Source organism: Myxocyprinus asiaticus, chromosome 46, assembly GCF_019703515.2.
Source record: "Myxocyprinus asiaticus isolate MX2 ecotype Aquarium Trade chromosome 46, UBuf_Myxa_2, whole genome shotgun sequence".
NCBI lineage: Eukaryota > Metazoa > Chordata > Actinopteri > Cypriniformes > Catostomidae > Myxocyprinus > Myxocyprinus asiaticus.
Genome location: NC_059389.1, coordinates 30,531,219 through 30,603,307, shown reverse-complemented (window position 1 = coordinate 30,603,307; position 72,089 = coordinate 30,531,219). Strand labels below are relative to the sequence as shown.

The 72,089-nt window shown below is 37.1% G+C and overlaps 1 protein-coding gene across 1 annotated transcript; it reads left to right on the top strand.

Moving 5' to 3' along the window:
- The first annotated feature begins 24,170 nt into the window (after positions 1–24,170).
- Positions 24,171–65,103, top strand: LOC127435778 (tripartite motif-containing protein 44-like). The gene is made up of 6 exons (XM_051689475.1): positions 24,171–24,367; positions 42,189–42,717; positions 48,826–48,903; positions 54,118–54,432; positions 60,611–60,630; positions 60,775–65,103. Exons 2-6 carry the CDS (start codon positions 42,244–42,246, stop codon positions 60,854–60,856), a joined length of 969 nt encoding a protein of 322 aa, XP_051545435.1. The 5' UTR covers positions 24,171–24,367; positions 42,189–42,243; the 3' UTR covers positions 60,857–65,103.
- Positions 65,104–72,089: the final 6,986 nt, after the last annotated feature.

Sequence of the window (72,089 nt, the reverse complement as noted above, 5' to 3'; positions counted from 1 at the left end):
TTATGCAGCATTTGTGACTAATAATTTTATGTCATAATAAAATAGTTCTCTGTGACTGAGTTGTTCCATATCTGTGTATGTATTGTTGTTTATGGTCAGGAATATCTGTTATGAACAGGATAACATTGTCCTACATATTCATAACATATGTGATAGCTGGTAAAGTAGAAGCCTCCACCACCTATGGAGATGGCTTCTCAGAAAAAGTAATGTTATACCAACTCAAGACACCAATATAAATCTAAGCACAGCAGCAATGCTAAAATGTAATTTATTATTTTGTCTGTAGGCAAAAAGTGAAGGGAGCATACATGTAGAGGGTGGGTTGTGAACACTAGCCTTATTCTGATGATCATTCTCAGGGGTTGCGACTCAAAAATGGTTGAGAACCACTGATCTAGACTAATGATAAAGTAGTCTAGAGTTGTGAAGCTGTCTCTCTCATAATGTTGTGTCTGAAACTGTACAGGAAAATCGAAAAATATCTACATGACTTGGAAGGGGAAACTTTCCAGAGTGCCACTAATGTAAGTTCTAAGTCAGAAAACAAAGAAGACATTTACAAAGGAAAAGTAAGGCTACATTTCAAAAATTGTGTGGGGTATTGTATATTAATGTGATAAAATAAAAGTTTTATTAGGCACAATTAAATTGAAGGGTTTCTCATCTTTTGAAAAGAAAGTCAACTTTATCCACCTTTAAATGGACTGTTGTCTCCCTCTTTTGTTTATTTCCTTTTGCCCTGTCTTAGGATGATGTTTCACACTCATCAAAAGGGACTGAAGAATCCACGGCATCTGTATACTGAGGATTACCAAAGGCTATTCTTTTGATTTTTATGAACTGTTGTATTGCCTTCTTTTAGGATATGTCACACCTCCCCGAAAGGAAAGAATACACTAATTAATCACCAGACATTAATGTGAGATTTCTTCCTTTGAAAAGAACCAATTCTTAATACATGAACCTGTATTTCTTAAATAACATTCTCTTTCACATTCACATTTATTAGTTCATTTTGTCCCCTCATCCAGGTCAGTCTACCACTGAGGACAGGGCAGCCTATATCCAAAGAAATACAGGTAAACATGACCTATTTCTATTTTAGTTTTATTTCTATACGTTTTGATTGCTATATTTGCTATTGATAGTTCAAATTATATATCTTAAAAAGTCTTGTTCTTTTTAGGATGATAGCCCTATGTCACATTCACCAGAGACTGCAGAAGAGGGGACATCATCAGAAGTACAGGTAAATAAGAAATTTACCCCAGACTATATGTAAATCAGGAATGTTGTATGTAGTTTTGGTTTACATTGTGTTACATACATGTGTATAACAATTGTCCCTAAATGTGTAAAGTTAACTGAATTTGAGATCAGATGCTTAAATCAGTACATAGCATAATGCATTGTTGATGAGTTTAAAAATAAGAATATCAACATTTAAACTGTAACACATTTCTTTTGGTACACACTTTACTTATGATCACTCATATTTTGATTCTTTCCCATTTGTTACAGAATACCAACCAATCAAACCATGCCTCTTCAGGTCCCTCAGATGACCATGACACAGATACCAGTTGGCTGAACATCCTCGCATTTTCCCTAAAGCACAATGTAACGGGCTTCAATGGAGGACATGCTGAAGCTGTTAATGTTATGTAGTGGGGATGCTGCAAGCATCCCACGTAGCAAGTACATGCTAGAGAAGGCATTGAAAGATTTTGTAGACAAATCGGAATACCATCATTATTGTGGTGTTTGCAGCTCTTACATTGGCCTTTTAATGTCAAAGGACAGTGAATTAAAATGTCAGATTTGCTCATCAACCCAAACTGTGAGACAAAGTTTAGAGTTGGGTCAATTTTTTATTTGTATACCTTTGAGGGATCAACTTAAAGCTCTTTTGGAGAATGAAACTATTACAAATATTTACAATGACCAAAACAGAGATGGAATAACAGATATTTCTGATGGGAAGTTGTACAAATATCTGAACTCAGTTAGCGATTTTTTTTTCTTTTCCCTGTCATTCAATTGTGACAGAGTGCCTGTGTTCCAGTCATCTAAATTCAGCATCTGGCCCTTACTATGCTCTGTAAATGAAGTACCCCCAGAGGAAAGAGATAAAAATGTCATACTAAGTGCATTGTGGTTTGGGTCATCTAAACCACTAATGACTTGCTTCCTCAAACCTTTTGTGAAGGAATGCAAAAGTCTTGGACAAACAGGTCTTAAGTGGCAGGATGCAGTAGATCACTCAATCAAAACGGCAAAGGTCTATGCATTATGTGCCATATGTGATGCTGTTGCATGACCTTTACTGCAAAATTTCAAACAGTTTAATGGAGAGTATGGGTGTGGGCACTGTCTTCATCCAGGTGTTCATGTGAGAAAAGGCAATGGGACTGTGCAAGTATATCGTTGTTTGGAGGAGATGCCAGACCTTAGAGATCACGACACAACTGTGCAAATAGGTGAGATTGCCAAAAATAATTAACAGAGCATTTTGGCATAAAAGAGCCATCTCCAATTGTGGACTTGCCCAATTTTGACCTGATCAGTGGCATTGTCTCTGATTACATGCATTGTGTGCTGCTGGGGGTTTGCCGGCAAATAGCCACTTTATGGTTTGATTCCAAAAGCTACAGTAAACCATGGTATATTGGTTTGAACACTGCAAGAGTGGATGGAAATCTTTTAGCAATCAAGCCTCCAAGCATTTTTTCACAAATCCCGCGGTCTCTTGTTGAGCGAAGGTTTTGGAAAGCTCACGAATGGCAGAACTGGTTTTATATTACAGTTTGCCAGTCCTGAAGGGGATACTTCCAAACAAGTATCTTTGCCACTGGGCTTTACTTGTGGAGGGTGTGAGCATTTTGCTAGGTTCAGACATTAGCCAAGAGGATATTGACCATGCTCATGAGGCTCTTGAGCTTTATGTTAAATCAGTTCAGTCGTTGTATGGCAAAGATCAGATGACCTACAATGTGCATTCACTCCTGCATTTGACTAAGAGTGTTGAGAATTTGGGTCCTCTCTGGACCCAGTCTGCTTTCATGTTTGAGAGCTATAATGGCTACTTGCACAAGCAAGTCAAAAGCAGTAATGCAGTGCCTCAGCAGCTTTGCAAAAGAGTAGCAAGGTCTCGGGCATTGCCACGCATAGCTAAGGCCTGCTCATCTAATGATGTTTCACCTGAAATGAAATCATTCTACACACCTCCAGTAAACATCATGTAAGGAACTATGCTAGATATGACAGGGTGACTGCACTTGGAGTGCCAAAGATTAGGCCGGTGTCTGAAAACGATATGCATGCATTGTAAGATGTACCCAGCACCTCTATTGGCAGGTACTATAACAGAATAGTTGTCAATGGAGAGGTCATTCACAGCCAAACATATACAAAGACAAAGAAAAGGAACAACTCTGTTGTGATATTGAAAGATGGCAGTATTTTCAAGGTTTCATACTTTCTCTGTGTCAGAGATGACCAATATCACCTATATGCAGTTGGCAAATTTGGAAATTGTACAGTGCAGAAGCTGGTTCGAGGATGTACTGTCAAAATATCACTGACCTTTGACCGTGTATTTACATTAATTGTGAACAGTCTGGGCTTGTTGTTTGTGAACAAACCATTACATATTATTGTAAATGAACAAAGTTGAGTCAAATATGTTTCTAGAACAGTGATCTAAAATGTTGAAAATTGAGGGGTTGAAAATTGGCTGTAATATATTTAACAGAAATTATTTTTTGTATATGTGACATGAACTCTGTTGGTGGTGATATGCATAAGAATCACTTTGACATTTTGGAAAGTTTTATGTTTGTAGATTAAGTATAGAACTGTTGTATATACTAAACTTAGTACTGTGATAAAGTTTAGAGAAATTTTCACAAATGAAAATGAAATCTGGTGATGTAGGATTTGAAAGGAAAACTATATTGATATGTGAAATATGCAACTGTATCTTGTAGAATACACTCTAATAAATAATTTTGTAATTAAAATGTGTGCTTGTGTGTGTAGTTTAAATGTTGTGTTTCATATAAGGTTGAAAGTCTATGATTATACAGTATATGACTCTGATTGACTATAGGCATAGGGCTCCACTTAGGACAAGATAAGAGCAAGGGCATGAGTGAAGTACAGCCTTATACTGATTGATAAACTGCACGTTTTATACATGTCTTAAGAGATATGGTGGACATTCATATTAAATTAGCATTATTTCCCTATGTTTTTACATCATGAAAATCTATAAGGCTTTAGTTGTATGTAGGACATATATGACATATATGATTGAAAATACATTAATATTATGCGATTTTTTTATATGTGGTTTTTGCAGCATATATGTCCCTTACAATATTCTGTTGGAACAGATAAGAATCACATGTGTTTTTAACAAAACTTTTCCATATGGGATTTTGGACAGCAGCATAAAGCAGGCAATTTAAAGGAAGTATAAAGATGTTGCATCTGTTTTCCTGGCAACAACACTTTCTCTATGGAACAACATATTCAGAAGTAATGTTTGTCTTCATTAGCAGCACAAGTGGGCTTCCTGATTTTGGGAAAATTGTCAAACTGCTAATAAGGCATTGTTCATTGTTGAACCTTTTTCAGCTGAATACTTGGAGCATCTTGGCTCTTTTGAACTGTCCAGACAACTGACTGCGGATCTTCTTATTAAGCCAGAAAAACTGAACAGCTATTATCCACTGTATTGCTACACCATTCAAGGACAGCTACTTGTCACAGCGAAAGTCTTCTTACTCCATTAAAGGTCCACATAGTGATTAATTATTTTTGCTTATTGCTAAACTAAAATTGTATTTGTAGATTTTAATTTTTTTAATCTGTATAAAATGATGTACACTCACGTGAGATGAAGACTATTCATATAGAAAAAGCTGCTTTATTTTTCATGTGGTGCTGGGAACACATTTGTAAGCACTGCCATGCTGAGATCATATGAACAGTTAAATATATTGCTCTTTTTATCTCTATAACCCCTCTATAATTTCACTTGAGAAATATATTAATTATGGTTGACATGAGTTACTACAAATTATTTTGTACTGACAATTCTTTTCCCTTCTGTGTTTTAAAACTTTCGGATGTTGCTTAGGGTTTGTTGGCACCAGATGACACCAGGAAGGTAGTGATAGACAGACTGCCACTAAGCGTAGAAGACCTGAAGTTGATTTTGAGGTCTAAGTTCAATTTGTGTGGCGAGTTTGTGTTACAATAAGATCCTGATTTTCAGAATGATTTGGTCAATCTGACAAGTCTGACATATTTGCCTGAGAGAGCAAAGATCATCCAGAAGACACCACCAGACCAACAGTGCTTTGACAGAAGTAACCATGACACCGCCAGCCTGACATCAACATCGTCATTGGCAGGAAGCACACCCGGTCACTCAAAGAGTTGGCCTGAGCTTTTTATCATTCCAAGTTTTTCCTATGATGTGGAACTGAAGCTCCATCGAGCAAATGAGGCATACACAAAAGATGGTTCCCTTTTGGATGTCACAAAGGACCTTAAGACGGAAGTCCTGGACAAACTTGCAGACATTATGTACAGTTTCAATCCATACCCATCACGGGAACAAATTGAAAGTGTAGCCAAAGCCTTGGTTGAAAAACACCCATGCTTGAAAGAGCCAGGATCTGCGTGTTCCTGGTACTGCTGGAAATTTAGCTTGAGTTTCATAATGGGAAATTTCAGGCCGAAGTTGCGTGTAGCAGGATGTACAGCACTGTCTGTGCACAGGTCTGCAGATGGGACAGTTAAAAGAAAGATCAAGACACCAAGGCGATCTGAAACTAATTTCTTGCCCGATATGCTGAATGGGGAAACAACCAGCTCCCTTGAAGAAGAAAGGAAGGCTCTGTTAGTGGAAATGAAAAAAAGAAAAGAACCCTAACAACAAACTCACTGATGCTGCCATGGCAAGCACCTATGCATTGAGAAGAAAAGAGATCATTGAGAACAAGCCCCTTGTGAGTGATATTCAGTCCAAATGGCCAGCATTATTCACAGAGAGACCAGTAGTCTGCATGTTTTTTGAACATGCTTTCATGCACTAAATGAAATGTATTTGTTGAGTTAAAGCAATAGTTCACCTAAAAATCATTCTCTCATTTAATCACCCTCATGCCATGTCAAACTCGTATGACTTTTTTGTGGAACACATACGAAGATATTATTTTGATGGAGATATGATGTCATGTTGCTTTAGAAGAAATGGATTAAACCATCTTATGAATTATCTTCATACTGCCTTTGTCCTTTTTGGAGCTTGAATGTTTTGGACCCAATTAACTTGCCTTGTACAGACAAACAGACGTCATGTCTCCATCAGAATATCTTTTTGGGTTCCACAGAAGAAAAACATTCATACGATTTTGAAACTGTATGAGGGTAAATAATGAGAGAATTATCATTTTTGGGTGAACCATTCCTTCAGTCCAGCTAGTATTATTGTAAATTGCTCTCTCTGTGTGTGTGTGCGAATTAGATAATTGCTGAATTCAGCCGTCTGGTTCCCCTGATCTCATGGGGTCACTCTGTGGTAGCCTAGATGATGAGTATCCACACAGGTTTGTGGAGCTTTACAGAAAAATGGATTCTGACATTGTAAATATCCATAAAACCCTACAATGGCTTGATGCTGATGTAAGTGTTATCTTTATTTTGTGAAAATGTTTAGTTTATTTGGACCCACAAAATACTACATTTCAATATTGTCTGTGTGCTCTATATGCTTGTGTGTGCACATTGCCATTTCAGGACTCCAACCAGAACAAGTGAGCTGCTGTCTTACTCAGCATGCCTCACTTCATGAGAATTCCTCCAGTTATTTTAAGACTTGTGCGGCGTGTTTAAAAATACTTTCAAGGCTTGCAGAGGAGGTTCAATACACTTTGAAATGCAGAAGCTCTAATGAGTTAAGATATCTATTTTTGAAGATTCAAACTTCTGTGCAAATACTTTGTATAAAGAATGCAATATATTGAAACTAGGTTGCTCATTGCAACCTCCAATAATAATATTAGAACAACCAATAGTCTTATAAAGAATTGAAGTGGTGAAATTCAATAAGGGCCAGCTCCATGACACCAGATTTTACAGGAAAACTAATTTTTATTTTCCTCAACATGGAGCTATTTTATTTATTTTACCATGAACAAAAATGGCACCAAATAATATTTTGCTCTCAGCTCAGTAAATACATCAAGTGTCAGGCTGGTTGTGGAATGGAGAAGCAGAGACACACAAGTACTTTCAAGGTTTTAATGGAAGACGTTGGAGTAGAACAAATGCCATACAGGGAACAATCAAGGAAATACACTGGAGTGGAACAAATATCTCACAAGGAATAAATCAAGGAAACAGGCTGGAGTGGAACATTGCTGAGTGACAACATAACAATTTAAGAACTGACAAAGGAATGCAAAAACTAGATGGTATTTATACAAACAAGCGCTAATGATGGAATAGAAAACAGGTGAGAACAGATGGTAGTGATGAGGGCAGAGCATTCTGGGAAACGTAGTCCGGAGAAAACACTTCAAAATAAGAGTCCTCGGAAACATGAGGGAGACGGACTGTGACACTAAGACAGTAGAGTTGAGCCCTTCTTTAATTATGAGGCTACGTCTTCTAAATGGAAGGGACAAAACTAGTCTTGTTTCTCCAGAATCATTTTAGTTGTCATTAACTGGTTAACACACATTGACAAAGACAAAAAAATAAAATTTTCAAAAGTAAAAAAAAAATATTGTCTGGACCTATGCTGGAAATGAAATGTAGAGACTGGACCTCTTGGAACTTTATTTGAATACACCTGGACTGGTCGATTATGAAAATTGGTAGTTTTGCACATCTCTAATGTGTACTAATGCTTTAAACTGTGAATGTAATAATTTTATTTAAAAACATCAATATTTTATATTAAATAAATATCCAAGTCCTCAAGCATAGTTTGTACAAAAACTTTATCTGTTTCAGATAATTTCATTGAAAAACTAAATTTTTTTACATAAATATTTGGTTCTTATTGAATTTACTGATTCAGTTAAATATCTTTTTGCTTTTGTTTTTTCAGCCAAGGCATGAAGTTGAGGACATTGTTAAAGGAATTGATATGGGCATTCTGGTTGTATCTGAGGAGAAATGTGAAGATGTGCTTCCAATGGAAATAATCTATATCTCTCTTATCCTGGAAGAACGGCTTGTTCTCGCTGACATCTCTGATGTACCCATGGCATTTGGACTCCTGGTGGGTCTCCTGTACACAGTCAACATTGACTAACCCTAGCATATGAAATACAACTTCGAAGTTCTTCAAAAAGTCATCATGAACATTGGTGGGAGCAGCTGTTCTTTACAGGTTCATGGGGTCTGCAACAAGTTGCTTCACAAAAAGTAGCACATTTGGGCTTTCAAAGAGATATGCCTGTGGCAAGGGGGGTGGGGGGGGGGCCGTGATGATGCACGCCTGGCCCCTAATCAGGCTAATCAAGCCGACAAGAGGGATAAAGGCGGCAGTGCGGGAGAGAGAGAACTACAGGCAGCTGCCCTGTATGCGTTTGTGTTTATGTTTTTGTCTTTAAGTTTTCATTTATCATTAAACATTATTTATATTGTCATGCCGGTTCTCGCCTCCTCCTTTCCCTTTCACCCTGTTACAATGCCTTTTACACTGTTTGTGCAATGTTCTCTTAAAGGAATAATTCACCCAAAAAATATAATTCTCTCATCTCCCTTATGTCCCTTTCAAGCTAAGATATGAAGTTTAATTATCCATACAATGCCAGTCAGGGGGTTCCAACACTTTCGAGCTTAAAAAAGGACATAAAGGCAGCATAAAGGTAATCCGTACGATTTGAGCGATTTAATCCATGTCTTCTGAAGTGATACGATCGGTTTTGGGTGAGAAACAGACCAAAAAGTAACTCTTGACATTTGCAGTCTCTATGGCATGATCATGTTTTGAAGTTTGATAAAACTTCCAAGTGCTTGACTTAAGTGCAAAGCATGTGTACAGTGCTATGTACATGAGTCAAGTGCAAAGAAGTGTAACTGAGTTTCAAAACATGATCGTGCCTTAGAGTCTGCAGATGTCAAGATTTACTGTATAGTGAAAAAGGAAGACATGGATTAAACCACTCAAGTCGTATGGATTACCTTTATGCTGCCTTTATGTCTTTTTTGGAGCTTGTAAGTTTGGTCCCCCTTCACTTGCCTTTTATTGATATATTCACCTCATATCTCCATCAAAATATCTTTATGTTCTGCAGAGGGAAGAAGGTCATATGAGTTGACCTTAAGGGTGAGTAAATGATGAGATAATTATTATTTTTGGTTGAACTATTCCTTTAATGTATTTCTTGTGTTATGTCATTGTTTTAATTGTTAAACATTTTTACATGTTCTGCACACTTCTTACAAATTTGTTTGATTTGTTTCTTATTTTATAGCAATACAGTACACTATATTACATTGTGTTCCCTTCTACAAAAGGTAAACAAATACGTTTTGACTTTTAGTAAAATCTTAAAATATTCTTATTAAGACTGGCAGAATTATAAATATTGTGGCTGAGTGACTGTTTGGAAACATTTGCAGCATTAATATCTATTGAAAGTTCTGATATCCATGTCATATTGAGGATTGGAATTTAGAATTTGATATGATACATGGTGATGAATGGAAATTTAAGTAATAAGAGACACAGAATGTTACATGGGTTTCTCAAGAATAGCACAGCAACCACATTATCTTATCTAAAAAAAAATTGGATGTTTCTGAGAAATTGTCAAATGTTAAATTGAGTGTCTATTTAGGACTTTTGACAGGTTCATCCTTTTACATTTGATGTTTGTATTCTGTAAATGTCAAAGCAGATTGCTGAATGTTGGCAGAATGAATTAAAATGGGAAATAAAATAGAAAGTTGTCTCAATTTAATCATTAAGTTAACACAATGCAATATTTTTTGTCATCTTAACTTAAAATTTTAAGGCAGCGGGGTAACAAATGTGCTTAATTTTACACTACTCAAGTTAAAACAGCAAATATGTTTTTTCTGATTAACATTTTTTGATTCACACAATTGACAAAGAAAAGCGAAAACATATATTCACAGAATCAACATTTAACCACCACTATTACCCCTCCCAATCCCCAACCCCATCCTGACCCTAAACAAACATCCCTGTGGTCACACATGATTATACCCAAAAAAAAAGGGAAAAAAGAAGAATATATATATTCAACTTCCCCATCTCTGTGCACCACTTTTGAAATGAAGGTGCTCCAGCCGACTTCCATCCCCTTAGAACAATCTGTCTGCTGATCATAACACTTGCTAGGACCCAATTTTTAATGTGTTTATCCCATATATTATTGCCCGCGCCATTGCCTAAAATAAAAAGTCTGGGGCAAAATTAAATTTGAGTGCCCAATACGTCACACATAAAACTCTGAACCCTAAACCAAAATTCTTGGATCTTAACACACCACCAAAAACCTCCCTTTCAATCCACTCTGTCCAGCAGAAAGGGGACTTATTAATACATAATTTTGGGTTCAGCCATATGCTCGAGGCTGCATTTAAATAAATGTCCGAATTAAACACTCTGCACACTTTTGTCCATACCAAGTGCAAATGCGAGATAATGGGGTGTAACTTAACTTCCCCGATTAGTTTGATAGAAAGGCTTTGCAATGGCAAAATGGGGCAAGAGCTTCCTATTCAATACAAAACCAGGGAGGGGCTCTCTCAGGTGGAAGCGACCAATGAGCCAAATATCCGAGACCGAATGCATAATAATAAAACAAAATCTTGGGTAGGCCTAACCCACCTTTGTCAATCGGCCTATGTAACTTACTGAAATTTTACCTGGGAGGTTTACCATTCCAAATGAAGGACTTCGCTATGCTATCAAATTGCTTGAAATAAGAGAGGGGGACATCTATAGGGAGAGAATGTAACAGGTAGTTGAATTTGGAATACAATTCATTTTAATAACATTAACCTTCCCATTCATGGATAAATGTAATGAAGCCCACCTGCTCACATTGCGATTAAAGGGTCAAAATTAACTCTAACTAAATCACACAAATTTGATGGGAATAAAATACCCAAATACTTAATGCCCTGTTTGGGCCACTGGAAGGCGCCCGGCTGAAAAGCCATTACCGGGCAGTATGCTGTCAGAGCCAAAGCTTCGGATTTAGAACAATTAACTCTGTATACTGAGAACTTAGATAAGGAATTAATAATTCTGCGGAGGCAAGGCATAGATCTAGTGGGGTCGGAGACAAATAATAAAATATAATCTGCGTAAAGCAAAAGCTTTTGCGCCACACCTCCCGCCATCACCCCTGGAAAATCATCATCCTTTCTGCTAATGGTTCCAGGGCAAGACAGAACAATAATGGGGAAAGAGGGCAACCTTGCCGGGTGCCCCTATCCAGAGTAAAATAATCTGAAATTAATCCATTTGTTTGTACAGCCGCTAACGGGTGTCTATAAAGTAGCTTAATTGTAAAGATCTCATCTTTGGGTTGTTGTTCCCCTCCTGATCAGCAGGGGGTGCTTTCCTTGAGCCTTCTATGCCATGCTCCCTCCAGGCCTGCAGATGGCACTTATACCCTGAGCCCTGTTCTCTCCACTCCTGCAGATGGCGCCAACGCCCCTAACCTTGTCCAGTACTCTGCTCCTTAACCCTCATTCCCTTTGCCTGTGTCTACACCTTTATAAGTCTGTTTGTTCCCTGCCTTTGTGTTCAGTTTTGAGCCTATGTACTCTGTGCCTCCTGTGACCAGTTCTCAAGTTAAGTTTGCTCTTTATTATACCTTTTGACCCTTGTGTCTATTTTGTTTCTCTGTTTTGTGGAAGCTCGGCTTTCCTTGTTTATTTGTACTTTGCATTTTTTCTTCAAGTAAAGATTATATTTTTGGAAAGAAACATAAGTATCCTGGCTCATTGCTCTTCCACTCTTGGGTTCAACTATTGGGGAGTTAGCTCAGTGGTAAACACCACCACTTGAACACTGCAGACCCAGGTTTGATTCCTGCCTAAGGCAGCCTCGTTACATTAATCCATCCAATAAAAGTATTCCCAAACCTGTACATTTCCAAAATCTTAAAAAGATAATCCCATTCTACCTGGATCAGGGAAATTGGACAGTAACTCTTACACCTGCTTGGATCTTTGTCCTTTTTAAGAATCAGACTGATCCGGGCTTGTGTCATGGTTGGTGGAAGCATTCCATTCTTTAATGATTTCATATCATTAAATTTCATACCAGTTCTGTAGCATAAGATCTAAAAACTTCAGCAGCAAAGCCATCTGGCCCCACAGCCTTGCCTGTAGGCAAGGCCTTAATTACCTTGCCAAGCTCCTCCAAGGTTATCTCAGAATCAAGATAATTTTTCTGCTCAGCTGTCAGCTTAGGAGGTTCTAATGGTTCCACAAAGTTTCTAATATTTTCATCAGTAGACGAAGACATGGAACTATTGAGATCAAGATAGAATTCTTTAAAAGCATTATTAATATCAATGGCCGAGGTAAATATTTAACCTCCAGCAGATTTCACTGAGGGAATGGTAGAAAAAGACACTCTCTGTTTTTATATATCTAGCCAGAAGCTTCCCTGGTCTTGCCCTGAACAGCCAAAACTCCACCTTCTGCGACAAAATAGTATTATATCTGTATTTCAATCAGGTCAATTCTCTGAGGCCATTAGACGACATTCGGCACTTCAGCTCTGCCTGGGCACTTTTAATATTCCCTTCCAATTCCACAAGTTCTTGTGCTTTGGATTTTTTAGTGAATGAGGCATACTGTATGATCCAGACCCTAAGAACCACCTCAAGTGCCTTCCAAGCCACGCCCACAGAGGATACTGAGGACCAGTTGGTCCCCATATAGACACTGATTTCAGCATTTAGCATTTGTTGGAATTCAGGATTTTGCAAAAGGGATACAGTAAAGCGCCAGCTATATGATTTATTTTTCTCTGTATGTGGCAGCACCTCTAAACACACCAGGGCATGATCTGAGACTAAAATGTTTCCAATTGAGCAATCCACAACAGATGAAATGAGGGACTTAGATATAAAACATTTTCTAGAGTAAATCTTATGGACTGAAGTAAAAAATGTTAAGTCCCTACCAGATGGGTTCAAAAGTCTCCAAATATCTGTAAGACCAAGATTTTTACACATCCTGTGAAGCGTCACTAGGGGGCTTGCACACTTTTGCTTCACTATGATCAAGGACTGAGTCCATCAAAATATTAAAGTCTCCTCCCAATATTATATCATGAGGGGTGCCAGCGGCTTGCAGCATCCCTTGAAGATCTATAAAAAAGCCCTGATCATCAATGTTAGGTGCATACATATTCACTAAAATAAGACTTTGTCCCTGAATTTCACTGAGGTAACAATAATGACTCTTCCTAATTTGTCTTTACTCTGTTTGAGACATTTGAATTGTAGATGTTTACTTATCAGTGTAATGACTCCCCTGCTCTTACTTGAGCCAGCACTATGTATTAAAAAAAAAAAAACATCCCCTAGAACTGAAAAAACAGAAAAAAGGAAAACGTGTGCATTAACCCCACACACGACAGCGCCAACTGGCGTCCATCCCTCCAAACTCAAACAGTCCATGCACGCCTATGAGAGTCCCTGTGACAACTCTGCCATTGGATTGCTCAAGTCCAGTGTTTCTATACACATTTTGTGAGACAGAATTACACAGCAAAAGATGATCTATAAACAAATTCCAGCCAATAGGCAGAATAAACACAAAGAGCATGTAGCTTCATCCATAAAACCGTCCCGAAGGTGTGTTGCTCTACAAAATAAACTCCAGCCGCTAGGTGGAACCAGCACAAAAAGAGGGCTCAGATTCTTCAGACAGTCAAACGAATGTTCAGTGAGCTGTTCCATTCGGCTACAACATGAGAGCAAGCAAATGACTTACTCCAATGACTTAGCCAGAAATACTCCACAAAATAAACTCCAGCCAATAAGCGGACTAAGCACAAAGAGCGTGTAGATTCATCCACAAAACCGTCCCGAAGGTGTGTTGCTCTACTAAATAAACTCCAGCCGCTAGGTGGAACCAGCAAAAAAGAGCGCAAAGAATCTTCAAACAGTCAAGCAAATGTTCAGTGAGCCGGTCCACTCGGCTGCAACGTGAGTACCACAAGGTGGGTGACTTACTCCATTGACTTTATGAAGGACATCACTTGCTGTGGGCATGTAAATGTTTTACAGCCATCCTTAGCATCTATTCTAAATTTGGCCGGGAATATCAGTGCAAAAGCGACCTTCCGTTGATGTAAAAGTTTCTTGCATTCCTTTAATTGATCGAGTTTCTCTCTTGTCGAGTTCACAAAGTCTGGGAACAAGAAAATGCTGTGGTTCTTCCAAGAAAGCCTTCCTTTACTCCTTGCCACGTGTAACACAAGATCTTTATCGGATGATCTCAGAAATTTGGCCAGAATTGATCGGGACCTGTCTCCTTCCACGGATCACCAAACCGGAATCATGTGAGCTCACTCGATTTCCAGCTTATGGCCTGCTATGTCGGCAGACTTGGAAAGAGCCCATCTAGGAATTTCACCATATCCTGTCCTCCTCCTTCCTTAGGAATTCCGACGATACGGACGTTATACCACCGGCTACGGTTTTCCATGTCCTCCAATTTCTCCCAGACACGCTCCAAATCCACCTTGGTTGCTAGCAGATTAGCTGATAATTCCCTCTCCAATGACTCCAGATAATTGATCCGTTTCTCGACATCCCCCACTCTTGTAACCAAATCAGTGAATTTTGCATCCATGGCAATGATCGATCGACGTATCACAGCAAGATTCTCCAAGTCAGCAATGACCTTCGTCAGCATTGCCGATATGTTCAACATCTCTAGCTGCATTTCCCACATCTCTCCAACCAAATCGACTCCCGGGCCCGCGGCCTGCTCAGGGGTGTCAGCTTGAGCCCGTAAGTGTCTTTTAATGTCTCCAGAGCCCAAGGATTTTGAATTCGTTGACATATTGTCCTCCTAGAACAGTTATGGAACAGTGTATCGAATCTCACCGGTTTATGTCATAAAAAGTATTAAAACTAGCAAAGTGCTCAGAGCTCGCAGTTCACATGTCCGATCCTCCCATGGCATAACGTGACTAGCAAATATGTTTTTCAAGTTGACATTTGTAACAACTTCACAGCAGAAGGGAAGGAGAACACAGGGAAGTGGGTTTTCCAGGCTCAGGTAAGACTTTTAATCGGCCACTTCAGTGCTTTACAACTTCACAAACTCATCAGCTTCACAGGCACGTAGTTACTTAAACACATCAGCTTTCACAGGCACGTAGTTACTTAAACACATCAGCTTCACAAATACAACAGAACGAACATAACAGCTTCAGAAGCACCGTGGCCTTCCTTGAGCCAAACTCTCTCTCTGCTCTGCTGGTGGCGTGGCTGCTTATATGCCGCTCTACCCATGCTCACTGGAGTTAGAGACAGGTGTTACACATAATCTAGCTCAGGTGCAAGCGCCCTTACTGCTTTCTCTCTCTCCGGACGGATGCTTGACCATGCCCCCGCTGCCACAACACTGTTGCTCTTGTTGTCACAAGAAAACATTTGTTGACTGGACTAGGAAAGATTATTTGAGTCAACTTAAGTAAATCCATCATTGTAACTTTTTTTAAAACGTTGACACCACTTTAAGGGTAAGTTAATTCAATAAGAATTTTATCATCGAGTTAACAAAAATCTTTAAGGCAGCACGGTAACATTTGTTTTAAGTTGACTCAACAAATTGTTTTTTACTGTGCATGACATTCATTTCTAACAGGAAGGAAACTTTTGCTCATTGGTGACTTGTTGAACAGCTCAGAATGTTGCTCTCCTCATTTACTCTTACTCCAAGAAATTACATTATTCTATTCTTATAGATTTATATATTAATGCCTTTTTACGGAATTTACTTGCCATTAGAGCGGTCGAATTACAGGAATTGGCAGAAAACTGCCATGTATGGGTTGGTCAGTCCAGAATTTCCAAAACATTAGGCAACGTAAATGTATTTTTGTGGATCTATTCTAATGTATTAACGTCTTTATAAGGAATTTACTTGCGAATAATGTTCGCTTTTCCCTAACCTACACCCCTGTGCTGATGATTCAGCCCACAGAAATAATGCTTACTTACGACACATGCTCTCTGTTGCTGATGCTGAATAACTAATTAATGCGTTCATGACCGTAAAACTAGATTATTGTAATGCATTACTGGGAGGATGTCCAGTAAGTTCAATAAATAAACTTCAATTGGTTCAAAATGCAGCTGCCAGAGTGCTGACTAGAACCAAGAGATATGATCATATTAGCCCCATTTTATCATTGTTACATTGGCTACCTATTTTATTTCATATTAATTTTAAAATTCTGTTAACTACATACAAAGCTTTGAATGGTCTAGCTCCACAGTACTTAAGTGACCTTCTACCATGCTATATTCCATCACATTCATTACAATCGCAAAACTCTGGCCTGTTAACAGTTCCTAGAATCTCAAAATCTACAAAAGGAGGAAGATCCTTTTCCTATTTGGCTCCTAAACTATGGACAGGGCTGGGGACTAACGGAATACATGTAACGGGAATACGTATTTAAAATACAAAATATAAGTAACTGTATTCCACTACAGTTACAATTTAAATCATTGGTCATTAGAATACAGTTACATTCAAAAAGTATTTTGATTACTGAAGAGATTACTTTGCATTTTATTGTCATTTGTGTCATTTAATATTTAGTCTTTTCAGATGGAAAACATTTATACATATAAATGATGCATTCCAAAGTGCATTTGAACAGCGGTGAAACACTTTCTTATGATGTGTTACATTCATACGAGCAGACAGAGAAGTACGTTTGAAGTAAGTTTGGAGCAGAAGAAATAGAAATAAACCTTGTGTAAATTGTCAGCTTTACGCTAAGCTAAAATGCTATTTCTAGCCATTTTATATGCACGTTACCAGACACGATCATATTTTTTTATCAAGAAAATTCACATTGGATCATAATTTCTTTTTTCTAGTAAGACCTTTGATATTAGGGCAAAAATTATATCCTTGATAATAAAGTTTGTATTGTTTTCCTGTAAAAATATCTAAAAATCCTTAAAACAAGATAAATTAGATTGTTGTTTCTAAAACAAGATCACTGCATAACATATTTAGGTTTTTCAGAGAATGTATTTTTAATGTGTATTTTGTCTTACTGTACTGGCAGAGTTTTTGTAGTCAAAACAAGTGAAAAAATCTACCAGTGCTGAAGAAGTAATCCAAAGTATTTAGAATACGTTACTGACCTTGAGTAATCTAATGGGATATGTTACAAATTACATTTTACAGCATGTATTCTGTAATCTGTAGTGGAATACATTTCAAAAGTAACCCTCTCAACCTTGACTATGGAATAGTCTCCCTAACACTGTTCGGGACGCAGACACACTCACTCAGTTTAAGTCTAGACTAAAGACTCATCTATTTAGCCAGGCATTCACCTAATTTATCCATCAACTCACAATTAGGCTGCTTTAGTTAGGTCTGCCAGAACCAGAAACATTGATCATGATCTATAACTCTGCAAAAAAAATTGAATGGCATCTACGCTAATAGTATTCTATTTGTTTCCCTGTCTCATCCTCGGAACTCCTATCCCGAAGTCACCAGAACCGGATGGATCCAGCTCCATTCCTGTTTGGTGTCGGTCTCCACTGCTATGTGTCTCTGAGTAATGACGACAAAATGTGCCAGCCAAACATCACTTCAGTCTTTAACAATGGACCTCAGAGGATCTGAACTGATGCCAACTCCCAACTGTAAGACATGGGATACTTCATATGCTACTGCCTGAACCTTGGACTTAGGATAGACCTCACCGAAATGACCTGCCGGTTGAACTGCGATGCACCTCACTGATCTCTGCCTGCATCACCTTTGTCTATTGATGGACTACACTCTTGAAATGAAATACGTAGACTATCAATTAATTGGCAACAAAAGCCTTCATCAGCCAACTAACAAAGGACAGTGCATCTAGAGCCTGGTTTCCATCCACTTTTCTCGCTATTTTGTTATCGACAAAGTGAAAATGCGTAAAAAAAATAAAACAAAATTGCGAAATTTGCCGTCTTCTGCCCGTTTCCATTCAAATGGCCTTTTATCGATAAAAATGGTGTGCGGGATGACGTCATGCCTAAAAAAACACTTTGTCTCATAAGTTTTGGTTTATCGCAAAAGAAATCTGCCCTTAAGCCGTTTCCATACAGAAATGTGTGTTTATCGCTATAATTCGCCTCCCAGATGTCCCAGTTTTTTTTCCTCCTTAAATTTAGGTAAAAGGGGAGATTATTGAGACAATTCATTGAAATTAGCCAGCTTACTGTCATTTTAATTTCACAAATAAAAGCAATCAGAAGAGGAGGAATTGCAATCCAAAGGGAGCAGCTGCTCTTCTGACAGGACTGTAATATTGGTCCTGATGTTGCACCTATCGCAGGTTGCCACCGGTTCTGACTCGAAAGCGAATCGTCATGGCCCTGTTCAAGCTGGCAACCTGCACCAAGTAGTGGGGGAAACTTTCAGTCTTAGTATAAGGACCATCCATCGATGTGTATATGCTGTGTGCACAACTTTTAAAGAAAAATGGATGCGGTGTAATATCAGGGTTTACATATGATACATTCCTGATATTCAATAGGCTATTTTGAACAATCATCTAATCTAAGACATTGCCATCACAATTACATTATGTCCCGTATATTTGTCCCACAACTTTTAACGATCAACTGAACTTGATTATCATCTAAAATTAATTTGTCATAATGCAATTTACATTTTCTGAAGAAGCTCAGCAAATGCGATCTGAGGTAAAGAGGATTACATTTAAAATATTTAAAAGTTTTAAAATGTTCAAAAGCTCGTTTTCTGAAAGTGAACTCCACATTGGACCAATAGTTCTGATAGTTTATAGTCTTGAAGTGTAGAAAATGTCATTCAGCTGACTTTATTTGTCTACAGAACAGGGAAAGGCTAATTTAAGTTTGTGTAAAGAAAAGGCATTTATAGGTCTAAAAATATATATATTTTTTCTTTTTTTTAATTTAATGCATTTTTCGTTTAGTAATTTATTTAATTTAATACAGGGAATTTTGCCAGCATTTGTTCAAAAGCTAAACAATAATTTAATAGAATTGGGTTATATGTTCGTGTTCCAAAAAAGCACACTGAAGCTTTTCTCCTTGTATTGTGTATTTATTTTTAATTTTAAACATGTTTGTGCATAGAAATATGTTTTTTTGTATTGTGGGCTAATTCCATGACTGCTGTCTATTATTTTGAATGGTGTATAAAAGCAACTTTAATAAATAAACGGATGTCTGCCATGATTAAATTAATCACAAACAGTGGCCATTCATTTGTCAATGTGCATGAGACGAGATATTTGTGTTGGTACTCCTGGAAGTGTCATGTTTGCAGTGATCGGATCTTTATGCCATTCAGATCAATCCATAATCACGTACAATAAATTGACTTTCAAGGATCCTATACCTTGTCGTCATGATTAACACAGGCTAATGATTGGGGCAAATTCTGTCATGACACTACATTTTGGCGTTAATGCTTTCCAAACCAGTTTTTCCGCGACATTTTAAGTATCGACATAGAGTTTATGCGCTAGAGTTAAACGGAAAAATATTATGTCAACACTTGTTAAATTTTAGCGATAATTTGCATTTCCATCAGCTTTATTTTGATGCGCTAAAACTTTTTTCGCAAAAAATCCTTGGATGGAAACGTAGTTTATGTGAACTTCTGCAGTTAATCCAGGATGAACTTCAAAGACATTAGTCATTAATCTTACAGTTCTTACAAATCTTTATTTAAACGCTGGCCCTTAACACTTACTTAGTTTAATAATTTTAAACCATGACCTGCACTGCACATAAATAACTAATGTCAGCATTATATTCATGATGTTAGCCAGAGGGGAACTGGCCCCCACATTCAGCCTGGTTTCTCCCAAGGTTATTTTTCTCCATTAATCAACATCTTATGAAGTTTTGTGTTCTTTGCCACAGTCGTCTTCGGCTTGTTCACTGGGGTTCTAAATACAATTATTATTTAATTATTTTTATACACACTTCATAATCTCATTTCATCAAACTACACAATGATGACTCTAAGACTTTACAGATATTACAGTTTTCATTTTCTGTTAAAGCATGATTTTCTGTAAAGCTGCTTTGACACGCTGCATGTTGTGAAAGGCGCAATACAAATAAAAATGACTTGACAAAAAATACAAAAATAGAAAACTGGCGATGAGTCAATTATTCCAAAAATAATTTCTAAAGTCACAATTTAGAAAAAGTAAAACTGAATAAAATTAAAGAAATGATCAATTATCCATCGTTGAAGTAACCAAAAAAAAAAAAAAAAAAAAAAAAAAAGTTTTTCTGTTTTTGCATTTGGATTAGTATGGTATGAAAAATTAATTGTAAAGCGTTACACGGACCGTCTTAAGTGAACTCATGCATAGTTATTAAGTAAAAAATAATATAAAAAAATGTAAAGCCCCATTTTCATACCACATAACAATTTATCCTACTTGGTGTTTAAGAATGAATGGAGGCGTATGCTTCTGGGCTGGTTACTGAGTGACTTGGTCGTCATGGAAACGCTAAACAAATCATATGGAAAAAGTGTGAGGGTAATATTCAGTTTAATTAAAAGTAAGTGTGTATTCCTGGCTATAGAAATTCAAGGGAGAATGTGAGAATATTGCAAATAAACAGACAAGATCATTCTTATCAAATTGTTGTCTATACCCATCCCCGCACCATATTTCGGAGAATCACTTTAAGCATGCAGCAAAGACAATTTGCAGTATTAAACTTAATACTAATCCACAATAAAATAATATACAATAAGATTTGTTAACCACATACCTGGGAACTTGTGCTTGTGTGTAGAGTCAGCAAATTATCAATTTGTTTCTTACACAAACATATCGATTTTGTTCAGAAGACATTAATTGATCGACTGGAGTCGTGTGGATTACTTTTATGCTGCCTAAATATGCCTTTTAGACTGTCAAACAGCCAGCAGCCTGATAGCACCCATTCACTTGGACATACAGAGCTGAAATGTGCTTATAAAAATCTTTATTTCGGTTCTGCTAAAGAAGGAAAGACATACGCATCTGGGATGGCTTAACAGTGAGTAAATCATGAGAGAATTTTCATTTTTGGGTCAACTAATCCTTTAAAGGAATATTCTGGGTTCAATACAAGTTAAGCTCAATTGACAGCATTTATGGCATAATAATGATTACCACAAACATTTATTTTGACTTGTCTCTCCTTTTAAAAAAAAAAAGAAAGAAAAAGAAAAGAAAAAAGCAAATATCAAGGTTAGAAGGCACTGGAAGTGAATGGGGCCCATTTCTGGAGGGATTAAAGGCAGAAATGTGATGCTTATAATTTTATAAAAGTATTTTTATGAATTCTTCAGATATAACTTGTGTATTACTTGAGCTGTTTAAATTTGTTTAAATCGTCATTTTTAAAGTTGTTTTAGGGTTTAAGGGTTTGTTGACATTACATTGTGTTGGGCCTCATGTATTCAGATAGAAGACAAAGGCAGGCCTAACACAGTCGTAAAAACCTAACTCAAGCCCCCACATTCCAAGTCGTAAATTATACTGAAAAAAATCATGCCAAAATCAAACAAAGGGAGTCCAAAACAGACTACAAATCCCATGAAGCCTTGCTCACTAAAGGATCGAACTCTCAACTCCTATTGGATGAGGCACGCAACAGAACGCACCTCAAACCATGACATCATCAGGAGTTGAAATACCTCTGAAATGCTTTCGGGATTTGCTTCCAGCTACTTTGTTCACCAAATATAGACGTAGTTTATCACTGCTCTCAGGTGCAACCTCGTGGCACAAGGAAGTAACGTCCGACTTGAAACTGTGGCCATACAATCTCCATCTCGCTGGACGAGTTGAGATTACTCTGTGTTCAACCGAACACTCTAACGGATCCGAAGGAGACCGCCGAGCAATCCGCATCTTCATCCGTTTGCCTGCAGAAGTGAAGAGATTAAAGATTTCTCTTCCATCTTCAATCAAGTCGACATTTCTGAGTTCTCCGCCAGCCCACTGAGAATCAACAGCCGTACCCGCCAACAGAGCGAGGAAACGGCCTCCCGTCATCACCCGAGCCTTAAAGGACGGAGGAAAACACATTCTGCATCCTCATGCGATTCAAGTAAGAGGTTTACGTCTGGGCAGAGATAGAATATTATAGAGTGTTATTCTTGTGTTTCAAGGTTTTTGCTTGTACAGTTTACGGACCGCCATGTCTGCTCATTATTAATACTCAGGGTATTAATTATCACAAATTTGATTTGCTGTATTGTGGTCCAACCAAATTGGATTGTTGTGCAATTTCGCCATTGCGGGTGAGACCGGCAAACTGAGTTCATCCATTAAAGAGTCAAATAACGTGGGACTTTTACGAGCCGTCCACCGCGTCTCTGAGTGATAAACTGACAGCTGCTTTCTTTCCCACTATCACGAAATCGGCTTTAGGGCTGTCACTTAATTAATTCTCTCTCTCTCTCTCTCTCTCTCGTACTAACCACACACCCACACACACACACCTTATGTGTTATAGGATTATTTTATTTCCATATCTAATCATATCACTGTTTAGTTTGTAGTTGTAAGTCGGAAGTTTATTGACTGCATTGTATTAATTATTAATTGATATTACTGCATAAATAAACTTTGTTTATATTACAAAGAGAAGTGTTTTGGTTTGTTTTGCATACACCTGTGTCATACTGATGGAATGTCAGTGCTTGGATTCAAACCTTCATTCATTGTTTTTTCCCCGAAAATCGATATTCTTCGGATGTCAATTTTCCTAAGAAAACAATCTAATATTGAGACTGTTATACTATCTGGTTATTAGTCCCTGATTCCAGGGTGGTTCCCCGTCAATATTAATCCTTATTAATATTCTATTGATTTTTGATAATTGATAATTATCTTTGATGGTTGTTGAATTTGAATGATCAATAAGCTAGTGTTAATTTTAATTAATGTTTCATTGATGTTAATGATTATCTTTGATAATTGTTGATTTTAAAGGATTAAAAAAGCTAACATTGATTCTCATCAATGTTCTACTGATTTTAATAATTAATAATTATCTTTGATAACTGTTGATTTAAAGGATTAAAAAAAGCTAACATTGATTCTCATCAATGTTCTATTGATTTTAATAATTAATAATTATCTTTGATAATTATTAATTATTGCTAATAACCAAACTTGCTCCTAAACCTAGCGCACTACATTTACTGGAGCCCCATATGAGGTTTTAATGAGTTAGATTCAATTGATTAATTTAAATATTAATTAATAACTACAGAAATAATTATTAATTATTTCTGATAGTAACACTGATCTAAACAACCAGTAAAGCCCTACAATTGTCATGGTAATGAAGTTGTAAAATTGGATATAACTTTACACAGAAAAGGTTAGTAAGCAGTTTTATCACTGTAAAATCATGTTAACACATATTGTTTGTCTTGTGTCAATATTTTTTAAACAGTGAGTATTTTAACGTTTACAAATTAGCCTCAGTCACTTCCTTTGTAAGTGCCTCACTGGAACCCGGGATTTTTATTTATTTATTTATTTTTGAAGAAGAAGAAGAAGAAGAAGAAGAAGAAGAAGAAGAAGAAAAGTTTTTCTTTTCTTCAAAATGTATTCTTGGTAATCAATATGGCACAAATGCTGCGATTGAGCTTAACTTGTACTGAACCCGGAATATTCCTTTAAAATAATAGTTCACCCAAAAATACAAATGATGTCCCCTTTCATTCGCACTCATGTTGTTCCATACGTGTATGATTACCTTTTGTTTTGACAGAATTTTCATTTTTGGGCGCACTGTCCCTTTAAGATAGAGAAACAGGAAGTAATGAAAAAATAAACCCTTGCTGTGCTAAAGCAAAACAAGGAAGTAGAGCTACAAGGAGCTAGCAATTAATGTGCGGAGACAGAAAAGAGCAGCAACATTTGTGTTTCTAATGTTCTGTTGTACAGCTCAGTGACAACAAGCCGTGAGATAGCAAGGAATTAAAATAACACACGGCGGATTAGAAGAGACGCAAAGAAACATCAAGGAAACAAAGTTTCCACTTCAGAAAGGTAGGACTGACGGACACAGAACAATAAACGCACATCAAACAAATGTTATGTTTGCTTTCATGCTGAGATTGGGCGGACATTATCATAACCCTTTTGAGGCTGGACATGGGGACAAGGAATTTTTATGTTTCCACATGTAGCTTTGGTCTCTAACGTAAGCACAACATTTGGGGTGGTGTAGAATAGTGGTTAAATATCTGGGATATTTACCACAGTGCTCTTGTGAACGCACATACTGTATCCTGACGTCACTAGAGATTCATGGAAAGGGGGGCTAAGCCTCTTTTAGGGGGATCTGGGCATACTCCACCAGGATTTTTCTTTTTTAAAGCCCCCAAAACGTCTTTTCATCATGTATTTTTAGACTAACAATGGGTGTAAAATAAGGTTATTTTTGGTCAAGGTTGGCTAAAAGTATACCTGTCTCATAGTTTGTGTAAGACACTGATCTAATATGACTTACTTAAATTCTATCCAAATAAAGAAATTAAAGTCCACTGCAGGACTCGACATTAACGCTTGTCCTGGACAAGTGGAAATTTTGAACGGGTAAGTTAAAGAGAATTTTACTTGCCCGACCAGACAAGTAGCCTGATTAAAATCTCAGTAAATAATGTTGGCTCAATTGCACGGGATTGCAGGGATTGAGCACAAGTTTAATCATTCCCGCATGTTTCACTTTCAAAATGCGGGGAATTCCCTCTATCGTGTTGCCCTCTTTCCCTCTCACCTTCACTCGTGCAGCTTTCAGCAGCTTGTAAGCGCGCGCAATGGGAAAGCGTATCTACTGAACTTTAGATTTTACATATATAAACGGGTATAAACCTGTTAATTGGACATGCGAATGGTGTTGTACCACGTCTCTAAGCGAGTGATGTGATAAAACTATTGCTCCTGTTTATAATCAACAAAGATGTCTTCATGGCAAGTGCGCAACATTGGAGAAATCGAATTTTGTTTCATCATATCGTGGCGCTCCCTCATAAAACAGCAAGAAAGTCAGAAATAGCAAAAGCAATGTGTGTAATAATACCGTCTGTAGAGTGAAGAGAAATGCTTAAAACAGACTTATGCACCCGTTACATCTCTCATCTTTCTAGAACTCCCTCTAATGTATGTATCCGAGGTATTTTCTCTGCCATGTGAATCAGACAATTTTAATAAGTATATAACAATGTACATAATAATAATATTAACACTGTAACATTAATAAATTACACACAATTAAAACATCAATCTTTAATATGTGTGTCTGTTTTGAATATTCAACATAACTGATTTAGCAGCAAGGTTCTCTCAGGATTTTATCTGTTAACATTTTCAAAGCATTTTGTCAATATTAAACAACCGTTTTTAATGCAACTGGTGAGAACTGAGTTGTACTCTCAAAGAGATGATTTACCCAAAAATGAAAATTGGGTAACACTTTGCAAAAATGTTCCATTTGTTAACGTCAGTTAACTACATCAGTTAACAATAAACACTTTTATATAATTTATTAATCTTGGTTAATGTTAATTCCAACATACAGTATATGAATACATTTTCATACATTAAAATAAAAAGTTGTATGTTAACATTAGTTCATGCATTGTGAACTAACAATGAACAGTTGTATTTTTTAGTAACTAACATTAACTAAGATTGATAAATGCTGTAAAATATTGTTCATTGTTAGTTTATGATATCTAATGCATTATCTAATGTTAATGAACCTTATTGTAAAGTGTAACAAAAATTCTGTCATTATTACTCGCCTTCATGTTGTTCCAAACCCGTCTGACTTTCTATCTTCCGTGGAACTCAAAAGATGTTAGGGAGAATGTGAGTTTCAGTCTCAATCCACTTTTATTTTATGGGAGAGTAAAGAAAAGATGCAGTGACAGTGAACAGTGACTGTGAACTAACATTCTGTCAAAAATCTAATTTTGTGTTCCTCAGAAGAGAGAAATTCATACAGGTTTGAGGGTGAGTAATGATTTACTGTCTTTCTGCACTGTGTTCTTAATCCCTATTAGGTGTAAATGATGATGATGGAGGCTTTTGTCTTTTTTTTCCTTTTTTGTTTCCAGACAAGTAACTTTTTTTACTCAGACAAGTGAATGATCAATTTACTTGTCAGAAGGACAAGCACATGACAATGCTTAATGTCGAGCCCTGCACTCTGTCCCCATCCATCCAACACCAACAAAAGTCACAAAAATGGCTGTACTATGTAGCCAAAATACTTTTTGGATTTTATTTTGAGAGAGAGAGAGACAGAGAGAGAAATGAGAAGACATGCAGGTCATATTATACCATGAGAAAAAAAACTTTAAGTTTCACCCTTTTGTTAATTTTTGCTCAAAATTAACCCAATAATTCAGACACATGGAACATCTTAAACAGTATCATCCACAATGGGGCAAAACTAAATTCAACTAATGAGCTAAATAAAATTAAAAAACTGAAAAATAATTAGGAATAAAATCTGATGAAAAAGAAAGATCTCAAACAATTATTGCAGCCTATATTATAGAACTGCTCCTCCTGCTTCTCTCTTTTGATGCTTATTTTGTGGGTGGACGCATCAAAGTGTACCTCCTATTTTTAAAGGTGGCAAAACGGTCAATGACACTATTGTGGCTTAGTGGCCCAAGCACTTCACCCTCAATGGACATGGCTGCAAGACTTGCAAGCCTTTTCTGACCCTTGCACAACCAGGAGTGCAGCTGGCGCAGTGCATTAAAGAACCTTTCACTGGAGCAGCTGCTCACTGGAATTGTGAGGACAACCTGAATGATTTCCTTCAGAGGAGGAAACATATCATCATCCAGGAGGTTATGCACAGCAAGCATATCTTTAGGAGGACATCCCGACTCTCTTTTCTGAGAAAGAATGTTTCTGGCCACCAACATCTCTTCTGTTTTAACATCAATACCATAGTGCTTGGCAAATTCTGTTAAGAATGATGTATCTAGGAAGTTTTTTGAGTTGGGGCTGCATGCCTGTATGCCTTTGAGCAGATCTGCATCTACAGTTGAGAATCGCTGGTCAAGCTCACAGACCATCCTGTCCAAGCAGGGGAGCAACAACTCTGTTTTCATTGTTTGGGAACATGACAGTTCTGTGCCTAAACCCAAGAAGGTCTCCACCACAAAATCTCCCATTTTCCTTTGTTTGCGCTTTCTTGCTGCATCTGCCTCTGGAATATAATGAATTTCACAGAGTACTTTGGTTCTGTCATAAAGTTCTGTGGCAAATGCATCTGTGCATTTGCCCATCAGTGTGTTACCTACAGCTTGTTTGCTGAAACAAGCTTCTGCCAGGTCTACAGTCTCTTTCTGGAGGAACTTGTGTAGTCCCTCAGTTATAGAAAGAAGGGACTGAAACATCAGTAGCACATACACAGTGGGGAACTTATGAGGCTTTGCTCTCAGACCAACAGCCATGGGGGATCCAATGGCAGATAGACAATCAAAAATAGCAGTTAAAGTGTCCAGGACTGCATTTATGGACTGCAGCTGGTATGCCAAGCGAGTGTTTGAGAGCTGTACAAGTTCAGCTAATGCTATTCCTTCCAAGTTTGGACTGAGCTTCTTTGAACTTGTGGTGGTTAACTAGGGATGTACTGAAAAACGAATACACATTCTCTAAGAAACTGAAAAATTCAGCAGCCTCCGGTATAGCCCTGCAAGTATGACAATGCCAAATTAAGCTCATGAGCATAGCAATGTACATAAATTGCCTCTGGATGCAGCACTCTGAAATGTGCTTGCACACCTCCTTTGGACCCACTCATGACAGCTGCACCATCATAGGTCTGTGCAACACACTTTAGGCCTGCTACCCCTCTCAGAGCACTGGTACTGCCTCTCCTGAAGAATTTCCATATATCCATCTGTTAGTCGTTAGCTAGCCTACAGTTGAAAAATTGAGTATAATACAATGACATTGTGATCAACACTATGTAAACTTTTCTACACATGGCCTACTGATAATTGTTTTGCAGTGGCCTACTGAATGAAAGCAATTGAGTATGTGCATGATGTTACATCATTTGTCAGTCCCTCCAGGATTTTGCGTTCTTGCGATCGCAAGAATTCTTGCAAATTCAACCAATCTTTGCATTGTTTGTGGCAGCTTGCCATTTTTTTATAATTTCAGCAAATTTTCTGCAAAAAAACGTAAATCTGAGGGATTCCCATCACTTTCCTTCATGTTTGACAGCGGAAAAATACATGTTTGAAAAGCCTGAAGCAGTTGCAACATGTCCAAATGCACAGCTACCATTTTATCATCTCCATAGTAACAGTGTAAGCGTCTCCGCCTCGTCTCCTCCACGTTACGTGTTCACTATCAAAATCCTTGTCTAAACTTTCGCAGGACCGCAGACAGTACACATACATCACAGCTAGTGATTATCCTTCACCCTGAGTGCTGCGAATGAGACACAAAAACCGGGTTTATACTTAGAATGTAAGGGATTACATTCACTTAAAATCCCCATTAGTTTTGTAATAAAATGTGATTAAAGTTCACCTCAACCATCAGAATGGGGAAAAAATGTGATCTCAGTGATTTGGACCGTGGCATGATTGTTGGTGCCAGATGGGCTAGTTTGAGTATTTCTGTAACTGCTGATCTCCTTGAATTTTCACACACAAGAGTCTCTAGAATTTACTCAGAATGGTGCCAAAAACAAAAAACATCCAGTGAGCGGCAGTTCTGTGGACAGTAATGTCTTGTTGATGAGAGAGGTCAACAGAGAATGGCCAGACTGGTTTGAACTGACAAAGTCTACAGTAACTCAGATAACCGCTCTGAACAATTGTGGTGAGAAGAATATAATCTCAGAATGCTATTCTGAGATGCGGGTTGGTGCTGTTTTGGCGGCACGAGGGGGACCTACACAATATTAGGCAGGTGCATTTAATGTTGTGGCTGATCGGTGTATATACATATATGCAAATTGAATATTAAAAAATTGCTATTTTCATAAAAATGTCAAAACATTTGTGGAATTTAAATTTGTATATAAATGCTCAAATATATGAACTTTAATTGTATTTGTTCATAAATGGTCATATACCAGATTTAAATATCAGTCAGTGTAATAATGGCAACAGGCCTAATGATTGAATCCTCATTTGTGTTTTTAGTTTACAGATTTATTTTACGTCTATCTTAACTTTAGATAAGTTTTCTTGCATTCTCCGAGGCAGAAAATTTTAATCCAAAAATAATTAAGGGTCTTCCAATACCCACAGGTTTCAACTAAATGTATTTTTGAGTGTAATTCAGTTTTTGTGCGTGTGTGTGTGTGTGTGTGTGCGTTTTTTTTTTTTTTTGCTTCCTAAGTGCATAGAAAGTCATTGTGCACTAAAATATTTACGTGTCACTACAATTAAAGTGTAATTAACAAAATTATAGAAGTATATAATGATGATTCATGAGTTTTCACTGCAAAACAACCCAAAAAATACCGCAAATTGCATCGCAAAATTTGAGAAAAGCTGCAGCAAATTCAGTCATTTTGGGCTGCAGAAATTAGGAAAAAGTGCTGCGAAATCCTGGTAGGACTGATTTGTCTCATTTAGCAGATAGCAAAACTACATTAAATACAACGTTAATTAGATATCATCGGCGCATAACTTATGTCGAATTTAAAAGGCACAGTTAAGCTTTGGTTAACAAAGCTTTGATTGTGACCAAAGTCTATAGTAGTTAATTCTCTCTCTCTCTCTCTATCTATCTATCTCTCTCTCTCTCTGTTCTAATTTACCACAAATCCACATCATAGCCTATCTGCTTCAATCCATCCTTTCAGAGCCTGTCCATTTACTGTTAGCTAACAGCTACAAGCGCGTGCAGAAGCAGCCTCTCCCAGGTCCTACTGCCTGCTGGATAAGAAGTTTAAGATGCGTGGGAATGGTTGACAGAAAAAATAAATCACAGAGAAAATATATTAACTGATATATTGATTTATTTAGGGGGGGCTAATGAATATTTTAAAATAGGCCTAGCGATGTCCCTGCTCCTCAGGTTGCCCCAGGGGGATTGTCCCTGTAATAAGTGTACTACCAGTTGCTTTGAATTAAAGTTAAAACCTGCTAAATGACTACATAGTGCCATAGATACTGCTATTTAAGGGCTTCAGCCAGAGACTATTTATCAGAGAGTGACCACTTCTATTAAAATAAACGGGAGAAACTGGAACGATCAATGGATATGGAAAAGGAAGTCTCGCATTTTCGATAAAGACATTGCCTTTCAGTCAACTCGAGAACGCGCATGTGCATTAGCTAGACAAGCCAGAAAATTGCATTGTTTAGCGTAATCTAAGGTGAATAATCACAATTTATGATACCAGTGTTGCAGATTTCACTGCTGATTTGAAACATGTTCTTTGATCATAATCTTGACAAACCGTTTTTGTAAATTTTGGTATTTCCCCATTCTAGTAGATAGGAGCTGCACTCGTATTCTGCTTGTTTACTTATTACTTAGAAAAATAGCTGCCCAGCCTGCCTGAGAGCATTCCAAAGATGTCCGCTAAGTGGACTGACTTGCCAAAAAGACTTTGGCTGAGTTCGGAATGGCATACTACTCATACTACTTCTGCCATATGTATCTATGGCAAAAATAGAATGAGTAGTATCAGGCCCGGTGTTCTGACAACCTGTGCTACATACTCAGGATGTGCTACCAGCAGTAAAAGCAGTGATATGTAAAGTTAAAACATGGGTAGCACATGTCGGGAGGCACAGGAGAACCTGTCGGTATATACTACTACAGCATGAAATGTGTTAAAAACCTAGGTAGCACATCTTGTAAGGCAGATAATACCTATCAGGATGTGCTACCAGCATAACTATCAGATAATGTAATATGGTGTGAGACTGCCCAAACCCTAACCCCAACCCTAAAACTGTGCGAATATAGCGTTGGTAGCACATCCTGATAGGTAGCATATATTTTCAGGACACCGGCTCCTGCCAGCTGATACAGTATTTTTACCAGTGAAACTAAACTTGAGTAAAATAATTTAGGTAAATATACAGGAATTTAGATGGATGGATGGAAGTAATACCACCAAGGATGTCAGCACCAAGGATTATTTTCATGGCAAAAACAGAGTAGTTTAAAGTGCAATGACAAACAATAAACAACAAACTACCACAGCACTGTAAAAAGATAGATGTAAATAAAAAGATATAAGATGCGAGGTGAAGACAGCATCTCTCAGCGGCACTGAACTTTCAAAAGGGAAACAGAAGCACGCATTTCACAAAACACACCTGAATTCAAGCCATGATGGCGTACTGTACCATCAGCTAATATTGGCTGGGATGGTGCTTTAAAATGCAGGTCCAGTATTTTGCTAACAACTGCAGTGCAGCGCAGTGGAGAGCTGAGGTAGAGGAAGACGGAATACATGTAATGGGATTACGTATTTAAAATACAAAATATTTAGTCCTTTCAGATGGAAAACATGTATACATATAAATGATGCGATTCCAAGGTGTATTTGAACAGTGGTGAAACACTTTCTTATGATGTGTTACATTCATACGAGCAGACAGAGAAGTAAGTTTGAAGTAAGTTTGGAGCAGAAGAAATAGAAATAAACCTTGTGTAAATTGTCAGCTTCACGCTAAGCTAAAATGCTATTTCTAGCCATTTTACATGCACATGTTACCAGACACGATCATATTTTTTTATCAAGAAAATTCACATTAGATCATAATTTCTTTTTTCTAGTAAGACCTTTGATATTAGGGCAAAAATCGTATTCTTGATAATAATTTTTGTATTGTTTTCCTGTAAAAATATCTAAAAATCCTTAAAACAAGATCAGTTTGATTTATCTTGTTTTAGAAACAACACTGCATAAGATATTTAGGTTTTTCAGAGAATGTATTTTTAACATGTGTATTTTGTCATACTGTACTGGCAGAGTTTTAATAATCAAAAAATCTACCAGTGCTGAAGAAGTAATCCAAAGTATTTAGAATATGTTACTGACCTTGAGTAATCTAACGGAATATGTTACAAATTACATTTTACAGCATGTATTCTGTAATCGGTAGTGGAATACATTTCAAAAGTAACCCTCCCAACACTGCCTATGATTATTAATAATTAACATATACTGTAGGTGCGCGACGGTGCGCGACAGTGCAGCCAGACTGCTCCTGTCTGTACCTTTAACAGTGGTTCTCAACTGGTTTTGCTTCAGGACACAGATTTTACATTGGAAAACAAGTGGCGACCCACCATAGTAAAAACTTAACCTGTATTTAATGTATCCTGGGTCGCATTTCTACAGGAAGTTTTCGCTCCACCTTTTAAAAATTGAAGAGCATATTTACTTATATGAGCCCATTATATCCCGTTTGTTTCCTAATTTCAAACATAATTCAAACAGAACATACATATTACACAGGAGGAAAGACTCCTCATTACCATGGTTAGGTCAGTGTAGCTAGTCTTAAATAATACTACTAATAATAACAAATTATAGTATTTATGAAAAAATAAGTACAAGCTGAAACACATCTTGAAACTTTAACTACAACTGCCACTGTTGATATAAAATGAGGTCTAATAGATTCTACCTTTAGATTATTTCATATGAAACTATATACTGTCAAAATATAACAGTTACTTTTACTCATGTAAAATCGTTTTGTAATCAATTTTGTAAAGGTGATGATGCATAATGGAAAATTTTTTTTTGCATATAACACAGTGTTGCTCTTTTCCTCTTCATTGCTGTTTGGCATGTCAGGGCTGCCTACTGTTTGAGAGGTTCGACTTGACTTCCTCTGTAATGCTTTAAACTAGAAAAGTCTCACTAGAATTGAAATTGGTCACGCTCCGCAATATCGAGGGAAGCCCGGCTGTTGCACATGCGTGCCAGAGAGAAGAGTATATCATGATCGCCAGCTGGTTCCGTTACACTCGTGCGAAAGTGCAGATGAGAAGCCTTTAGCTGATTGCGAGATTAAAATTAAACTGACAATCAATATATGATAACCAATAAAACTGAAACCATAGAATTACCCCTGCTTACTGCTAAATTTGGGTATGTTTTTTCATGTCATACATTGCCGATAGATAGAAATATATAAGATATTTCTACAGTTTCTATAATACATTCAAGGTATAGAAGGAGTGAGTGAAAAAGGTAAAGTGTTAGAGCATGCCGTTTCGGGTATGTTGTTGCAAGTGAGAAAGCCTTTTTTAAGCATTATCAAACTATCAATATTTTATAAGTCAACTTTACGAATGATTGGTGTTCAAATCCTGTGAAAATCTGTGGACATTTCTGTGGAGTTTTGCCCGCACAGATTTTCCAGTGGGCCTTCTATTAGGTACTGTAGTTTAGAGCCTGACCGATATGGGATTTTTGAGACCGATACCGATTTTAGAGGGGGAAAATTCACTGATTACCGATATGGTGGCCGATATAGTTAATTTTTGAGCTGGAATGAAAACAGACCTGTTCTATGTGGATTGTTCACCGATTTTGCACCGATATGACTATGTAAAGGTACTCAGAAGGCTGCTTTCTTAAACAAATATTTTTATCAAAGAATATTTGACATTATTATTATTATACATTGTCAACAAATTCTAGAAATGAACACTGAGAAAATAAAGAATAAATAAAAATACAATAAATAGCTTAAACATCAGTACTGTATGTTCAGTATCAATCAGTTGCTGACCATTTAAAAAATAAATTCAAATAAAATAAATAGCTAAATAAACATCAGTACTGTATTTACATTTACATTTATGCATTTGGCAGACGCTTTTATCCAAAGCGACTTACAGTGCACTTATTACAGGGACAATCCCCCCGGAGCAACCTGGAGTTAAGTGCCTTGCTCAAGGACACAATGGTGGTACTGTATGTTTAGTATCAGTCAAATGCTGACCATTAAAATAAAGAATAAATTCAAATAAAATAAATAGCTAAATAAACATCAGTACAGTATGTTTAGTATCAGTCAAATGCTGACCATTAAAATAAAGAATAAATTCAAATAAAATAAATAGCTAAATAAACATCAGTACAGTATGTTTAGTATCAGTCAAATGCTGACCATTAAAATAAAGAATAAATCAAAATACAATAAATAGCTAAATAAACATCAGTACTGTATGTTTAGTATCAGTCAAATGCTGACCATTTAAAAAAATAATAAATAAAAATACAATAAATAGCTAAATAAACATCAGTACTGTATGTTTAGTATCAGTCAATTGCTGACCATTAAAATAAAGAATAAGTACAAATACAATAAATAGCTAAATAAACATCAGTACTATATGTTTAGTATCAGTCAAATGCTGACTATTTTAATACTGCCAGTCAATTAGGGGCAGGTTGTAAAACAAGAAGCATTTACACCTGCCGAGACAAGAGATAAACAGTGGCAGCGGTGTTACACCGTATTCTGCTATACAAGTTCAGAGGAAAATTTCAACGGTGGAAAACCAGACTTTTAAATATTACATTTTATAAATGCAATGACTGGAATTGTTCAGTTGAAGGGGGTAGCAAACTGCAAATCCTGAACAAAACAGTTTGGTGAATCCATGTTTACACATTAACTTCCACTCAGCTGACAAGCAATGAAAGTAGCTACATAGTTAGCTAGTTAGCTATGAGCTTGTTGTCACGGAGAGTAAAAGACGGATGTTGTTTATTTACATTCCAGCATTGCGTCTCACCAACTAACAACGTAGCGTGAAATCAACACTCAACAGACATAATCCACCACTGCACCGTTGTCTGCTGAGCTGCAAAAAGATGCTCTGTTGTTTACCTTTCAATCTGCTACATTACTGACTGCACTGACAAACTATAGCTGGCTAACATAACAAACAGATGTGATAAACATGAGTGAAATGGTTGTCAGGGACAGGGTTAACATTATATTAGTTATATTGAAAAGGGAAAATGATGGGTTCATTTTTTATTAACTTTCCAGTATGTATTTCACAAACTAGTTAGCAACTTACCGAGAAGACACTGCTTAACTCTGCCCTGTCTGCAGAGCCACCGTCAGTTCAGAATCAGCTCTGTAAACAATGGAGTCGGAGCACGCTCTGCTAGACAAACTACATTATGACACCAATTCTAAAGCATTGTTTTCTGCATTATATTTTCTGAAAAGTTTTCATATCTGCACATATCGGTAAACATATACGCCGATACCGATATATCAGTCGGGCACTACTGTAGTTGACACTTTAAGGTGTGTTTTTCAACTACAGTGGTTCAAGCTGTAGGAATGCCGAGGTGACTAAAGAAATTTTAAAGGAATAGTTCGCCCAAAAATTAAAGATTTCTCATTATTTACTCATCCTCATGCCATCCCAGATGTGTATGACTTTCTTTCTTCTGCAGAACACAAATGAAGATTTTTAGAAGAATATCTCAGCTCTGTAGTTCCATACAATGCATGAATGGTGATCAGGGGGCGTATTACAGAAAGATCCTAACTTTAGAATCTTATCTGTTTGGTAACCATGGCAATTTCAGTTAGGATCTCATTTAGGACAAAAGTGCATTATCTTTACTTGATTTAGGATTCTTATCTTACAAAATCGTATCTTATCTCTAGTTAGGATTTGCTTCTGTAATATGAATTTTGGGAAATTCCTAACTTGACTGATCAGATCTTAACTTAAGACTTAAGAAGTTTTCTGTGATACACCCCTAGAACTTCAGCATAAAAGTAATTCATAAGACTCCAGTGTTTAAATCCATATCTTCAGAAGCTATATAATAATATAAACAGGTCAATATTTTTTTTTTTTCATCATAAATGTCCACTTTCACTTTCACATTCTTCTTCTTTTGTTTTTTGGCAATTCGCATTCTTCGTGCATATTGCCACCTACTGGTCAGGGCTGGTCAAAGGTGGAGATTTATATATATAAAAAAAAGGACTTCAAAATCATTGCGTTTCTCACCCACACCTATCATATCGATTCAGAAGATGTGGATTCAACCACTGGAGTCTTATGGGTTACCTTTATTCTGCCTTTATGTGAAGATTCAAAGTTCTGGTCACCATTCACTTGCGTTGTATAGACCTACAGAGCTGAGATGATCTTCAAAAAATCTTTGTTTGTGTTCTGCAGAAGACAGAAAGTCATACACATCTGGGATGGCATGAGGGTGAGTAAATGATGAGAAAATTTAAATTTTTGGCTGAACTATCCCTTTAACAGCAAAATGGAAATCCCTTTAACAGCAAGATTAAATAAAACTGTGCATTTCTTGTCTGTTACCACCTTCTGCTACTTATACCCACAATGGAAATAAGCACAGTTAGAATAGCTAGTAATGTGTAAAGAGCATTGTTTAGAACCGTATTATGACCTTATTGTAATGCAATATGTAGCACTCAAATGTTTAATCTTAATATTAGTTACACAGTTGAATTAAACTAGACATGGATTGAAAAGGAAATGTTTAATAACAGTAAAGTCTTACAAGGTTACATCAGATGGTTACAAATTTAGATATGATAGTTACAAATTAGAAATATAGAAATTAAACCAGTATGAGTGAAAGACAATGGAAGATAGAAAGAGGGAGAAAGGGTAGAAAGAGAGAGAGAAGAGCCAGGTGGTGAAGAAGAGAGGAAGAGGAAAAGAGCAAAGAGCCCTGAGCATAAGTCACAATACTGTTTTATCCTTTCCTTGTCCTTGTGATCACAAGCAGACCAGAGACATTTAAACTGACCAATCGGCATACAGGGGTGTAACTACACATTTGTCAAGGGGTATGCAACATCAATGAAAATCAATAATATTTATTCTCCATCCGAAAAGAAAGAAGAGGCTTAGTTGTTCAACATAATTGATTCTGAAGCAAGCCTCTCAATCAGACATTTCTTTGCCCGATTTCACATTTTGGATTTAGTCAATAATTGATCCAGGTGTTATTTAATAAGTTATTATTTAATAGGTAATTTATTCACACTACATCCAATGGTTTCTCATGGCATGTCTGGCAGCAAGACAGCAACAGGCTAAGGTAGGAAAGCGCAGCAGCATTAGTAATGTTTAGAGCCCAATTATAGTTTGAGCTTGGCAGAGGTTAACAACTTTTTTTTTAACAAGCTTTCCCTACGTTTCTCTCTAAATGTAAAACAATTGAATGGCCATTCCCAAACATACGGTGACTTTTTGCATAACCGTGACAGAAAAAATACTCAAAAATGAACTGAAAATTAATGTTAGCTAGCTATCTGTACCCCAAGGCAATGTTAAATGTCGGTTGACTTCAAGCCTTCCTTCAAGATTTATAGTGATAAAATTATAAATGAAGTTTACCAATCTCATTTTTGATCTTCCTTTTTCTGTTCTAAGCCAGAACGCATTCCTCCTCTGACCATTTTTGTCATGTGATAGCAGTGTTTCCCCTAGGATTTTTTTCAGCAGCAGTGCTGTTGTGCATGCATCCATGAGCATGCAAAGCCAGGCCCGTATTTTAGTCTGTCACATCAGGGTTTATTTGTGTCCTTAAAGGCCGGTTGAAAATGTGGCACCAGCACCTGCTTTGGTAGCACTCATGCAATTATCAATAATATTGCATATTTTGTGCATTGAGATGCACATTTGACAGTAAAGCTTTGATTTTGAGGTTGGGATGCAGATGAAAATTATGATATTAATGACAGTAACATCTGTGAAATAAATGAACACCTAATTTTTGTACATTTAAATATTCTGACAGCGTGACTAAGTTCTCCTTTATAGATTCCTTTCATCAGGCTCTTACTGATTAAACTACAGTCATTTTCCTAACAATCAGAGAGCATTACGAGAGAACACATTTTATACAGATGGAAAACTGATAGCTTGGTCCATAATAATTATGAAAATATACCATATTTCCTCCATAATATCCAAAGTTTTAACAATGATATTTGTAATATGACCATGGTAACCATAGGTAAAACCAACCTCACTACAGTGGTTAGTTACTATGGTTTCTGTATAAAGAACTATGGCATTTTTGTAATGAAAAACAGTAGCCTAAATACATTTAGAAACTTTTTCTGCCAGACCTATCATAGTTAATACAGTTAGTGTTACTACAGTAAATCCATGGTAAATGTTTGTGAGCATTGTGATGTGAGGATTGAAAAGCCTTCTAATTTACGTTTTCTCCTGTTTTCTCTGTCAGTGCTGTTTAGAATGTGGGGGCTGTTTGTTTTAAACTAGTTTCATCACTGAGACATAAGAGTTTAGCAACAGAAAATTCTGTAATGCATTCAAACAGATTTTGCAATCCCCGCTGCGCATCTCACTGTTTCACAAGTGCATTTATAATAGTCTGTGCTGTTGAAACCAGTCCGCGAATTACCGCACCTGCTCTGCGCTCGTGGTGCTCTATCTATTGAGTTGTGTTAATAAATGGTCCGTGTAGCGTGGTTTCATTCTGCTTTTAAAGTGAGCAAAATGCAGGGCCTGGGTAGCTCAGCAAGCAAAGACACTTACTACCACACCTGGTAGAAAACATATGGTTAAGATGACAGGGGAAGGCTCATTAATATTCACGAGGAAAGCGCTAACTGATTGGTCAGTGAGATGTTCCAATCCCCCGCCATCCTACGTTTCAGAAATTAGCTCGTGGGCAACATGAAATCAAGTGAGTTTGACGTGTGTTATGCGGTGACGCCACTCACTGAGTACGTGTGTGTATGTGGTTGGGTCTTTTTCACAGTGTATAAAGTGCACAGCTGACTGGGGCTGGTAAGCGTTACATTGCGTCAAGAATATTAAAGAACCTTGTGAAAATGAATAGTGGCGCTCATATTTCAACGGTGCTGCGCTGCTGCAAAATGCATATAGGGGAAACACTGGACAGTCAGAGCAATGTCTGTAGACAGTGGGTGAGTGGTAGCCATGTAGTCATCTCTTGATAAAATAAAAAAATATGCATATTTGAACCCATTTAAAATGCTAATGAATTTAAATACAATTCATTAAGAGGTAAATAAAAATCTGTCCTTTCATTGTGGTTTAAATTTGTGCTTTTGGTTATTTTAGGCTTTTTCAAGAGATTTAAAAAGTATGATTTTGGTGCCCTCCCTCGTGTGGCACCCCATATGCATTTCATACAGTATGTTGCATACCCCATTTTTGCGCCCCTGTCAGCAGACCACCTTTAACCCCCACTGTTTTCAAGATGCTACTATTTGCAGAGCCCCAGAACACAAACACCTCAAATAATAGGTTGATAGTTCACTGTGTCTTAGAATGCAAGAGGACAGTTTTCACAAAGAAATAAGGGTTGTAATACAGAAATTAATTTCTTCGTCAAGATTCAATCCTACAACACATAAATACGTTTGGAAATGTCCAGCAAAAGTCACAGTAGATGTCACAGAATGTCACATCATAAACTTCATCTAAACTATTTTAAACAGCACTTTGCTAATTCCTTTGTAATTATGCATTCAGTTTTATCATCAGATAGAGTATTAATTGAGAGACTACATGGAATATTTGTACTTTGTACTTTTAAAAGGTGATTAAAATAGTGCAAAACTTAAAATGGTGACCAGTCACAAAACCCAAAATAGACATTTTGCCTAATGCATTCACTTAAATTTTAACTAAAAATCTTGATTTATGGGTATTTTTTCAACTTCTATTTCATGTCACAAGTGTTGGTTTTTATTAAAAATGAATACATTTCAACTTTTTTTCTTTTTGTTAAATAAAGGTCACATTAAAACTAACAAAACCTATTACCATGCCTTACAATGCATCATTTATTTTTGGTACTTTTTAAATGTCATTTATGTCTAGATTCTACAGTTTTAGCCTTGTTCCAGACTTTCAATATTAAACTATGAAAATTTCATTATAAAAATAAAAATTATTACATGTTTAAAACTATGATAATCTAAACAAAGAGTGAAATATACAAACCATTTCAATATTTATGGTGTGAAAATTATTTCTATACATTTTTAAATAAAATAAAAAAAATCAAAGGTTAGTGTACTTGTTAACCAAGTCAACAAAAGTGTTAGTGAAGACAAAAGCATGCTAGAAATGAAATATGAGACAAGTGATGTTTGAAAAAAATAAAGAAAATTCAAGGTAAATTATGAACAGTGCCAAATTATGCAAAAAGTGTAAAAAAAAAAAATATTATTTAATAGAGTGAAGCTGTGCCAGCTCACCTTTTCAGCCACCTTGGTTCCGGAAGTATTTTTCCCATTAATTTTTTCCACAGGCTTTTCATAGAATCCTTCATAAAAGAGTTCTAAACCATGAACCAAACCAACCAGCTCAGAGGTGAACCACAACATCACAAACTTTGATTTAAAGCAAAAAAGTATTTGAAAATCACACAAAAAAGACAAAGGTACAAGACTGTGTAGCCTACAATGCCATCTTTCACAAGGGCACGAACTACAATCCCATGAAGCATTGCAAATCATGTAATCTAATAAAAAATGATGGAAATATATGCAACTTTATTTTTTTTATTATAAGTATAGAAACAATAGATTTTAAGTTTACAGCAATATATAATGATATATACAAATATATATGTAGTTTGAGGGTGTAGGAAGACTGACTCGATTTTGTCATTCACAGTGCATCATGGAATTGGTCATTGCTCAACTTGTTTGGTGGACATTGTTTGTGATCGAGTCGGTCTCCCTACACCCTCAAACTACATACTATATATGTGTATATATCTGAATATTTTTCTGTAAACTTAAAATATATTGTCTCTCTGATTGGTGGATCTTTTTTTGCTGGATTATGGGGAGTGCAGTTTTTCACCAGGAAAATGTTGCTATTAAACATGATTTTTAAACAGTGAGATTGAAATAACGCAGATTGATGGTTTCAACAAAGGCCATTGTACCACTGATGAACAACCTCGGAGCTCACAGTAGGTCAGTCTTTAAAGGTTTATAAGCTATCATTGAAAATCAGTTTGTCTATGGAATCAATGAATGGGATTTTGACTTCCTGAACCAGAGTTTGCGCTCTATTGTGTATATGTAGGATACAAAAAATGTTAGCTATGAAATTAGCCTTCGCAAGACAAAGGAGATTTTATTTAAAAAACGCTTAAAATTTTAATTTCCACATTTATTTTCCACAGTATTCTAAACACAATTTTCATTTTAAAACACAATACAGAATTTGAGATAAGCTGGAAATGACATGTGGTGGGAATTTATAAAACTTGTACATACACATACATAAAACTTGTTTGGCACATGTACATACACAAGCGGACATTGTTACTAGACAAATTACATAAACTAGTGAGAAAACAGGATTTTACTTTCTAGAAATTCACAGTGTTAAAGGTGGCAAAAGTTGAAGAAACACCCATCTATCCAGATTTTATGTTCCAAATCCTTGTCTGCTGACTATGGTATGGCACCCATTGAAGCGTTACTACAAAAAGACAGCAATATTGCTGTGGCTCTTACAAACAACATCTCTTTTAAATAGAAAATAAGGCTTTGGCTTTATAGTTTTACACTTGTTCTCGTCTTCTGACTTGACAGACTTCTGAATGTTTCCGGTAATGTGAGCCATCTTTCTCACTTGCTGCTCATAGAAAGAAGTTAAGCTAAGCAAGGGTACAACAGTGATTTTTGAGGATGTTTTACTGTATAGCTGACTGAAGCATTCACTTTTTGCAGTAGTTTTCTCTTAGTTATGATGTTTGTATGACAAATTGATTATGTTTCTCATTTGTAAGTCACTTTGGAAAAAAGTGTCTGATAAATGACTTAATGTTAATGTCCACTTTTAGGCTCTTTCAAAACCACCATCCTTGTGGCCTGTACCCCACCCTCTCTCACTCTGTCATGGATGCATCAGGGGGATGCTGGAACAGCTGTCTGAATGAGGAGGATCTGCCTGAGATGGATGGCACGTGTGATGCTTGTGAACCGGATGAGCCTCAGCCAGCAGCTCAGGTTTGCACGCACTGTCGCTTCGCCTTCTGTATCAGCCATGCAAACAAACATTCACAAAGCACTGGTCACCAGCTACAGCCGTACTGTCCCCCAGACCCTGAGTTAGACCCTCAGCCGCTGACAGAGAGTCAGGGGTCTGAAATTGGAGCAGAGCGAGCAGAAGCTGTCGGCGGTGAGGACAATCAACTGAAGGGGAAACGAGACACGGTGACGGTGGAGAGGCTTAAGTGTAAGCAGCACGGACAGGAGGGCTCACTCTACTGTAAACATGATGAGCGGATCATTTGTGTGGTGTGTGCAGTACAGGGAGAACACCGAGAACATGAGATCATCACTCTCAAAGATGCTTACCTGTGGCAGAAAGTCAGTCAACATACATACACATACAAACAATACACATACACAAATTAACAAACAAATATACAGGTCATTGGTTGTCCAAAGTGAAAAAAATGAGAGATCTTTTAAAAACCTAGTTCGAAGTGTCAAGTTTATAGAAATGTAATCTTTGTGTCCATGTTGGTTTCATAAATGTTTTGAAAAACATTTGTAGCATTTGCTAAAAAAAAGAAAAAAAAAGATTTAATGACTTGAATGTCAATATCAAGTGGTGTATCCAGGGCCGTAGCTAGTGGAGTGAAAGGTGGTAATGATTCTAGGGGCCCAAAAGTCCAGGGGGCCCCATAACAAATTCTAAACTGTATTTTGTAATAGGAAAGGGGCCCAGATTACCTTGCTACGGCTCTGGGTGGAACCATCAAGTAATAAAATACTTGCACACGTGAGTGTTAGGGATGTAAAAAATTCTGAAATCATATGGTACAATAAGATGCTCTCGATTTGACAGTGTATCTTTTGATTCATATATAAATGCATAACTTGTAGTGTTAATAGAAGTGTTTAAAATCAAGTAATGGTACTGTAACAGCATAAGGACGGGCAACAGTCAACATAAAGGTTTAATGATATAAATGAACTTAAAACAACATAAAACATAAACGAACAGACACACATACAATTCTGCCACTGATTCAGCACTGGCCGTGCACCATCATGGCCCGGCCACGCCCTCCTCCTCATCACAGCCACATTAAGAGCGGCGAAACAGTCCCCTCCCTAGAAAGGCAGTGCTATGCGCTCCCAGGAGGACAAAACAGCTAGTCTTGTAGCCCTTTTCCACAAACATGGTTCCGGGGCTGGTTCCTGGGCCAGTGCAAATTCTCAAACCGTTCTGTGTGCTTCCACCGCAGAAAAAGTGGTTCCGCACCAGCCCCTTTAAGCTCTTTAAGCAGGAACCGACTAGTGGAGGGTGGGATAATAAAACAACAGTTTGGCTAGCTACCATTTGCAGCAAGGAGTACTTTAGTTTATACCTAATAAAGAGACCAGTATGAACAATAATGACCAGGAGTCAAAGTTGAAGTTTCAATCAATAGAGAGAGTTTACTGAAGAAGTTCTCCACATTTTCAAAGGCAAACAACAGAAATAGAAAATGAGTTGAGGATCTAACCTCAAACTAACTCAGATTACCCAAACAACAGTAATTATAGGCATAATCAAATTAATTGACATCATCTCTAACAACTACAGGGTTCTGATAGGTGAACAGTATAGATCATTCTAGAAATGTCCAAACATGGTGTTCAGTTGCTTTATGCATATGCATCATCAGATAAGGGTCAGAGGTGAATAATAAATTGAGAGTGCTCATTTCTGCAGTTCCTCTGGCTAAGTCACATGACTCGCAAAACACCAAACAATTCCTACAATGACATCATTAGACAGAAAATCTTTCCCCAAGGTTGAGTCGAGCCTCACTGGAACACAGGCCTTATCCAGCTAGAACAAACATGACGAGAAAACAATATGTAAAAATGCAACAAGTTTGGGCAGAAATATACCTTTAGTGATACATTCTAAGAATGCATTTGTGTCAGTAAAAACATGTGGTACAATAATGACCTAAAACTTAGACACAATAAAACTCTTGCTTAATTTGATAAAATGATAAATGAATTAATTACAACTCACATGTACACTACCGGTCAAAAGTTTTGAAACACTCATTCTTTATTATAATCTTTTTTTCACATTTTAGAATAATAGTAAAGTCATCAAAACTATGGAATAACATAAATGGAACTATGGGAATTATGTTGTGACTAAACAAAATCCAAAAGAAATCAAAACTGTGTTATATTTTAGCATCTTCATAGTAGTCACCCTTTGCCTAGAATTTGCAGACATGTACTCTTGACATTTTCTCAACCAACTTCTTGAGGTATCACCCTGGGATGCTTTTTAAACAGTACTGAAGGAGTTCCCATCTATGTTGGGCACTTATTGGCTGCTTTTCTTTATTATTTGGTACAAGCCATCAATTTCAAAAACTTTTTTTTAAATTAATTTTTAGTTTTGTAATGAAATAAATGAATATGTTGGCACAATTATATTTTTGTTTACAAAACTAATTTCAAACATTTAAGCATATGCCTTCAGATCAAAAGATTTTTAAGATCATGAGAAAAATTTCAGTCAAGTGTTTCAGAAGTTTTGACCGGTAGTGTATATTCGCTCTCCGGGAGCTGGGCTAAATGAGTAAGCATTGTTACGGCATTCCTGAAATTGGGAGATGTCAAGCAGAGGCACTGAGTTTGAAGGCAGGCCTTAAAATACATCCACAGGTACACCTCCAATTAGCTAATTAGCATATCAGAAGCTAACTGGGTAATTGCCTAAATGCTTGACATGCTTTTCCAGAAAAATAAAGGCACAGTTAACTTAGTGCATGTAAACTTCTTATCCACTGGAATTGTGATATAGTCAATTAAAAGTGAAACAGTCTGTCTGTAAACAGTTGTTGGAAAAATTACTCGTCATGCACAAAGTAGATGTCCTAAACGATTTTCTTTTTTTTTTGAAAATCAATTGAAATGTTTTTATATATGAAATAACCATATACTGCCTATTTTTGGATAATACATCCTGTTATATAATTTTTTTATTTTTTTATTTGGAACTTGACAATAGTCCAAGTAAACAAAAACCCCACTCAACTTGGTTTTAAATCATTCCATAATGCTTAATTTCACATTATGCCACATTTCAGTCTGATATGTTGTTGGCCATTATTGTTGTTGTTGTTATTATTATTATTATTATTATTATTATAAAAAACTTTCCTCAAGAAACGTAAGATCTTCCCAAAGCAATGCAACAAAGAAAATAAGTTAAAACAAAATCTAATAAAAATAAACACTTGCGGAATATATCAAGATTTATGTAAACACTTCTTGCAGAAAATAAATATTAAATGAATATAAACACTTGCAAAAATATTACTGAATTAATGCATTTACATTAGATTTATTAATTTAGCAGACCCTTTTATCCAAAGCGACTTTCAAAATGAAGAAACATTCTCAGCAGCCTGCAGAGTGCATCTTTTGGCTTTCATAATATGATTTTGCGTGCTTCATTTGAGGAGGTAAAACAAATTACCTTGTATTACGAGTTATTATCATCATGTGACAGTTTGCAGATTACATTTTTACTGCTCTGTGTTGGTTTTTGTGAACCTACACCACAGATGTTGCACCGGTTTTAATAATAAGCTCCTCTTCATTTCTTGACTTGTCTGGGAGTTGTCCTGTTCTGTGGAGATTTTTTTCAGGGTTTCTCCTGAAATGATTGAGTAGCATGAATGATCCCACTCTGCACTCTCAGGTAAATATCGGGAAGCCTTCTGGACTTGCGCGCACTTGTGTGCTCGAGATAGCGTACGTGACACGCACATGAAACATAGATGCGCGTGTCAGATGAGAAGCATATTAAGTGCTTATGAAGCAACAAACGCAAAATGAATGTCATTAAATGTGCAGTGGTGGCCGCCAAATTTAAAACAAAATGATCTCAGTCTCGCATGAAGCCCTCCCCATTGATAGATAAGCTAGGGCTGCACAATTAATAGAAAAAGTAATCGCGATTACGATTACAGCTTCCAAGATTAGGTAATCGTGAAAACTGACGATTACAGCCTTTAATTTAAGCCTGCTCTTGTTGCGTTTAATGAGAGCTTTTGCGAGAGTACAGAACTCTGGAGCGTACAATTTAATAAAAATTGAATAACAGTTTAGTTTTGTCATGTTAATAAGTTAGCCAATGTGAATTTGAATAAATTAGCAACAAAGTAATTTAGCTTAACTGTTCTAAGCTTGTTTTGGAGGTGTAGCCAACAGAAAGAATATGGCATAAATGGCATATTTCAAGTATCACCGTCATTATCATCATGTCTGCTCTCATTAGATGCATTTGCCCCACAGCTGTTATTGGTAGATTTAACATTTTCACCAATCACACAAACTTTGATCGCAAATGGTCGTTTTTAATTTTCAAAGTGCAACCGGTGAGGCCAAATAAATCTAACGATGATCTTACATGAACAAGATCACCATTGAAGATCTAAGGGAATGAATGTGTAGTTTTTGATTTTATGCCACTTTTCTCTGGCTTTAGAGGTGTGTTAAAATTGAGGATGTGTATTTATCAACCTGTTACATGTCACACAGGCATATTAAATCAAGTAAAAATTGGTTCTGTCAATAGTTCTGAAAACATCTACATATATTTCTTATATACCATAGTTATCCCTTTAAAATAACGTTTGTTAGGCCTAACATTAACAAACATTATTTAATGCTTAAAAGATGCTATAAAAAAAACTGGAGCGCAGCTCATATCCAGCATTAAAATCTACTAAAACCACACGATTGCATACTTTGTGACATCACAGTCATTTAATCTTTTAATCAGAATGAATAATCATATCAAGGGCAATAATCAACTATTTAGATTTTTGTCATAATCGTGCAGCCCTAAGATAACCCCACGCTGCGCACATGGATATTTACATTTTGCAATATACTCAATATAGCAAAATCTCTATCGATTGACACTTTATATATTGTCATATTACCCAGCCCTATGCACCATATTTGTTTCTGGGCGGGTTAAGTAGTCCTGTAAAACTACTATGTAGCTTGGTTCTCAAGTCAGTGGAAAAGTGGGCCGGTTTGCAATAGTCTCCAGATTCCACTGGCCGAAAAAATTGAAAAAACATAGCAGCTGCACGTTAGCCTCATTGCTGCATTAATAGACAGCCTCTCCCAGCTGACACTGAGCGCATTTACTTGCAAAGTAGTGGTCAACCAATATATCACTGGGGCGATAAATCGGTCGATATTTGGTATTTTTCAAATATCTGATAAATATGCAGATTAATTTTGGCTGATTAATTTAGCAAGCCACGATGGCACTGATAATCACTCATTTGCATGTGAAAGAGCCGTCTGAGGCATGCAAACGACCAGTCACAGTTTGTTTTGTTGTTATGTGCCATCCTGTTACAACAATAATAGACTGGCATGCAACACAGTCTCATTTAAACTGTACCACTGGCTCAGGAGACGCAGCCAAACTTCTGATGTTAAGTGCTTGCGCCCTTATTCTTCAGTGCCCTATAACTTTTAGCTGTCTTGTCCAATGACAAAAAGGCAAATAGTACTAAAACATTTATCATATACCATCTACAAATATGCAGATTGGATATCTTTCAAAGATTTAATTCACAAACCTAACAAAACTTGAGCAAATCCAGCAATTTCTTTCTGTGAAGTGCATATTCCTGTGGAGCACTCATAGAGCTTTCTCTGAAACATGCAGTATATCAGCCTGGATCAAAACTGTGTCCCTCTAACTCACGAATTCTGCATTACTGTCAGTCCGTGACAAAAGCAGGCAGTGATCCGGGCCTGGAAGTGGTAAGTTGCTGTCGCTGGATCTGCACAAGAGAGCAACTTTAATGTCAAAGCATTTCAAGTGCGCTAAATGGCTGCTATTAATGTCATATTTAGGGCAGAACAACTAATCAAAATAAAAACAAAATCACAATATCACGATTATTAAACCACAAGGGCTGCAGTGCACCTCACTGACCTCTGCCTGAATCATCTTGATCATAGAATTGTCTGCACTCTCATAAAGTGGAATGTGTTCCTTGGCACAACTGCCTTTGACTTGCTCACTGGGGGTGCAAAGACAAATAATGTTTTTAAGGCATAATCACCTTGCTAATCACCATAATCACGTTTTCATCTAACAGCACAATGAAAACTTTAAGACATCACAGACATTACTGATTAATTTTCTGATACAGTATAATTTTCTGTAAAGCTGCTTTGAAACGACGTGTGTTGTGAAAAGCGTGTATTGTACTGTGCTCACAAGGCAATAGGAAATATCCTATTGGTCTCATATGGATGTCGCTGGAAACATAAGGCCAGCAACCTCCTAGCATTAATTTTAAAAAATATTGTTTTGCTATAAGAATGTCAATTGAAATACTTCTTGTCTTCTAAGAAAGTGAACAATAATTCAGAATCACTCTTTCTGAATGTGTCTTTGTGTTTCAGAGCAAAGAAGGCATTGACCTACTGGAACACACTCAAGAAATAGCCGAGAAGATCAAGGCCAAATGGACCAGCCCGGATGTGAGTAAATGATTTGAACCAAACCTGAATCCAGGGCTAATTAATGTGGATTACAGTTTGCTGGGCCCTGCCAGTCATCAGACGGGGTGGGGGTGGGGGTTTGTTACTCTAAGACCATGTGCTACACAGACGGGTTTCGCCATTGCGCACCATCTCTGTGTTTACATCAGCGTCTCCTGCTGAATGTGTTTACATACGCATCCTCACACAAACATCTACAGGGGAGAAAAGGGTGGCCACCCCCTGGGAGTTTGGGGCCCCACAGCAGGTAAGCTCGTGCCTTAATGTGGCCCTGAATCCAGTTGCTTGTCATATACACCTATACTGCTCTTTCTAACTGTGCACTGATTCTTGACACATAGGACAACATTTGTCCCACAACTTTACCTGCCATTAGTTTTTAAAATGGCAACATTTAACGTTTCACTTTAATCAGAGATGATCACAGACTTTTCTGAAAAATCGTATAAGATTTTTCTCTTTATTTTATTACAGTTATGATATTACATTATCACCCACTACCACTTAACCCTCCTGTCCTCATATTGCGAGACAAACTTCTGACGAAAGGTCTATTCACACTGAATCCTTAAAAAAATGAAAAGAAAAACTATTTCACCCCTGTACAGTAGGTGGCTCTGTTGCTGTTCTACAACATTCATACCTGTCTCGCACCTTCAGCTGTTAGAGATTAATAGAGTGAACGCTGTTAAAGCATTCATTTACCTAATTTGGCTAAATTGATTCATTATGTTCTTTCCATGGTGTTGATGCATTTTGAGGAGTATATTATCTGTTTTTTTATGTGAGTGAGTGCGGTTGCATATGTTTTTGCACATGTATTTTGCTACGAATATTCCAAACAGGCTCCCGAACCCAGCTTCTATTTTTATAATCCCTGGATTAATGCCTGGATAATATTGTACAAAGTAAAGTGATATAAATATAAGTGGAATAATGGACATTAAGAATAACAGTATAGTACAAAATAGGATGCATAATATTAAAAATTATATTTAAAAGAACACTGGCTCACAGTCTTTATTTAGATTATTGTAATTCTTTGTTATATTATCCTTGCAATAAAAATAGTAGTGAGGTTCTGCCAATCATTTGTCTAAAGTAAAACATTGAATGTAATGAATCCTTTTATGGGATATTTTACTATGAGCTTAGTGCAAACCAATTGCCGAACCTCGCTGCTATTTTTAATGCAATTAGAATATAACAGTTATATAGCTTACATATTAAATAATGTACAGTACTGTGCAAAAGTTTTAGGCACTTGTGAAAATGTTGCATAGTGAGGATGTCTTCAAAAATAATGACATAAATAATTTTCATTTATCACTGTCATACAAAGTCCAGTAAACATAAAAAAGCTAAAATCAATATTTGTTGTGACCACCTTTGCCTTTAAAACAGCACCAATTCTCCTAGGTACACCTGGACACAGTTTTTCTTGGTTGTTGGCAGATAGGATGTTCCAAGCTTCTTGGAGAATTCGCCACAGTTCTTCTATCTATTTAGACTGTCTCAGTTGCTTCTGTCTCTTTATGTAAACTCAGACTGACTCAATGTTCAGTGGGGGCCATGACATCTGTTGCAGGGCTCACTGTTCTTCTGTTCTAATATTTTCTATTTGCAAAAGTTTGGGACTAACATTTATATTTCCTATTGACACACTAAAGCTGAAGATATAAATAACCATCTTAAGACAAATGCTTTTGTGAAACATCTGATGTGCCTAAGACTTTTGCACAGTACTGTACATTAAGACAAAAAAACATAAGCAGACTTTCAAAAACATAATGAGTTTATGTATGCGATATAGTCCGATGAAAAAAAAAATTGGACCACTCTCTATAAAAAAAAACCTTTGGATTGACGATTTGACGGACCTGGAATGAATAGCGGCATCGGAATCCATTGTTTCCATTCAAAAGCTCATGCGGAACAAACAACTGCACTGAAAAAATTTGGTTCGAACTGGACTTAACTCAGTACTTCATATAGTTAAAATATACATTCACTGAGCACTTTATTAGGAACACTATCATTCTAATAAAGTTCCCGACATGGTCTTCTGTGGTTGTAGTCCATCCACCTCAAGGTTCGATGTGTTGTGAATTCTGAGATGATATTCTGCTCACTACAATTGTACAGAGCGGTTATCCGAGTTACCGTAGCCTTTCTGTGAGCTCGAACCAGTCTGGCCATTCTCCGTTGAGCTCTCTCATCAACAAGGCGATTCTGTCCATAGAACTGTCGCTCACTGGATTTTTTGTTTTGTTTTTGGCACTATTCCGAGTAAACTTTAGAGACTTTTGTGCATGAAAATGCCAGGAGATTAGCAGTTATAGAAATACTCAAACCAGCCCATCTGGCACCAACAATCATGCCATGGTCGAAATCATTGGGGAAAACATTTTGTCCCCATTCCGTTGGTTGATGTGAACATTAACTGAAGCTCCTGACATGTATGTGAATGGTTTAATGCATTGCACTGCTGCCACACAATTGGCTGATTAGATAATCGCATGAATAAGTAGGTGTACAAATGTTCCTAATAAAGTGCTCAGTGAGTGTACATTAAACCTAAAAAAAACATAAATATAAAAATGTATCTTAAAAAAAAAAAAGATAACTATGTCCTCATGAAGAAAGTCTGAGGTTAATGTAAATATATACAGTTGTGCTCAAAAGTTTGCATACCCATGGAGAACTGGTAATATATGTACCATTTTTAAAGAAAACATGAGTGAGCAGGCAAAACACATTTCTTTTATTTCTTATGACATTCATATTCAACTGTAGGTTATAACAGAATGGCACAATCATAAAACAAAACATGGCAACAAAGAAAAAATTTGAAATGACCCCTGTTTAAAAGTCTGCATACCCTTAGTTCTTAATACTGTGTATTGCCCCCTTTAGCATCAATGACAGCATGCAGTCTTTTGTAATAGTTGTCTATGAGGCCCCAAATTCTTGCAGGTGGTATAGCTTCCCATTCGTCTTGGCAGAATGCCTCCAGTTCATGCAAAGTCTTTGGTCGTCTTGCATGAACCGCACGTTTTTTAGATCTCCCCAGAGTGGCTTGATGATATTAAGGTCAGGAGACTGTGATGGCCACTCCAGAACCTTCACCTTTTTCTGCTGTAACCACTGGAGGGTCAACTTGGCCTTGTGCTTAGGGTCATTTTCGTGCTGGAAAGTCCAAGAGCGTCCCATGCACAGCTTTCGTGCAGAATAATGCAAATTGTCTGTCAGTATTTTCTGATAACATGCTGCATTCATCTTGCCATCAATTTTCACAAGATTCCCCGTGCCTTTAGAGCTCACACCCCCCCAAAACATCAGTGAGCCACCACCATGCTTCACAGTGGGGATGGTATTCTTTTCACTATAGGCCTTGTTGACCCCTCTCCAAAAATAGCACTTATGGTTGTGACCTTAAAGCTCTATTTTGGTCTTGTCACTCCAAATTACAGTGTGCCAGAAGCTGTGAGGCGTGTCAAGGTGTTGTCGGGCATATTGTAACTGGGCTTTTTTGTGGCATTGGCACAGTAAAGGCTTCTTTCTGGCAGCTCAACCATACAGCTAATTATTGTTCAAGTATTGTGCTCCTTGAAACAACCACACCGTCTTTTTCCAGAGCAGCCTGTATTTCTCCTGAGGTTATTTCTCTTTGTATTCCGAACAGTGGCTGAAATCTTTCTTGGTCTACCTGACCTTGGCTTGGTATCAAGAGATCCCCGAATTTTCCACTTATTAATAAGTGATTGAACAGTACTGACTGGCATTTTCAAGGCTTTGGTTATCTTTTTATATCCTTTCCATCTTTATAAAGTTCCGTTACCTTATTAAGCAGGTCTTTTGACAGTTCTTTTCTGCTCCCCATGGCTCAGTATCTAGCCTGCTCAGTGCATCCACGTGAGAGCTAACAAACTCATTGACTATTTATACACAGACACTAACTGCAATTTAAAAAGCCACAGGTGTGGGAAATGAACCTTTAATTGCCATTTAAACCTGTATGTGTCACTTTGTGTGTCTATAACAAGGCCAAACATTCAAGGGTATGTAAACTTTTGATCAGGGCCATTTGGGTGATTTCTGTTATCATTGTGATTTAAAAAGGAGCCAAACAACTATGTGATAATAAATGGCTTCATATGATCACTATCCTTAAATAAAAGACAGTTTTTTTGTTTTTTTGCATGATCAGTCATATTTTCAAAATCAATACCAAAATGTCACATTTTCTGCCAGGGTATGTAAACTTTTGAGCACGACTGTGTGTGTGTGTGTGTGTGTATGTATGTGTGTGTTTATATATATATATATATATCTTTAATAAAACACATCACATCAGTCAAATATTAGTCAAAAAAGTAAAAAACAAAACAAATTTCAGTCCAGTTTCAAAAAGTCAGCCTTCAAGGTCCTCTTTTCATATTTCATCTGCGATGAGGTCAACAAGGTCACACAGGCTAGAGTTTTTTTTAAAATAGTTTTAAGTAATTGTGCTTATTTTCTTTGTCTCAACGGTGATGTATCAACTCTGACTCTTTGGACACATAAGTATCATAAAAGTAGTCTATGCGGCTCCTCTGTCATATTCTTCTGAATACATACAATAGGTTTTGGTGAAAAACAACCCCAAATTTAAGTAATTATTCAGTGAAAATCTTAATATCCATTCCAAGTTTTTTGCTCTAACGCAAGACAAGTTGAACACATTAACATGCAAACAAGCTTCTCTTACATGTACTGGTGAATGCACAATTTGAGGATTGTTCCATTCCATATAAATTAGTTACCATTTCGATGTAAATGCGGTCCTCCTCTTTATGTAAGTTCGATTTTATGATGATCAAGTTTTTTCCACTCCTGACAACCACTTAATAATAGTATGGTCATTAGTATAGGAAATACTCAACACAGATACTGAGAAGTCTCTTTTCTGAAGAGAGCAGCAGCTCTGTTAAGCAGCAGAAGTCAGTGTGAAAGCACTGCTTTAGTTATTACGCTAAAAAGAATCTTTACTCCTTTTTTTTTTTTTTTTTTTTTTCTTGATTGTACTATTAAGATTACTACTCTACAACTTCCATGTAAGGTTTTGATTTAGCTTGTCTTTTGAGCTTTTTTGAACAAGTAACTATTCTCAGTGCTTTATTGTTATTAGGAAAGTGTTTGTGGATGTTTCAGATGAGTACAGATGAGCTGGAGCAGTACGTGAACCAGCAGTTTGATGAGCTTCAAAGGTTGGTTCGGCTCGAGGAGTGGCGGGTGCTGCATCTAGTAGATCTAAAGGAGGCGTTCCTTACCGTTCAGGCTGCTGAGAAGATTTCTGAGATCAGCGTCCACACTGAACGACTGCAGGAGGAGATGGACTCCATCACACAGCAGCTGGGCGAACTGGATCGGGCCGAGGAGATCGGAGTCGCCCCTATGTCCCTGGCCCCACTGCTGGCCGCCAGACCACCACCTCCTCCTGCAGCTCTCATAGAGCACAGACCATTGGTTAGCAAACACAGCACATCATATTTACTGAACTACATCTACAATAGAAACATTTTCACACTGTGCATACTGTGGTGATTCCTTTAAAAGTATTTTTCCATTTGAGAAACTACATCTAGGGACCTACACTATATTGCCAAAAGTATTCGCTCACCCATCCAAATAATTGAATTCAGGTGTTCCAATCACTTCCATGGCCACAGGTGTATAAAATGAAGCACTAGGCATGCAGACTGCTTCTACAAATATTTGTGAAAGAATGGGCCGCTCTCAGGAGCTCAGTGAATTCCAGCATGGTACTGTGATAGGATGCCACCTGTGCAACAAGTCCAGTCGTGAAATTTCCTCACTACTAAATATTCCACAGTCAACTGTCAGTGGTATTATAACAAAGTGGAAGCGATTGGGAATGACAGCAACTCAGCCACGAAGTGGTAGGCCACGTAAAATGACAGAGCGGGGTCAGCGGATGCTGAGGCGCATAGTGCGCAGAGGTCGTCAACTTTCTGCAGAGTCAATCGCTACAGACCTCCAAAGTTCATGTGGCCTTCAGATTAGCTCAAGAACAGTGCGTAGAGAGCTTCATGGAATGGGTTTCCATGGCCGAGCAGCTGCATCCAAGCCATACATCACCAAGTGCAATGCAAAGTGTCGGATGCAGTGGTGTAAAGCACGCCGCCACTGGACTCTAGAGCAGTGGAGACGCGTTCTCTGGAGTGACGAATCACGCTTCTCCATCTGGCAATCTGATGGACGAGTCTGGGTTTGGCGGTTGCCAGGAGAACGGTACTTGTCTGACTGCATTGTGCCAACTGTGAAGTTTGGTGGAGGGGGGGATTATGGTGTGGGGTTGTTTTTCAGGAGCTGGGCTTGGCCCCTTAGTTCCAGTAAAAGGAACTCTGAATGCTTCAGCATACCAAGAGATTTTGGACAATTCCATGCTCCCAACATTGTGGGAAAAGTTTGGGGATGGCCCCTTCCTGTTCCAACATGACTGCGCACCAGTGCACAAAGCAAGGTCCATAAAGACATGGATGAGCGAGTTTGGTGTGGAAGAACTTGACTGGCCTGCACAGAGTCCTGACCTCAACCCGACAGAGCACCTTTGGGATGAATTAGTGCAAAGACTGCGAGCCAGGCCTTCTCGTCCAACGTCAGTGTCTGACCTCACAAATGCGCTTCTGGAAGAATGGTCAAAAGTTCCCATAAACACACTCCTAAACCTTGTGGAAAGCCTTCCCAGAAGAGTTGAAGCTGTTATAGCTGCAAAGGGTGGGCCGACGTCATATTAAACCCTATGGATTAAGAGTGGGATGTCACTTAAGTTCATATGCGTCTAAAGGCAGATGAGCGAATACTTTTGGCAATATAGTGTATTTTAAGCATGTAAGCGCTAAGCGCAGCGCAATGCCTTAACTCATAAGCGCAAAGTCAGTGGGCATGGCCGTGAAGTGTTGATATTTTCGTGCAAGCGTGCGCTAAGTGTATGCACAAGTTTGGCGAAATCGCGTGTGCAAGGCGCTAAAAGGGTCAATGGAGGTTCTTCTCCGGCACCGTCTCTGTCTTATTATACAGTCCATTCCCTGTCAACCACCAGCGATGTAAACAAAGACAGTACGTTCATAAGAAGTTTGTAGTGTAAATGGACTGTATACAATGAATTGGAAGAATAAAAATATGGATTTACATAATTTTGTGCGTCCTTGGGACACGTTACTTTTTATACTCTCTCCTTCTTCCTCTGGCCCCTTCTGCAGTGACTTAAACATAACAATAAAAATAATAATAATTGAAAAAAAATAAACCATGACCTCTAGAAAATGTAACACAAATCTCATTATTTTTATTCAACAAACGGCTTCAACAGTGATCATCAAGGACATTATTTGATGTTCTGTACTTTCAGAATTTGGACATGAACTTTATTACCACCTGCTGGTGAAATCTCCAAACTGAATATGCAGGAACTGAATTTGGACTTTGCGCTTAGGTGGTATTGAAACGTCTTAGAGCAACGTCCAAATTCTAAAGAAAATAGCAAATTGCGCTTTGCGCCACTTTATTTACATACAATACACCCACAGTTTGTGCGCCTCCATCCACAGTAGCACAAACACTCCCACCCATGCTCATTTGTGCTTTGCGCTGGCACGGAAATTGCACTGCACTTTGCGCACTCACAAAAATAGAGCCCCTAATGTTATATAGTTTTTTTTACTCCAAACACCCAAAATACACATTTGTGGTTATAACCTATTGGTTAGAGACTTGGGCTGCCAACACCATATTAGATTTTGGCAAAAATAGTAGTGACTAGGGAATCTGCATTTACAATTATTTTCCATTCACTTTTTCCTCCTCCTTAGTTCCAGAAGTAAACTTTCCCATTCATTTTTTCCACAAGGATTTGATGAAATCCTCCATAAAAGCATTTTAAGCCATGAACCAAACCAACCAGCTCCGAGGTGAAGCACAACTTCACAAACTTTGACTTGAAGCAAAAAAGTATTGAAAATCGAGAAATACAACTGATGGCATTGGCAAAACAGACAGTATGACTAAGCTGATCCACCAATCAGAACGTTCATTTCAGATGCGACTGGATATTTGCTAACCAATCATATTTTCCGTTTCAGTAAGGGGTGGGACATTTTCAGGTCTGATGCACAAGCAACCCTGGAGTAACCGTAATTTCATAAATTCACAGTATGCCCAACCTCTTCAGACACTACTACACCACTGTACAAGTCTGTGTACTTAACGTATGAGGGAATGAATTACAATCTAATGAAGCATTGTGAATGATGTAATCGAATTAAAAGCGATGCAAAAATATAAGTCAAGTTTATTTTTAAAGCACATTTAACATGTATGTTACAACTGTGCCAGAGGACAGCAAAAGGCTTCAATCTGAACTCTGTGTGAGTATATTTTAAAAACACAGTGATGATGTCAGACAGTGGATGTAAGCTGACAACCAAATGTAACAGAGGCTGCTCAATGGTTAAAAGTTTTAACTTAAAAGGAATTGAGCGTCCGAAGAATTGAACGTTTATTGCCTACAGCGGCAAAGCTAAAAGATGGCTTAGCCCATGCAAGCCAATTAAAAGATGTACTTTACATAACATAAAGCACTCACCTTTCTTGGAAAAGAATGCGGTTTTCCTCTGGGCCCCTTCAGTCCTCACTGCCTCTCTTTTCTCCTGGCGCTTTTAGTGACTAGATTTGTGTTTTTTTTACCTGACATGCAAAAATAAAACAAAAAAAGAAGCGATTTCTCGATTCTGAGGCATTGGGAATCGAGAATCGACTCTAAAGCTTGGAATCCATTCCAAAGATGGGGGAAATGGACTGATATGTTAACTTTCGTTACCACTGAACTACTACACATTCCAGAAGCCTTAACAGCACTAATTCAATTAACAAAAGGATTATAAAATGACTTCAGCTTAATAATCATCAACCTGATTCTGAATCTTTTGTAGTTCGTCAGCCATAATATGTGCTCCGTTTGTTTAAATCTGTATGACGCAATCGCCCAAGCCCTTCAACACATCGGACAGCTGCTTTCCAGACCTATACTGTAGTCTGCCAGTATTTTACTTTGGATCAGACTAATAATCTAATAAAATGCTAAATTTGTGATGGAAAGTTGTTGTATAGTAACAACTTCACCGATGTTACAACACCTGTCTGCAACCAGAAGATGGCAGAGGAGGATCAAGTAACAGAGTTAGCTTCTCAGTTCATCTCATTAAATTGGTAGGTTAAAGTTTAAATAATGAATGGACTGCACTCATAAAAGCAGGAGTCTAACACTTCTCTACTCATTCTGGATATTTTTACAGTAGGCCTATGTTTTAAGACATTTTGCCTATTTGTTTTTCATTCTTTTTACACAATTTTTACATAAAAATTATTCTATGAAATCATATTCTAAACCAAAATTTTAAATACGCATTATGAAAAATATTGTAATATTATATGAAATAAACCAGTACAAAAACCTGGATTTTTAAATAAAACAAAATGTATGTTTTGTACATTTTTATTGAGTGTAAAAAAGTAGTGGACAACTAATATAAACCTCTTTATAACAAGATCAACTGATGGGTGGTAACAGGCAATTTCAATGTAGATAAAAGTTCCCTCAAATTTATCCCGATTGAAGCATTGCACTTTGGGATGTGCATCTAGGACCAAATTTAATACTAGAATAGACCTATAAATAGTAAATGCCATTCATTCTATCACAAATAGTGCAAAGAACGCTTAAAAAATTAGCTGTTTATTATGAGATTTAACTTTACCTCACTTTTTTAATGGAATCGAAAAAGAATAGAAAAAATGAGTCTGGAATCGACCCTTGGAATCGATTCCATCGATTATGAAAACCAGGAATTGGAATTGACTCCAAAATGTCTGGAATCGAACAGCCCTATATTATATACAGTATGATGGTGATCTTCTTTAGCTCCATCCAAGTGATGCTGTCATGAGCAAGTTAGTTACCACTCCGGGAGCGGCGCTCCCACAGGAGAGAGCTGGAACTACCGACAGAGGGCTAAACCACTTTGACGTCCTTTTTTGAGTGGTGTGTTGGGGGAATTATTTCAAAATAACAGCATATTTTGTGTTGTTGTTTTATTTAAGCTAGTCTGTAATATAATGATTTGGCATATTATGCATTTTATAATCAAGTCATGACAAAATAACCAAAAGTGACCAAAATCTTTGTGGGCCCCCCATGGCTGTGGGCCCTGGAAATCATGGTTACCAAGGCTAGACATGCAAGCTGAAGAGCCCAAAACATTTGCTTCAGTTTAGTCTTCATTGAGTTGGAGGAAATTAAAACTACTGATTTAAAGGGGTCATGAAACTTGAAATTAAGACATAAGAGGTAACTGTACTATAAAAACATACTGTAAGTTTTAGAACTCAAAACTTCCTCCCTAGTCTAAAAAGAGCATTTATAGTTACCGTCTTGCTACAACATCTCCTTCTGAAATCTGTTTGTGACATCACAAGACTCATTTGCATTTGCATGCCCCACAACAAGCATCATCACCATGGGTGCACTGATAAGGAGAGAACGGCTCAAGTTACTCCACAGAGAGAGTGACACTGCTGTGAGGTTAGGATGTCAAGAAAGGTCATCAGATGTTGTTGTGTACCTGGATGTGGAGAAACTGCACCTCCACAGTCTCTGCATCACCTTCCGAGGGATCCCACATTAGGAATAAATGGCTTAAATTTATTTTTATCAACTTTAAATTCCAGTCACATTTTAGTGTCTAAATAGGAGAATGAAAGGTGTAAAAGACACTAAGGCCGAGTGCTTCAGTCAGAGGGCCAGAGCTGGGGTGTAAAATCGTCATATATTACTAAAATTATAACTGTTTTGATGCAAAAAAAATAAAAAATAAAATAAAAAATGAAAAAAACTTTATTAACATTATCAGTGGACCTCAAGTAAAATAATAATACAATTTAAAAAAAAAAGAGGATGTCATGACCCCGTTGATTGTAAGTTAAAAAAACATATATTTAGTGTAACTGCAAAATATTTTTATATTTACAAATATTCATGTAGTTTGAGAGTGTAGGGAGACCGAGTCAATTGCGTCATTCACAGTGTGACATGGAAGTGGGCGGTCGCTGCAGAGCTCTTTTGGAGAGCTTTTATTGGCTGCGATTCTGTAATTGGTGGATTTTTTTTCTTTACTGGATCATGGATAGTTTGTAGTTTAGGAAGGAATACAGCTATTTAACTATTTTTTAAGAAATAAAGTTGAAATAACTCGGACTGGTGGCTTGAATAGAGGCATATACCATGAAGAAAATAAATAGGATTTTTACTTCCAGAACCAGACTGTTGCGCTCTATTTGTATCTTGCTATCTACAAGCTGCTACTTGTCTTACCATGTCACTTTTATGCTATAAAAATGTCAGCGTAAAACTGCATTCACAGCATATTTTACTTCCATTAAAATGTGATATATTGAAACAGTAGATTCAACAACAACAAAAAGTAAAGTTAAAGCAGAAATTGATTGTATAGTGAAAAGTGGGCATTCCACACCAGAATGGAGTCAGAACAGCAGTTCTAGAATGGCCAATAGTAATTTTAGAATAGCCAGCTGTATAGTGTGACCTCTGTTCTTTGCTGTTTTTCAGGATCCTGAAATGAGGCTAAGGTAAGACAACTTTGATTGTGATACTACTTGGATACTTCCAAGTTTAAATGTCTTTTTCATGTGGTCTTTATTTTGTTTATATTTTTACATGGAAGAAAATTGGAAACCTAAACGTAGAATTGATGAGCGTCTTTCCACTTACAGAGCTGCCAATCAAAGGAGGGACCCTCAAGATCCTTCAGTAGATGAAGAGAGAGAAGATGCATACATGGGACATGCACCCTAAAACTAATGGACATTCTGTACCATTTCTGCCATTCTCCTTTCAAACATCATGGGATAGAAGATTCAAACTGAATGCAACTGTGCTGATGTCATAGTATCATCAACCAATTATTGGATACTGTGTTTTTACCTTGAAATGATTTCTTTTTTCTAAGAAGGTCATGAAATGAATGCAGCAAATTAGAGTCAAGCTCTGGCCTCATGTACAACCAAAGACTTGTAACTCTGGGAAGGTGAGAAAGTTGGTTGATTGAAAATGATTTTTGCTTTAGAGTAAATTCGGCTTGTTCTTGGCTTGAATATGTTGCTTTGTGTGGGACACACATTACTTTTGGTCAACAAAATGTTATAAAGAATATATATATATATTTTTTTTAACCAATCCATTTTTCTCATTGTTCTTCTGACATTTGCATATAATATGTTTTCATATAGAACGCTGGTAAGAGTTTAAAAGTTTAATCATGCATTTTATTATTATTATTATTATTTGTGGTTAGACATAGTAGATGATGTGATGTTAGGAGTAGCCTAGTTCATTGTTTGGTGCATTGTTTCTAGATTTGCTGGCTACTTTTTCTTTAGTCAGATATCAGACAAAATTTACATCTAGGGACATTTTCCACGGTCACTGATGACAAGTATACAGTGGTGCAAAAACCAACAACAGTTACAAACCTTGAGTTTTTCTGGCATTTGTATGTCTGGGCAAATGAGTTTGGAATTTCAATGTTCCGACGTGTCCTGGAAAACCTAGAATATTGCAAATCAGTTTTCCTGTCTTGGAAAAGTCATAGAAAATAAGAAAAATACCTAAATGTCCTAGAACATACAGTGGCAAGAAGTATGTGAACCCTTTGGAATTAGCTGTTTTTATACATTAATTGGTCATAAAATGTTATCTCATATTCATCCAAGTAACAAGTACAGACAAACACAGTGTGCTTAAGCTAACAACACAAACAATTATAATCTTTCATGTCTTTATTGAACACATCCCATTAAACATTCACTGTGCTGTGGAAAAAGTAAGTGACTCTTGGTTTTAATAGCTGGTTGATCCTCTGTTGGCAGCAATAACCTCAACCAAGCATTTCCAGTAGCTGCGGATTAGACCTGCACAACGTTCAGAAGGAATTTTGGACTATTCTTCCTTACAGAACTGCTTTAGCTCAGCCATATTCTTATTATGTCTGGTGTGAACGGCTGTCTTAAGGTCATTCCATAGCATCTCTTTTGGGTTCTGACTGAGTCACTCCAAAAGGTGGATTTTCTTTTTTTGATGCCATTCTGAATAGGCATGTAACGATACACGAATTTCACGATACGATGCATACCCTCACGATACGATACGAGCACCCACAAATGTTCACTCAAACTTATTCAAGGATTCTACATAAATGTCTTTTAAATCATAAATGCCACAAAAGTATCTGACATTGGCAACAAAAAGCAGAGCTCTAAGTAACTTAAACAACAGCACTGCATTTATGTTGTTTGATTGTTGAGAAAAACTAATATGAACTCAAAATTTTCATGTTTTTCTTGAGAAAATAAGTTTGTCTACATTCCTAGTTATTTATATTTGTATACCACTTTTCACAATACACATAGTTTCAGAGCAGCTTAATAGAAAATCATGCCTTGTTGTCTGAAAGACCCTGTGAACAAGCTGAAGTAACTATTGCAAGGAACAAACTCCTTCCAATGTTATTTAGTGATGAAAAAAAAAACTTGAGAGGAATCTGACCTCTGGTTTTACGATATATGTACATAATCCAATATTATTTAGCGGTTTGAGCAAAACCGATTGGTGCACACAATTTTTATTTGCCCTCTTCCCCCTGTTGCACTTTGCATGTAAACTTTACCGGTGTTATTACCAGCTTATAATATGTGTGCAAATATTGTTCTCCAAGCTGTTTACATTTCGGAGTCAAAAGCAGATAATTATAAGTCTCATGTATACGTGGGTTTCTTACATTTTCGTTTTTTTTGATGGTTATGACTCATAACTTATGAGCGTTTTGCTGTGCATGTCACGCTAAGTGTTGGCTGGGAGAGGCGGCTGTTAAACTTACTGCCGCTGTTTCTGCCTCGCAAATCCACTGATTTGTACAGTGATATAGGCGTAAATAAAACATGTTTGATGTACTGTAGTATGAGGACATGACACCGTTGTTTGGCAAATGTGAAAAGCTGTACTCTACAGTACAATCTACTTGCCATTTGCCATCGATCTTCGAAAAGTGTGTTGCTCTGTTTTCTTGTGAGCCCTCAACGCCGCCTGTCCGGGGAGGAGACTGTTCCGCAGTTCTCAATATTGCACCACTTGATTTTAATTACACTATAATGTGTTTGTTTATGTATCATACGATACATATGGTATTGTATAGTGAGAGTCGTATTGTACGATACAATACGATACAATATTTTTTTTACACCCTTAATTTTTAAGTGGATTTACTTAGATGTTTAGGGTCATTGTCCTGCTGCATCACCAAGCTTCTACTGAGCTTCAGTTGGCACACACCTACCCTGACATTGTCCCGTTGGATATCTTGATAAACGTAGAAATTAATTTTTACTTCGACGATGGCAAGTGGTCCAGGCCGTGAAGCTGCAAAGCAGCCCTAAATCATGATGCTCCCTCTACCGTACTTCACCGTTGGCATTATGTTTTCATGTTGGTATGCTATGCTGTGCCCTTTTTATGCCATATGTAGTTGCTGCATGTTTTCCCCAAACAATTCAACCTTAGTTTCATCAGTCTACAAAACATTTTTTCAGTAGTGTTTTGGACTGTCAAGGTGGTCTTTGGCAAATGTCAGGTGCGCAGCAATGTTTTTGTTGGAAACAGCAGCTTTCTTCATGGTGTCCAGCCATGAGCTGTCACTCTAAGGTTCTTTTTTTTACCCCATTGAGCATTCTGTAGTGTGCCCTTTGAGTCATCCTGGCTGGACAGACACTTCTAGGGAGAATAGCCACAGTACTAAATCGTCTCCATTTATAGACAATTTGTTTAACTGTGGACAGATGAATATTGTAGCTATTCAAGATAACTTTGTAACCCTTTCCAACTTTATGCAAAGCAACAAATCTTGATTGAAGGTCTTCTGAGATCTCTTTTTTGCAAGGCACGGTACACATCAACAGATGCTACTTGTGAATAGCAAACTTAAAATGTTTGAGTGCTTTTTATAAGTCAAAGTAGCTCTAACCCACACCTCCAATCTCATTTCATTAATTGGATGCCAGGTTTGCCAACTCCTGACTTGAATACATTTTTGTTGACATCATTAGCCTAGGGGTTCACATTTTTTCCAACCTACACTGTGAATTTTTGAATGATGTATTCAGTATGTACAAGAACAATACAATAATTTGTGTGTTATTAGTTAAAACAGATTGTGTTTGTTCATTATTGTAACTTAGATGAAGATCAAACCAGATTTTAATACAGGTTTATACATCATCTTCTGGCTGCCCCCATTTGGGGTTGGCACAGCAGACCATCCATGATCTGCATTTTTGCCTTGGCACAGGTTTTACAGCAGATGTCTTCCTGACACAACCCCCAGTGGCTGGAGGACTCTCACTCACAGAGCAATTTAGAGTCTCCAATTCAACTTGTTTTTGGATCTGGAGGAAACCCATGTGAACATGGACACAGAAAGGCCCAGTTAAGCTGGGACTTGAACCCAGGACCTTCTTGCTGTGAGGCAACAGTACTAACCACTGAGCCACCTTGCCACCCTTAATACAAATTTATACATAAATACAAGTAATTCCAAAGGGTTCACATACTTTTTCTTGCCACTTTTAATTTCTTTGGCTGTGTCAATAACAAGGTGTTCGTTACATGCACAAAATCATAGTAACGATCAAGACGTGAAATAGGTCACAAATACACAAATTCATATCGTTTTGTCACAGCTGGCGGCTGTGAATTGTAAAAACAACATCAACAGTTGACTTTCATGAACAAAGCCCTGCCACGTACATGCTCTTCTCATCTGTCATTTCTGCTCTGACCAAATGTTTTAAGTATTGATATAGTCAAGTCATTTTAACTTGTATAGTGCTTTTCACAACACACATCATTTCAAAGCAGCTTTACAGAAAATCATGCATTAACAGAAAATAAAAACTGTAATATCTATAAAGTCTTAGAGTCATCATTGTGTAGTTTGATGAAATATGATTGTAAATTGTGTATAAAAATAAATAATTAAATCATAATCGTATTTAGAACCCCAGTGAACAATCCGAAGACAACTGTGGCAAAGAACACAAAACTTCATAAGATGTTGGTTAATGGAGAAAAATAACCTTGGGAGAAACCAGGCTGAATGTGGGGGCCAGTTCCCCTCTGGCTAACCAGCATGAATATATTGCCAATATTAGTTATTTATGTGCAGTGCAGGTCATGGTTTAAAATTAGTAAACTAAGTAAGTGTTAAGGGTCAGTGTTTAAACAAAGATTTTGTATGAACTGTAAGATTAATGACTAATGTCTTTGAAGTCCATCCTGGATTATCGGCAGAAGTTCACATTGATGCATTGTCCTTTTTTAGTTGGCCGATGAAGGCTTTTGTTGGCAAATAATTGAAAGTCTGTGTATTCCATTTTAAGAGTTTGGTCCATCATTAGACCAAGGTAATACAGGCAGAGATCAGTGAGGTGCATCGCAGTTCAACCAGCAGGTCATTTCGGTGAGGTCTATCCTAAGTCCAAGGTTCAGGCAGTGGCATATGAAGTATCCCATGACTTATGGTTGGAGTTGGCATCAGTTCATCACCTGAAGTCTATAGTAATTGACTGAAGTGATGTCTGGCTGGCACCAGCTGCGTTTAGTCGTCATCACTCAAGAGACAGACAGCAGTGGAGTCCAAAACCAAGCAAACGGAGGTGGATCTGGCCGGCTCTGGTAACCTCGGGATATGAATCCCGAAGTTGAGACAGGGAAACAAATAGAATATTATTAGCGTAGAAGCCATTACATTTTTTGCAGAATTATAGAGCGTGATAAATGTTTCTGGTTCTGGCAGACCTAACTAAAGCAGCCTAATTGTGAGTTGATGGATAAATTAGGTGTATGCCTGGCTAAATAGATGAGTCTTTAGTCTAGACTTAAACTGAGTGAGTGTGTCTGCATCCTGAACAGTGTTAGGGAGACTGTTCCATAGTTTAGGAGCTAAATAGGAAAATGATCTACCTCCTTTTGTGGATTTTGATATTCTAGGAACTATTATCAGGCCAGAATTTTGCGATTGTAATGAACGTGATGGAATATAGCATGGTAGAATGTCACTTAAGAACCGTGGAGCTAGACCATTCAAATCTTTGTATGTAGTTAACAGAATTTTAAAATTAAGATGAAATTTAACAGGGAGCCAATGTAACGATGATAAAATGGGGCTAATATGATCATATTTCTTGGTTCTAGTCAGCACTCTGGCTGCTGCATTTTGAACCAATTGAAGTTTATTTATTGAACTTGCAGAACATCCTCCCAGTAATGCATTACAATAATCTAGTCTTAAAATCATGAACGCATGAATTAGTTTTTCAGCATCAGCAACAGAAAGCATGTGTCATAACTTAGCAATATTTCTGAGGTGGAAGAATGCTGTGAAATTTGATTTTCAAAGGACACATTGGTATCAAATATAGCAACTAAGTTCTTCGCTGTAGAAGATGAAGTAAGAGTACATCCATCGAGAGTCAAATTATATTTTAACAGCTTATTTTGAGAGGTTTTTGGTCCAATAATTAGTACCTCTGTTTTGTCGGAATTGAGTAGAAGAATTGTGAAATTTTGTCGGGTTTCGAAGAAATATAAAATTGAGTATCGTCGGCATAACAGTGGAAACTTATTACACAATTCCTGATAATATCTCCCAGGGGAAGCATATATAAGGAGAAAAGCAGAGGCCCTAAAACTGATCCCTGTGGCACTCCATACTTAACTTTTGTTTGATTTGACAATTCCTCGTTTACACAGAAAGTGGTAGTGGTCTGCTAAATAGGACCTAAACCATGCTAATGCAAGTCCACAAATGCCAACATAATTCTGTAGCCTATTCAAGAGAATTTTGTGATCTATGGTGTCGAAGGCAGCACTAAGATCTAAAAGCACTAGAAGAGAAATGCAGCCGCGATCAGATGATTAGAGTCATTTGTAACTCTGATGTGTCCAGATTCTGTACTGTGATGGGGCCTAAATCCTGACAGAAATTGTTCATATATACTATTTCTCTGTAGAAATGAACATAGTTGGGAGGACACTACCTTTTCTAGTATTTTCGACATAGACAGAAGATTTGAAATCGGTCTAAAATTAGCCAATTTTCCAGGATCAAGCTGTGGCTTCTTAATAAGCTGTTTGATAACTACCATTTTAAAGTTTCTTGGAACATGTCCTAAGGATAGCAAAGAGTTAATAATATTAAGAAGAGGTTCTGTGAATACAGTGAATATCTCTTTTAAGAGCTTAGTTGGTATTAGATCTAACATACATCTAACAACATAAAAGTTTTGTTAGCTTTTCATGACCTATGACAGCGAAGGAAGTTGCTTGTGAGGAAAATTATGAGATACTGTTTTCTGTGGTACTGTGACAGTTGATTGCATAATTCCAATTTTATTTCTGATTATTGAAATTTTATCAGTGAAGAAATTCATGAAGTCATTACTATTGTGCTCCGACGGAATATCTGGTTCAGTTAAGGCTTTATTCCTAACCAATTTAGCCACAGTACTGAATAAACACCTAGAATTGTTGTGGTTAGTTTTTTGTGAGTTTGCTAAAATATGCTGACCTTGCAGTAGCTACAGACACTATCCTTCTAAGTACAGCAAAATACCTCTAATTTTGTATTCTTCCACTTGCGCTCCATTTTTCGAGCTGCTCTCTTAAGAGCATGAGTGTGAACATTGTACCATGGTGTGAGGCTTTTTTCATTAATTTGCTTTAATCGAAGTGGGGCGACATTATCAAGAGTGCTAGAGAAGACTATTTATATTTTCTGATATTACTTCAAATTCTTCTAGACTTTTTGGCTTACTGAGTATATGAGATAAATCTGGAAGATTATTAGTGAAGCTATCTTTAGTGGTCAAATGAATAGTTCTACCTGAACGATAGCGTGGTGTAGATTGAGGAACATTAGCTGATCGCAGCATACAAGAGACGAGGTAATGATCTGAGATATCAATGCTCTGCGGCATATGACAGAATTAAATCTAGCGTATGATTATGGAGATGAGTTGGTCTTGTCACATTTTGTCTGACTCCAAGAGAGTTTAGAATATCGATAAATGCTAATCCCAATGTGTCATTTTCATTATCTAAGTGAATGTGGAAATCACCAACAATTAAAGCTCTATCCACAGTAACTGCTAGATCTGATATAAAATTTGAAAATTCACCAAAGAAACCAGAATACGGCCCGGGTGATCTATATACTGTAGCAAGTGCAAAAGATGACAGAGATTTTTTAATTGTATCTGATGGTGTCACATTAAGCATTATTAGTTCAAAAGACTTAAACTTATATCCTGTCCTCTGAGTAACACCAAAAATTTCACTGTAAATTGCAGCAACACCTCCTCCTCGACCCTTCAGGCGAGGCTCATGTTTATAACAATAACCTGGGGGAGTAGATTCATTTAAACTAATATATTCATCCGGATTAAGCCAGGTTTCAGTCAAACAGAGTGCATCCAAATTATAATCTGTAATAATTTCATTTACAATTAGTGCTTTGGTTGAAAGAGATCTCATGTTTAGTAGCCCTGCCTTTATATGATGTTTATCTTCTATTTAGTATTTATTTATTTATTTATTTATTTATTTTTGTTATTTGAAGTTTTACCTTAATCAAATTTTTTCTTAATGATTTAGGGAGGGGTTTGTGTTTGGTAGTTTGAGGAACAGACACAGTCTCTATGTGCTGTAGTTTATGTGAACTGTGTGACATCTCAAGGCAGCTAGAAGATGTTTGGATTATCCAGTTGGTCTGCTTCCTGACCTGGGCCCTAGTTAGTCTAATATTATCATTATTAAGACTATGAGCCAAATTACTAGAGAGGAGAGCGGCACCTTCCCTAGAGGGATGGAGTCCGTCTCTCTTTAGCAGGTCAGGTCTACCCCAAAAACTCTTCCATTTGTCTATAAATACTATGCTATTCTCCAGACACCACTCAGACATCCAGCCATTCAGTGACACTAATCTACTATAAACCTCATCACCACAATGAGCAGGGAGGGGGACAAAGCATATTACAGTGTCTGACGTCATTTTTGCAAGTTCACACACCTCTTTAACATTATCTTTAGTGATCTCCGACTGGCGAAGCCGGACATCCTTAGTGCCGACATGAATAACAATTTTAGAAAATCTACATTTCGCATTCGCCAGCACAATTTGATCTGATGTCGGACACTCTGGCACCCGAAATGCATTTAACAATAGTGGCTGGAGTCTCTATTTCCACGTTCCTTAGTTAACTACTTAAACATTTAAGTTACAAACTTTAGAAAATGACGATGGTCGAATCACTGATTTAAAAAAAATGAAATCACACTCCGAGGTGGTAGCGTGGTGATTCGACCTTTACACCTTGGGATGTGAATTCATTTTAATAATTCAGTGATCAGTGAGCCCACTCATATGTTGGTTACCACACGTAAGCCACTATGAGTTTCACGATGCGGAAAACACGGCAGCAATCACGGAAATCAGTCATAAAAATGTAATTAGCTATAAAACACGGAATGTGATGGAATTTGACATATTGAAGATGAAAATTATTGTCTGAATGCACAATTAATCAAATTAAAATCATGATATGACCTATTGTGATTATTAAACCGGAAAAGACTGCAAATTAATTAAATAAATATATCATCTGCATGTGCCACACACTTCAAAATGAATGTGTGAAGCTGGCCACTCATACACTAAAAACAGCTTGTCATCATCATGCCCGCTTTGTCTGTGTGTGTGTGTGTGTGTGTGTGTGGTAGTAGAAAACAGAAAGCAGGGTGCTCTGAAGTGCACATCACATACAGACTATACATTTATTTAATTATATTACAGCTTTTTGGAGTTTAATTATCACAATGGGCCATGTAGCCAACTGCTTATCCGGATGTGAGAAACTTCCATCAAAAACACACAGAAAGGGAAAAATAAAAGCTTGATTTAAATGAACGCATAAATGGGGGAAAGTATATACATATATTACTACTGTATAGTATTGTAATGTTTACTATAAGTAATAATAATGTGTTAAAGCAGTATCTCACATCTGTGATGTTCTGTTTTGCAGCATTTCATTTGACAAATATATCCAGTGTTGTTTCAGATTTTGCTGTAAGGATTTTGTATAAAAGCTCTTTATTTGATAAAAAAGATTATGCATTATTATGTAGAACATTTTTATTAAAATAAATCTATTTTCATTTAATCAAAGTTTTGATAAATTCATATGATTAGACATCATTTTGATAATAAAATTGAAATAACTGTCACATTCGGAATTTAGAAAAAATAATCATCTAATTACCACAATATACATCATGACCTCTTGTGTGTTTTGCTTAAATATTACACCAGTTGGACACATAAAATGTCCTGGAAAATTGTGCCTTGAAAAGAGAGGGAACCCTGAATTGGCATATATGCTTTTCCCATCATTGGAGTGACCAGTGATCACCAGGAAGTCTCCAGTTTTTAAAACATTTATTTCTCTTTTAGTCATATACACACACAATAGTAAATCTCTCTTTGATGACTAAACAATGCTTTGCTCAGAGACTAAGAGGGGAAACATTGAATTAAATATTTGATAGATCTAGAGTGCTCAGACCTCTGCGACTTCCAGCGAGGTTGTTATACTCCTGTATGAAAGTGGTGCACACTATTTTCAGGAGGCTGTAATCATATTCTCCAGCATTTGCATTTTTTTTTATTTATCATTTTTGGTGTGATAAATCTTTTCCATTACCAAATAAAAATTATGATGGATTCGTGTTTTTTATGTTTGTTTTTTCGTTGCTTGTTAGCAGGGGCACATTAATGCATGGGCTTACACAGGCTGAAGCCCAGGGGCCCACAACCATACATATACATACATAGATACCTTATTAGCAGCTGTTCCAATGGACCGTGATATGCTGGCACGTCCGCCATATTGGAACGGTCAGGAGCCGTTTGTTAACACATGAAAGCATATGGTCTGCAACAGTCTGGAGTCTTTTCCAGCCAACTTTCACATTATCTGATTCTCCATAAACATTGGGCAACATTTTAGATTATATAAAATTCCAAATTAAACTGAATATTGGTAAAACGCTCTTATAAATAATGTTGAAAATCAGAGCACTGTCTGATGCTGGAAGCTTCAAATATATAAACGGTGGTACTAGTGATCATAAAAGCAATGGGATAGATGGGTCATTACCATAAAGGAATCTAACTCCAAAAACAGCCATAATATGTTTGTTTATTCAAATCATAAATTTGTTTTTTAATCTAAAGTCCAAAATATTATATAACACCAATAGTAAGGTCATATTACTACACATAGTAAGTTGTATTTATATATAGAACTTTTCAGAGTTTTATAATTGTAAGTTAATGTAAATAAATCTTACTTGATGCAATTTCCTGACTTAAATTTTATTTATTTTTTTCATAGCAAACTGCAAATACAGTCATCTACAAATGAATATATCATGGCAAACTGAAAATTAACACCAAGTCAGTCAATTAATTACTTTTTCAATTCATTACTGTTTCCACACAAAAACAGTTTATGCAGCAGTCTGAGGCATCTCCTCCATTCACTTGCATTCAAACAGCTCTCCTTGTTGACCGTTCCAAGATGGTGGCACGGTTGACATATTCAAACCAACCTAATGTATATCGATGCCCACAACACCCTGGGGGCCCAGGTTATGGTGTCCGCCACCCCATTTTCCCCTATCCATGTTCGCGTGTGGAGTGCGTCTATTGCTTTCAGTGGGAGATGGAGTTGTTGACACGGAGATGGTGCGCAACTGTGAAAGGCGTCCATGTAGTGCATTTTGAACGCACAGCAAGAGCTACAAAACAACTCAAGCACACAGAGATATCGCAGAACAGCTGCATAGTGCTAGTGTAGGAGAAATAACTGAGAGACGTGAATACCTCTGTAACGAGGCAGGCAAGGATGGAGTATCT

Coding starts and splice junctions, on each gene's coding strand:
- LOC127435778 (XM_051689475.1), top strand. CDS start 42,244: ATGGATGCATCAGGGGGATGCTGGAACAGCTGTCTGAATGAGGAGGAT. Junction 42,718..48,825: donor ATGCTTACCTGTGGCAGAAA/GTCAGTCAACAT, acceptor TTTGTGTTTCAG/AGCAAAGAAGGCATTGACCT. Junction 48,904..54,117: donor CCAAATGGACCAGCCCGGAT/GTGAGTAAATGA, acceptor TGGATGTTTCAG/ATGAGTACAGATGAGCTGGA.